The following is a 72,089-nucleotide window of genomic DNA, read 5'->3' on the forward strand; positions in this document are numbered from 1 at the left end:
CTCCTGTCCTGTATATATACACTGCACAGTACCACTCCTGTCCTGTATATATACACTTCACAGTACCACTCCTCCTGTATATATACACTGCACAGTACCACTCCTTCTGTCCTGTATATATACACTGCACAGTACCACTCCTGTCCTGTATATATACACTGCACAGTACCACTCCTCCTGTATATATACACTGCACAGTACCACTCCTCCTGTCCTGTATATATACACTGCACAGTACCACTCCTCCTGTCCTGTATATATACACTGCACAGTACCACTCCTCCTGTATATATACACTGCACAGTACCACTCCTCCTGTATATATACACTGCACAGTACCACTCCTCCTGTCCTGTATATATACACTGCACAGTACCACTCCTCCTGTCCTGTATATATACACTGCACAGTACCACTCCTCCTATCCTGTATATATACACTGCACAGTACCAATCCTCCTGTCCTGTATATATACACTGAACAGTACCACTCCTCCTGTATATATACACTGCACAGTACCACTCCTCCTGTATATATACACTGCACAGTACCACTCCTCCTGTCCTGTATATATACACTGCACAGTACCACTCCTCCTGTCCTGTATATATACACTGCACAGTACCACTCCTCCTGTCCTGTATATATACACTGCACAGTACCACTCCTCCTGTCCTGTATATATACCCTGCACAGTACCACTCCTCCTGTCCTGTATATATACACTGCACAGTACCACTCCTCCTGTATATATACACTGCACAGTACCACTCCTCCTGTATATAAACACTGCACTGTACCACTCCTCCTGTATATATACACTGCACAGTACCACTCCTCCTGTATATATACACCGCACAGTACCACTCCTCCTGTCCTGTATATATACACCGCACAGTACCACTCCTCCTGTCCTGTATATATACACTGCACAGTGCCACTCCTCCTGTATATATACACTGCACAGTACCACTCCTCCTGTCCTGTATATATACACTGCACAGTACCACTCCTCCTGTATATATACACTGCACAGTACCACTCCTCCTGTCCTGTATATATACACCGCACAGTACCACTCCTCCTGTATATATACACTGCACTGTACCACTCCTCCTGTATATATACACTGCACAGTACCACTCCTCCTGTCCTGTATATATACACCGCACAGTACCACTCCTCCTGTCCTGTATATATACACCGCACAGTACCACTCCTCCTGTCCTGTATATATACACTGCACAGTACCACTCCTCCTGTATGTATACACTGCACAGTACCACTCCTCCTGTCCTGTATATATACACTGCACAGTACCACTCCTCCTGTATATATACACCGCACAGTACCACTCCTCCTGTCCTGTATATATACACTGCACAGTACCACTCCTCCTGTCCTGTATATATACACCGCACAGTACCACTCCTCCTGTCCTGTATATATACACTGCACAGTACCACTCCTCCTGTCCTGTATATATACACTGCACAGTACCACTCCTCCTGTCCTGTATATACACTGCACAGTACTGCTCCTCCTGTATATATACACTGCACAGCACCACTCCTACTGTCCTGTATATATACACTGCACAGTACCTCTCCTCCTGTCCTGTATATATACACTGCACAGTACCACTCCTCCTGTCCTGTATATATACACTGCACAGTACCACTCCTCCTGTCCTGTATATATAAACTGCACAGTACCACTCCTCCTGTCCTGTATATATACACTGCACAGTACCACTCCTCCTGTCCTGTATATATACACTGCACAGTACCACTCCTCCTGTCCTGTATATATACACTGCACAGTACCCTCCTTCTGTCCTGTATATATACACTGCACAGTACCACTCCTCCTGTCCTGTATATATACACTGCACAGTACCGCTCCTCCTGTATATATACACTGCACAGTACCACTCCTCCTGTATATATATACTGCACATTACCACTCCTCCTGTCCTGTATATATACACCGCACAGTACCACTCCTCCTGTCCTGTATATATACACTGCACAGTACTGCTCCTCCTGTATATACACACTGCACAGTACCACTCCTCCTGTCCTGTATATATACACCGCACAGTACCACTCCTCCTGTCCTGTATATATACACTGCACAGTACTGCTCCTCCTGTATATATACACCGCACAGTACCACTCCCCCTGTCCTGTATATATACACTGCACAGTACCACTCCTCCTGTATATACACACTGCACAGTACCACTCCTCCTGTATATATACACTGCACAGTACCACTCCTCCTGTCCTGTATATATACACTGCACAGTACCACTCCTCCTGTATATATACACTGCACAGTACCACTCCCCCTGTCCTGTATATATACACTGCACAGTACCACTACTCCTGTATATATACACTGCACAGTACCACTCCTCCTGTATATATACACTGCACAGTACCACTCCTCCTGTATATATACACTGCACAGTACCACTCCTCCTGTATATATACACTGCACAGTACCACTCCTCCTGTATATATACACTGCACAGTACCACTCCTCCTGTATATACACACTGCACAGTACCACTCCTCCTGTATATATATACTGCACAGTACCACTCCTCCTGTCCTGTATATATACACATTGCACAGTACCACTCCTCCTGTATATATACACTGCACAGTACCACTCCTCCTGTCCTGTATATATACACTGCACAGTACCACTCCTCCTGTCCCGTATATATACACTACACAGTACCACTCCTCCTTTCCTGTATATATACACTGCACAGTACCACTCATCCTGTATATATACACTGCACAGTACCACTCCTCCTGTCCTGTATATATACACTGCACAGTACCACTCCTCCTGTATATACACACTGCACAGTAACACTCCTCCTGTATATATACACTGCACAGTACCGCTCCTCCTGTATATATACACTGCACAGTACCACTCCTCCTGTATATATACACTGCACAGTACCACTCCTCCTGTATATATACACTGCACAGTACCACTCCTCCTGTATATATACACTGCACAGTACCACTCCTCCTGTCCTGTATATATACACTGCACAGTACCACTCCTCCTGTATATATACACTGCACAGTACCACTCCTCCTGTATATATACACTGCACAGTACCTCTCCTCCTGTATATATACACTGCGCAGTACCACTCCTCCTGTATATATACACTGCACAGTACCACTCCTGTCCTGTATATATACACTGCACAGTACCACTCCTGTATATATACACTGCACAGTACCACTCCTCCTGTCCTGTATATATACACTGCACAGTACCACTCCTGTCCTGTATATATACACTGCACAGTACCACTCCTCCTGTATATATACACTGCACAGTACCACTCCTCCTGTCCTGTATATATACACTGCACAGTACCACTCCTGTCCTGTATATATACACTGCACAGTACCACTCCTCCTGTATATATACACTGCACAGTACCACTCCTCCTGTCCTGTATATATACACTGCACAGTACCACTCCTGTCCTGTATATATACACTGCACAGTACCACTCCTCCTGTATATATACACTGCACAGTACCACTCCTCCTGTCCTATATATATACACTGCACAGTACCACTCCTCCTGTCCTGTATATATACACTGCACAGTACCACTCCTCCTGTATATATACACTGCACAGTACCACTCCTCCTGTATATATACACTGCACAGTACCACTCCTCCTGTCCTGTATATATACACTGCACAGTACCACTCCTCCTGTCCTGTATATATACACTGCACAGTACCACTCCTCCTATCCTGTATATATACACTGCACAGTACCACTCCTCCTGTCCTGTATATATACACTGCACAGTACCACTCCTCCTGTATATATACACTGCACAGTACCACTCCTCCTGTATATATACACTGCACAGTACCACTCCTCCTGTCCTGTATATATACACTGCACAGTACCACTCCTCCTGTCCTGTATATATACACTGCACAGTACCACTCCTCCTGTCCTGTATATATACCCTGCACAGTACCACTCCTCCTGTCCTGTATATATACACTGCACAGTACCACTCCTCCTGTATATATACACTGCACAGTACCACTCCTCCTGTATATATACACTGCACAGTACCACTCCTCCTGTATATATACACTGCACTGTACCACTCCTCCTGTATATATACACTGCACAGTACCACTCCTCCTGTATATATACACCGCACAGTACCACTCCTCCTGTCCTGTATATATACACCGCACAGTACCACTCCTCCTGTCCTGTATATATACACTGCACAGTACCACTCCTCCTGTATATATACACTGCACAGTACCACTCCTCCTGTCCTGTATATATACACTGCACAGTACCACTCCTCCTGTATATATACACTGCACAGTACCACTCCTCCTGTCCTGTATATATACACCGCACAGTACCACTCCTCCTGTATATATACACTGCACTGTACCACTCCTCCTGTATATATACACTGCACAGTACCACTCCTCCTGTCCTGTATATATACACCGCACAGTACCACTCCTCCTGTCCTGTATATATACACCGCACAGCACCACTCCTCCTGTCCTGTATATATACACTGCACAGTACCACTCCTCCTGTATGTATACACTGCACAGTACCACTCCTCCTGTCCTGTATATATACACTGCACAGTACCACTCCTCCTGTATATATACACCGCACAGTACCACTCCTCCTGTCCTGTATATATACACTGCACAGTACCACTCCTCCTGTCCTGTATATACACTGCACAGTACTGCTCCTCCTGTATATATACACTGCACAGCACCACTCCTCCTGTCCTGTATATATACACCGCACAGTACCACTCCTCCTGTCCTGTATATATACACTGCACAGTACTGCTCCTCCTGTATATACACACTGCACAGTACCACTCCTCCTGTATATATACACCGCACAGTACCACTCCCCCTGTCCTGTATATATACACTGAACAGTACCACTCCTCCTGTATATACACTCTGCACAGTACCACTCCTCCTGTATATATACACTGCACAGTACCACTCCTCCTGTCCTGTATATATACACTGCACAGTACCACTCCTCCTGTCCTGTATATACACTGCACAGTACTGCTCCTCCTGTATATATACACTGCACAGCACCACTCCTACTGTCCTGTATATATACACTGCACAGTACCTCTCCTCCTGTCCTGTATATATACACTGCACAGTACCACTCCTCCTGTCCTGTATATATACACTGCACAGTACCACTCCTCCTGTCCTGTATATATAAACTGCACAGTACCACTCCTCCTGTCCTGTATATATACACTGCACAGTACCCTCCTTCTGTCCTGTATATATACACTGCACAGTACCGCTCCTCCTGTATATATACACTGCACAGTACTGCTCCTCCTGTATATACACACTGCACAGTACCACTCCTCCTGTATATATACACCGCACAGTACCACTCCCCCTGTCCTGTATATATACACTGCACAGTACCACTCCTCCTGTATATACACACTGCACAGTACCACTCCTCCTGTATATATACACTGCACAGTACCACTCCTCCTGTCCTGTATATATACACTGCACAGTACCACTCCTCCTGTATATATACACCGCACAGTACCACTCCCCCTGTCCTGTATATATACACTGCACAGTATCACTACTCCTGTATATATACACTGCACAGTACCACTCCTCCTGTATATATACACTGCACAGTACCACTCCTCCTGTATATATACACTGCACAGTACCACTCCTCCTGTATATATACACTGCACAGTACCACTCCTCCTGTATATATACACTGCACAGTACCACTCCTCCTGTATATACACACTGCACAGTACCACTCCTCCTGTATATATATACTGCACAGTACCACTCCTCCTGTCCTGTATATATACACATTGCACAGTACCACTCCTCCTGTATATATACACTGCACAGTACCACTCCTCCTGTCCCGTATATATACACTGCACAGTACCACTCCTCCTGTCCTGTATATATACACTGCACAGTACCACTCATCCTGTATATATACACTGCACAGTACCACTCCTCCTGTCCTGTATATATACACTGCACAGTACCACTCCTCCTGTCCTGTATATATACACTGCACAGTACCACTCCTCCTGTATATATACACTGCACAGTACCTCTCCTCCTGTCCTGTATATATACACTGCACAGTACCACTCCTCCTGTATATATACACTGCACAGTACCACTCCTCCTGTATATATACACTGTACGGTACCACTCCTCCTGTCCTGTATACACTGCACAGTACCACTCCTGTATATATACACTGCACAGTACCACTCCTCCTGTCCTGTATATATACACTGCACAGTACCACTCCTCCTGTATATATACACTGCACAGTACTCCTCCTGTCCTGTATATATACACTGCACAGTACCACTCCTCCTGTATATATACACTGCACAGCACCACTCCTCCTGTATATATACACTGCACAGTACCGCTCCTCCTGTATATATACACTGCACAGTACCACTCCTCCTGTATATATACACTGCACAGTACCACTCCTCCTGTCCTGTGTATATATACACTGCACAGTACCACTCCTCCTGTCCTGTATATATACACCGCACAGTACCACTCCCCCTGTCCTGTATATATACACTGCACAGTACCACTCCTCCTATATATATACACTGCACAGTACCGCTCCTCCTGTATATATACACTGTACAGCACCACTCCTCCTGTATATATACACTGCACAGTACCACTCCTCCTGTATATATACACTGCACAGTACCACTCCTCCTGTATATATACACTGCACAGTACCACTCCCCCTGTCCTGTATATATACACTGCACAGTACCACTCCTCCTATATATATACACTGCACAGTACCGCTCCTCCTGTATATATACACTGCACAGTACCACTCCCCCTGTCCTGTATATATACACTGCACAGTACCACTCCTCCTGTATATATACACTGCACAGTACCACTGCTCCTGTCTCATATATCGGAAATGTGTGCTACCCCATAGAAAAACACGTGGATGATTGCGGTCGGACGCATTCTTCCGATTATTCTGGCCGTCTGCATGAGCCCTTAGCAGTGGTTCTGTTCCCAGGACGCCCACCATGCTTTACACTGCTCTCTGCGGGGCACGGTTTGGCGCAGTATTGACCCCTGTGATGTCACGTTGTTCACTGTCTTCTCATGACTCCGCAGTTGCCCAGTTCTCGGCCTGTGACGCACAGGCAGCGAGGCCTCTCCATAACCTCTGGATAATGCAGGGAACATCTGCAGAGAGTTCAGCCTTTCACTGGAGTTAATTGAATAAATTGAAGCAATATGCTGCGGGGTGGGGGGGTGATCTATGATCCAGGGCTGGAGCTCAGGAGGGAGACAACAGATTTACAGCGGAGGCTGCGGGCGGCCTCTTGTTGGTCGCTGGTTCACCACAAGTTTGAGGTTATGAAGGATTAAAATATCTCCAGGAACAAATGGAATAATTGCAGTGAAATCGCCGGCACGCGGTGCTGTGTGCACAGGATGCGCTACGGACTTGCACATGGCTCTCCAAGCTCCGCCCACTTGACACATCCTCTTATTGGTTCACCATTGTCAGATTATTGATACAACTGTACCGAAACCTCAGCTGAGCGCTGCACCTGTCCCCTCCAAATCTAATCATGTCACTTCCTAACAGCAAGCAATGATCCTGAAACAGAGGGGAATAAACCTGGTATCATGGAATCTTGCGTTATACATCAAGTAGCCCCGGTCTGACTGCTGATCGCTGACTGAAGACTGCTGACCGAAGACTGCTGATCGCTGACCGAAGACTGCTGACCAAAGACTGCTGCCCGCTGACCAAAGACTGCTGACCGCTGCCCGCTGACCGAGGACTGCTAATCGAAGACTGCTGACCGAAGACTGCTGATCAAAGACTGCTGACCAAAGACTGCTGACCAAAGACTACTGATCGCTGACCGAAGACCAAAGACTGCTGACCAAAGACTACTGATCGCTGACCAAAGACTGCTGACCAAAGACTACTGATCGCTGACCAAAGTCTGCTGACCAAAGACTGCTGAGTCTGACCAAAGACTACTGATCGCTGACCAAAGACTGCTGACCAAAGACTGCTGACCAAAGACTGCTGATCGCTGACTGAAGACTGCTGACCAAAGACTGCTGATCGCTGACTGAAGACTGCTGACCAAAGACTGCTGATCGCTGACCGAAGACTGCTGACCAAAGACTGCTGCCCGCTGACCAAAGACTGCTGACCGCTGCCCGCTGACCGAGGACTGCTAATCGAAGACTGCTGACCGAAGACTGCTGACCCAAGACTGCTGACCCAAGACTGCTGATCAAAGACTGCTGACCAAAGACTGCTGACCAAAGACTTCTGACCAAAGACTGCTGACCAAAGACTGCTGACCAAAGACTACTGATCACTGACCAAAGACTGCTGACCAAAGACTGCTGACCAAAGACTACTGATCGCTGACCAAAGACTGCTGACCAAAGACTACTGATCGCTGACCAAAGACTGCTGACCAAAGACTGCTGACCAAAGACTGCTGACCAAAGACTACTGATCGCTGACCAAAGACTGCTGACCAAAGACTGCTGACCAAAGACTGCTGACCAAAGACTACTGATCGCTGACCAAAGACTGCTGACCAAAGACTGCTGACCAAAGACTACTGATCGCTGACCAAAGACTGCTGACCAAAGACTGCTGACCAAAGACTACTGATCGCTGAACAAAGACTGCTGACCAAAGACTGCTGACCAAAGACTGCTGACCAAAGACTACTGATCGCTGACCAAAGACTGCTGACCAAAGACTGCTGACCAAAGACTGCTGACCGAAAACTGCTGACCAAAGACTGCTGACCAAAGACTACTGATCGCTGACCAAAGACTGCTGACCAAAGACTGCTGACCAAAGACTGCTGACCAAAGACTACTGATCGCTGACCAAAGACTGCTGACCAAAGACTGCTGACCAAATACTGCTGACCGAAAACTGCTGACTGTTAACCGAAGACTGCTTACCGCTGACTGCTGACCAAAGACTGCTGATCGCTGACCGAAGACTGCTTACCGCTGACTGAAGACTGCTGACTGAAGACTGCTGACCGAAAACTGCTGACCGAAAACTGAAGACTGCTTACCGCTGACTGAAGACTGCCGACCGAAGACTGCCGACCGAAGTCTGCCGACCGAAGTCTGCCGACCGAAGACTGCCGACTGAAGACTGCCGACTGAAGACTGCTGACTGTTAACCGAAGACTGCTTACCGCTGACTGAAGACTGCTGACCAAAGACTGCTGATCGCTGATCGAAGGCTGCTGACCAAAGACTGCTGACTGCCAACCGAACACTGGAGACCGCTGACTGAAGACTGCTGACCGAAGACTGCTGATCGCTGACCGAAGACTGCTTACCGAAGACTGCTGACTGCTCACCGAAGACTGCTGACCGAAGACTGCTGATCACTGACCAAAAACTGCTGACTGCTGACTGAAGACTTCTGAGCAAAGACTGCTGACTGCTAACCGAAGACTGCTGATCGCTTACCAAAGACTGCTGACTGTTAACCAAAGACTGCTCACCGCTGATTGAAGACTGCTGACTGCTAACCGAAGACTGCTGACCGAAAACTGCTGACTGCTAACCGAAGACTGCTGACTCCTGACCGAAGACTGCTGATCGCTGACCGAAAACTGCTGATTGCTGGCCAAAAACTGCTGACCGCTGACCGAAGACTGCTTACCGAAGACTGCAGACTGCTCACCGAAGACTGCTGACCGAAGACTGCTGATCACTGACCAAAAACTGCTGACTGCTGACCAAAGACTGCTGACCAAAGACTGCTGACTGCTAACTGAAGACTGCTGATCACTTACCAAAGACTGCTGACTGTTAACCAAAGACTGCTCACCACTGATTGAAGACTGCTGACTGCTAACCGAAGACTGCTGACCGAAAACTGCTGACTGCTAACTGAAGACTGCTGACTCCTGACCGAAGACTGCTGATTGCTGACCGAAAACTGCTGATCGCTGACCAAAAACTGCTGACCGCTGACCGAAGACTGCTGACTATTAACGGAAGACTGCTTACCGCTGACTGAAGACTGCTGAACGAAGACTACTGACTGAAGACTGCTGACTGCTTATCGAAGATTGCTGACTGAAGACTGCTGATCGCTGACCAAAGACTGCTGATCGCTGACCGAAGACTGCTGACTGCTGACCTAAGACTGCTGACTGCTAACCGAAGATTGCTGACCGAAGACTGCTGATCGCTGACCAAAGACTGCTGATCGCTGACCGAAGACTGCTGACTGCTGACCTAAGACTGCTGACTGCTAACCGAAGACTGCTCACTGAAGACTGCTGACTGCCAACCGAAGACTGCTGACCGACTACTGCTGACTGCTAACTAAAGACTGCTGACTGAAGATTGCTGATCGCTGACCGAAGACTGCTGATTGCTGATCAAAGACTGCTGACTGCTAACCGAAAACTGCTGACCGAAGACTGCTGACTGCTGACCGAAGACTGCTGACTGCTAACCGAAAACTGCTGACCGAAGACTGCTGACTGCTGACCGAAGACTGCTGACTGCTAACCGAAAACTGCTGACCGAAGACTGCTGACTGCTGACCGAAGACTGCTGACTGCTGACCGAAGACTGCTAACCGAAAACTGCTGACTGCTGACCGAAGACTGCTGACCGAAGACTGCTTACTTCTAACCGAAAACTGCTGACTGCTGACCGAAGACTGCTGACTGCTAACCGAAAACTGCTGACTGAAGACTGCTGACTGCTGACCGAAGACTGCTGACTGCCAGCTGAAAACTGCTGACTGAAGACTGCTGATCACTGACCAAAAACCGCTGACTGCTGACTGAAGACTGCTGACTGTTAACCGAAGACTACTGACCGCTGACTGAAGACTGCTGACCAAAGACTGCTGATAGCTGACCGAACACTGCTGACTGCTAAACGAAGACTGCTGATCGCTTACCAATGACTGCTGACTGCTAACCGAAGACTGCTTACCGCTGATTGAAGACTGCTGACTGCTGACCGAAGACTGCTGACTGCTAACCGAAGACTGCTGACTGCTAACCAAAGACTGCTGATCGCTGACCAAAAACTGCTGACTGCTGACCGAAGACTGCTGACTATTAACGGAAGACTGCTTACCGCTGACTGAAGACTGCTGAACGAAGACTACTGACTGCTAACCGAAGATTGTTGACAGAAGACTGCTGATCGCTGACCAAAGACTGCTGACTGCTAACCGAAGACTGTTGACCGAAGACTGCTGAACGCTGACCAAAGATTGCTGACTGGTAACCAAAGACTGATGACCGATGACTGCTGATCGCTGACCAAAGACTGCTGACTGAAGACTGCTGACTGTTAACCAAAGACTCCTGACTGAAGACTGCTGACTGTTAACCGAAGACTGCTTATCGATGACCAAAGACTGCTGATTGCCAACTGAAGACTGCTGACCGATGACTGCTGATCGCTGACCAAAGACTGCTGATCGCTGACCAAAGATTGCTGACGGAAGACTGCTAACTGTTAACCGAAGACTGCTTACCGCTGACTGAAGACTGCTGACTGCTGAATGAAGACTACTGACCAAAGACTGCTGATCGCTGATCGAAGACTGCTGACCAAAGACTGCTGACTGCCAACCGAAGACTGGTGACCGCTGACTGAACACTGTTGACCGAAGACTGCTGACCGAAGACTGCTGATCACTAACAAAAGACTGCTGATCGCTGACCAAAGACTGCTGACTGTTAACCGAATACTGCTTACCGCTGACTGAAGACTGCTGAACAAAGACTACTGACTGCTGACCGAAGACTGCTGTTCGCTGACCAAAGACTGCTGACTGAAGACTGCTGACTGTTAACCAAAGACTGCTGACTTAAGACTGCTGACTGTTAACCGAAGACTGCTTATCGATGACCAAAGACTGCTGATTGCCAACTGAAGACTGCTGACCGATGACTGCTGATCGCTGACCAAAGACTGCTGATCGCTGACCGAAGACTGCTAACTGCTAACCGAAGACTGCTGACTGAAGACTGCTGATCGCTGATTAAAGACTGCTGACTGAAGACTGCTTATTACTGACTGAAGACTGCTGATCGCTGACCAAAGACTGCTGATCGCTGACCAAAGGTTGCTGACTGCTAACCCAAGACTGCTGACCAAAGACTGCTGATCGCTGACCAAAGATTGCTGACCGAAGACTGCTAACTGTTAACCGAAGACTGCTTACCGCTGACTGAAGATTGCTGACTGCTGAATGAAGACTACTGACCAAAGACTGCTGATCGCTGATCGAAGACTGCTGACCAAAGACTGCTGACTGCCAACCGAAGACTGGTGACCGCTGACTGAACACTGCTGACTGCTGACCGAAGACTGCTGACCGAAGACTGCTGATCGCTGACCAAAGACTGCTGATCACTAAGAAAAGACTGCTGATCGCTGACCAAAGACTGCTGACTGTTAACCGAATACTGCTTACCGCTGACTGAAGACTGCTGAATGAAGACTACTGACTGCTGAGCGAAGACTGCTGATCGCTGACCAAAGACTGCTGATCACTAACAAAAGACTGCTGATCGCTGACCGAAGACTGCTGACCGAATACTGCTGACTGCTAACTAAAGACTGCTGACTGAAGACTGCTGATTGCTGACCGAAGACTGCTGATCACTGACCAAAGACTGCTGATCACTGACCAAAGACTGCTGACTACCGCTGACTGAAGACTGCTGACAGCTGAACGAAGACTACTGACTGCTGACCAAAGACTTCTGATCGAAGACTGCTGACCAAAGACTGCTGACTGCCAACCGAAGACTGGTGAGCGCTGACTGGAGACTGGTGACCGAACACTGCTGATCGCTGACCGAAGACTGCTGACTGCAGACTGCTGACCAAAGACTACTTATCGCTGACTGAAGACTGCTTACTGATGACTGCTTACCTACTGATGACTAAACACTGAACACTGAAGACTGCTGACCGAAGACTGCTGACTGAAAACTGCTGTCTAATGACCGAAGACTGCTGACTAAAGACTTCTGACTTAAGACTGCTGACTCTTGACTGAAAACTGCTGACTGCTGACGGCTATCTTATGACTACTGATCGCTGACTGATGACCACTTACTGATGACTGATTATCGCTGACAAAACTGCTGCCCGCTAACTGCTTGCCCCGACTGCTAACCATGGTGTATATATACAGAATATATCTTAGAATTATTTCCTAGCTCCTCTCTGCGATGTAACAGCAGAAGAGTTAAACTCAGAGAGTAAATGATATGGGGTATAGAGAGAAATGTACAGCTCATGAAAAGACTGCCCACAGGACACTTCTCATGAAGAGACAGCCCATGGGACACTTCTTGCGAAATAACTGCCCATAGTAAACTTCTTGGGAAGAGACCGCCAACAGGACATTTCTCATGAATGGACAGTCCACAGGACACTTTTCGTGAAGAGACTGCCCACAGGACACTTCTCATAAATGAACAGCTGATGGAGCACTTCTCATGAAGAGATCACCCACAGTTCAATTCTTTTGAAGAGACTACCCACGGGACACTTTTCATAGAGGGGTAGCCTACGAGATACTTTATCTGGTAAAAAAGCAATACATAAGAGATGAGCACGCCCATAAAAATCAATACATTTTATTGCATATAAATCACAAAAACACAGACAGCCATCAAGACACATCAGATAGGTATACCATTGTGTATAGCGCACTAAGGGCTCATATGTAAATACGTATAGAATAGGTAGATATATAGATGTAAGTGATAAATACAATTAGTACAGTGTGTGTGCAGCTTACTGTACATGTATTTAATTAATAAAAGATAAAAAAATTTTGTTAAAAAATGGCCTGGGCTACCGCACAATTTTCATAACAAGCAGAGGGAAAGCTGACGGCTGAGGGCTGATGTTTATAGCCTGGGAAGGAGGTAATACCCATGGAGCTTCCCAGGCTATTATCACCTCACAGCTGTTGTAACGCTGGTGTGTTTGTGCCTTGTTTCCCCAGCGTTTCTCTGTATATCTGTGCTCTTACCCTTTGCGCCTTTCCCCCTAACCAGCTGGGATACTGTTGTCTAATACCTGTTTGGATGCTGCTCAGTTCCCTGCTCTGCTGCGTAGCCGTACATGTGTTGTAGAGTCTTTGCTCCGATGCACGACCATCCATGTGCGGTCGCTGACTGCCGCTGTGGAAGCTATCTGTGGGTTGTGAGGTCCTCTCCAGCTGGTGCATGACTTTCCACGTGTGTCAAGGCTTGGAGACGCTGTCAGGTGCCCTAGGTCTCAGTTCACACTAGACCTCCAGCAGCTTGGATTGTGGCCTCTCCACTCTTCCTCTAGACTCTGGGACCTTGATTTCCAAGGTCTAGTGTCAAGTATCCACAATCAATGATGGTTTCGGAACCATGTCATCTGCTGGTGTAGGTCAACTGTGTTTTATCAAGACCAAAGTCAGCGCAGCCGCCTACCAGGACATTTTAGAGCCCTTCTTGATTCCCTCTGCAGGTAAGCTTTTTGGAGATGTAAATGTCATTCTCAAGCAGGACTTGGCACCTGTCCACATTGCCAAAAGTACCAATACCTCGTTTAAAAGCAACAGTATCACTGGGCTTGATTGGCAGCCAACTCGCCTGACCTTAACCCTATAGAGAATCTATGGAGTATTGTCAAGAGGAAGATGAGACACCAGACCCAACAATGCAGATGAGCTGAAGGCTGCTATCAAAGCAACCTGGGCTTCCATAACCCCTCAGCAGTGCCACAGGCTGATCGCCTCCATGCCACGCCGCACTGATTTAGTAATTGATGCAAAAGGAGCCCCGACCAAGTATTGAGCGCATTTACTTAACATACAATTCAGTAGGCCAACAGTATGAATGTTAAAAGCTGATGTTATAAAGTATTCTAATTCACTGAGATAATGACTTTTGGGTTTTCATTGGCTGTAAGCCATAATCATCAACATTAATAGAAATAAACACGTGAAATAGATCACTCTGTGTGTAATGACTGAATATAATGTGTTTCACTTTTTGTATTGAAGAACTGAAATAAATTAACTATTTGATGATATATCCTAATTTTGTGCGATGCACCTGTATATACATACATAAACAGTGCCTTGCGAAAGTATTCAGCCCCCTGGAACTTTTCAACCTTTTCCCACATATCATGCTTCAAACATAAAGATACCAAATGTAAATTTTTGGTGAAGAATCAACAAGTGGAACACAATTGTGAAGTTGAACGAAATTTATTGGTTAATTAAAATTTTTGTGGAAATTCAAAAGCTGAAAAGTGGGGCGTGCAATATTATTCGGCCCCTTTCCTTTCAGTGCAGAAGTTCATTGTGGATCTCTGAATGATCCAATGTTGTCCTAAATGCCTAATGATGGTACATATAATCCACCTGTGTGTAACAAGTCTCCGTATAAATGCACCTGCTCTGTGATAGTCTCAGGGTTCTGTTTGAAGCACAGAGAGCATCATGAAGACCAAGGAACACAACAGGCAGGTCCGTGATACTGTTGTGGAGAAGTTTAAAGCTGGATTGGGATACAAAATGATTTCCAAAACTTTAAACATTCCAAGTAGCAATGTGCAAGGATCATATTGAAATGGAAGGAGCATCATACCACTGCAAATCTACCAAGACCCGGCCGTCCCTCTAAACTTTCATCTCAAACAAGGAGAAGACTGATCAGAGATGCAGCCAAGAGGCCCATGATCACTCTGGATGAACTGCAGAGATCTACAGCTGAGGTGGGACAGTCTGTCCATAGGACAACAATCAGTCGTACACTGCACAAATCTGGCCTTTATGGAAGAGTGGCAGGAAGAAAGCCATTTCTCAAAGATATCCATAAAAAGTGTCGTTTAAAGTTTGCAACAAGCCACCTGGGAGACACACCAAACATGTGGGAGAAGCTCCTCCGGTCAGATGAAACCAAAATTGAACTTTTTGGCAACAATGCCAAAAGATATGTTTGGCGTAAAGACTACCCTGAACACACCATCCCCACTGTCAAACATGGTGGTGGCAACATCATGGTTTGGGCCTGCTATTCTTCAGCAGGGACAGGGAAGATGGTTAAAATTGATGGGAAGATGGATGGAGCCAAATACAGGACCATTCTTGAAGAAAACCTGTTGGAATCTGCTGAGACTGGGACGGAGATTTGTCTTCCAACAAGACAATGATCCCAAACACAAAGCAAAATCTACAATGGAATGGTTCACAAATAAACGTATCCAGGTGTTAGAATGGCCAAGTCACAGTCCAGACCTCAATTCAATCGAGAATCTGTGGAAAGAGCTGAAAACTGTTCACAAACGATCTCCATCAAACCTCACTGAGCTCGAGCTGTTTGCCAAGGAAGAATGGGCGAGAATTTCAGTCTCTCGATGTACAAAACTGATAGAGACATAGCCCAAGAGACTTGTAATCGCAGCAAAAGGTGGCGCAACAAAGTATTAAGTTACAGGGGCCGAATAATATTGCAGGACCACTTTTAAGTTTTTGAATTTCCACAAATATTTAAAGTAGCCAATAAATATTCAACTTCACAATTGTGTTCCACTTGTTGATTTTTCACCAAAAATTTACATCTGGTATCTTTATGTTTGAAGCATGATATGTGGGAAAAAGTTGGAACGTTCCAGGGGGCCGAATACTTTCGCAAGGCACTGTATATATGTGTGTCAGTGACATCTATGCATCCTATGTGTATATATTCTATTCTAACCTGTCAGTGTGATAATACTGTACATGCATATGAATTTTCGGCTTTTTTTCTATCTATTTATCTATCTATCTCTTTCTATCTATCTAATATATATACATGTGTGTGTGTGTGTGTTTTTTGACAAATATTTCCTTTGAAAAGATGTGTAAATGACAGAGAATTGCTGTATGTAAAAGCTCATATTAAAATCGGATTGCATTCGGATGTAAATCAGATACTAGGGGGGAAAATCAGATTGTACCCGCATAACAAACGCATGACACTCGCATTACACTCATCCGACTCTCCTGCATCAAAATCGGACAGATTTAAAAAAAAAAAAAAAAAAATCGCTGGTGTGTCTCCAGCCTAACAGGGAAAGACAATAAATTTACATACAAGTTGTGACAGAGTGCATAAAGGTGGAATGAAAACCAGCATGGCCCATCAATCAAGGATGCAAACCCCATGTGTATAGTGTAGCGCCCCCACTGCCGCAGGGCCGAGGGGTACCCGGTACCGGGCCTCTGAGTCTCTGCTCTGGGGTTGTCACGGTGGCTAGGCCCAGTCCGTGACCCTGCTGAGGGGCGTACAGTAATAGATGTGGATGGTGGTGGTGGTGCGGTGCCGGTCGCAGTAAATAATGAGGACACCAGGTTGCAGTCTCTTTACCTCTTTACTGAAGATCTCTGGGTCCTCAGTCCGGAATCCGGATAACCAGGCTGCGCAAGTCCGGCCGGTCCAATGGCACCTCCAGAGTTCTCTTAGCAGGTGGAAATCTGTGCCTTCCTTCTAGCGCTAGGTGTTGCGGTCCTTCCCTGCTGTGCTTACGGAAAGTCCCCACAACTGTTGTGTCTGTTTCTTAAGTTCCCTCACAACTCGATTAGATGATGTTCTGCTAATCCTCCGTCCCTCCCTGAAGTTACGGTTAGGACGGCACCCGTATGACGGGTAGGCTCGGAGCTCTTCCGGGATCCTAGAGTCGCCCCTCTCCACAAGTTGCCCCCCAAGACTGCATAGGTGATTTAGGTGAGACAGCCCGCCTATGACTGACTGTCCTGCCGTTGGTTTAGAGTATTGCCTGAAGCTGAATATTGTAATACTCCCTCGGCGTTCCGGCCGCCAGTTGTGCGCCTCAGTAGGATGTTGCCTCGGTCTTACAGCACGACTCCTACTGGTATTCTCCTTCTTGCTTAGATCTCGTTTCTCACTCAGCACAATCTATCTCGCTTCTGGTCCTTCCTTGGGCACCGCCGCTATGCTGAGCAGGCACGGTCCCGTTACGTTCTCTCAAGTAGCCAGGCCTCTGTCAGGATCCCACCCCCGACAGGGGCCCTACCGGATCTTCCCCCACAACACCCTCTGCCACAAGGTGTTGCCTGGTTCCAACCCAGTCAGCTTTCTCTACTAACTTCCTGCCTGACCCCCAGTTTTACCAGTATGTGAGGAGTGGCCTAATGAATAGAACCCTTAGCTCCCCCTGGAGGCCCGGCTGTGAAATGTATTGGTGTCTGTGATACCTGGTCAGATGAACTCCTTCAGTGCCATCAGACGTACCATAGCCCCCCTTAGCGGCGGAGCCACAGTACTGCAACGACCAGGACTCTGGGGCGCTGCAATAGCTGCATGCCTGCAGCTTCATTAGGGGAGGTCTTGGACCGCCCACGGGACCCTTCTCGTGAAGAGACCATCCTTGGGACACTCCTTGTGAATAGACTGCTCACATCACAGGGCACTTCTCATGAAAGGGCAGCCTACGGGACAATCCTCATGAAGGGGCAGCCCACGGGACAGTTCTCATGAAGGGGCAGCCTACGGGACAATTCTCATGAAGGGGCAGCCTACGGGACAATTCTCATGAAGAGGCAGCCCACGGGACAATTCTCATGAAGGGGCAGCCCACGGGACAGTTCTCATGAAGGGGCAGCCTACGGGACAATTCTCATGAAGGGGCAGCCTACGGGACAATTCTCATGAAGAGGCAGCCCGCGGGACAATTCTCATGAAGGAGCAGCCTACGGGACAATTCTCATGAAGGGGCAGCCCACGGGACAGTTCTCATGAAGGGGCAGCCTACGGGACAATTCTCATGAAGAGGCAGCCCACGGGACAGTTCTCATGAAGGGGCAGCCTACGGGACAATTCTCATGAAGGGGCGGCCCACGGGACAATTCTCATGAAGGGGCGGCCCACGGGACAGTTCTCATGAAGGGGCAGCCTACGGGACAATTCTCATGAAGGGGCGGCCCACGGGACAATTCTCATGAAGGGGCGGCCCACAGGACAATTCTCATGAAGGGGCAGCCTACGGGACACTTCTCATGAAGGGGCGGCCCACAGGACAGTTCTCATGAAGGGTCAGCCCACGGGACAATTCTCATGAAGGGGCAGCCTACGGGACAATTCTCATGAAGAGGCAGCCCACGGGACAATTCTCATGAAGGAGCGGCCCACGGGACAGTTCTCATGAAGGGGCAGCCTACGGGACAATTCTCATGAAGGGGCAGCCTACGGGACACTTCTCATGAAGAGGCAGCCCGCGGGACAATTCTCATGAAGGAGCAGCCTACGGGACAATTCTCATGAAGGGGCAGCCCACGGGACAGTTCTCATGAAGGGGCAGCCTACGGGACAATTCTCATGAAGAGGCAGCCCACGGGACAGTTCTCATGAAGGGGCAGCCTACGGGACAATTCTCATGAAGGGGCGGCCCACGGGACAATTCTCATGAAGGGGCGGCCCACGGGACAGTTCTCATGAAGGGGCAGCCTACGGGACAATTCTCATGAAGGGGCGGCCCACGGGACAATTCTCATGAAGGGGCGGCCCACAGGACAATTCTCATGAAGGGGCAGCCTACGGGACACTTCTCATGAAGGGGCGGCCCACAGGACAGTTCTCATGAAGGGTCAGCCCACGGGACAATTCTCATGAAGAGGCAGCCCACGGGACAGTTCTCATGAAGGGGCAGCCTACGGGACAATTCTCATGAAGGAGCGGCCCACGGGACAATTCTCATGAAGGGGCGGCCCACAGGACAATTCTCATGAAGGGGCAGCCTACGGGACACTTCTCATAAAGGGGCGGCCCACAGGACAATTCTCATGAAGGGGCGGCCCACGGGACAATTCTCATGAAGGGGCAGACCACGGGACAATTCTCATGAAGGGGCGGCCCACGGGACAATTCTCATGAAGGGGCAGCCTACGGGACAATTCTCATGAAGGGGCGGCCCACGGGACAATTCTCATGAAGGGGCGGCCCGCGGGGAAGTTGTTCTTGAGGGATTGGAAGAAATCTTGTTTTCTTCAGTCCAGCCATGATCATGAGTTTAAGGGGTCAGAACTTCTGTCAGCGATTATCACACAATGATGAGAGGTTCTGCAGAAACATCTCAAAGTAAAGTAAAACTTCTGCAACTTCAGATTCTTCTTTAGATCCAAAGCCTGGAGGCCGCCAGTACCGGACACCTCCCACAGCTGAGGATTTGGTGTAAGTGTGTCCAGACAAAACTGATCTTCTCCTCTGACCTAGTCCTGACGGATATTTGGTGCAATGTATCAGTGCAGGTGAGCCTGATGTTTAGAAGATGAGTGTGTCACAAAGCTGTGTGAGCAGGACCAGGTCAGGACAGTCTCAGCCTTCTAATATCCAGAGTCAATTCTGCAAATGGATGCTCTCCCCAAAAGGTGACAATCTAAAGTGGCCATCAGTGCAGCTGCACAGCACGGAGTGCGGATGACCTTTGCTTTTGCTTTAAGGGTTGTTCCGGGTTCATCTCTGGCACGGTTTAATATGTCTTGTCAGCGGTGATAACTCACATGCGGGTGTGGCCACAGCAGCCGCCATGTTTCCTCAATTCTCATCTTCGATTTCTCCATCGACTTTATTAAAAGTGCAGAGAAGCATAGAATTGTAAGGAGTGTGATCCCCAGAGGTTGTAAAGCTGTCGAGATGTCCATGGCACTCTCAGGGGCGCCCAATCCTGGCCGACTGATGTCATCGCTGGTGACTGAACGCGGACATTTTTACAAGGCTTGATGGCTTTTTATTAAATACATTGTGTGTGACGGCGGCTGACAGCTCGCAATATCGCGGAATAGAGGGTCATTGATTCACCAGCACGAGGCGTCTGACAAGGCAGTCATAAAGCGGGTCAGAGATGATGGCAGCCTCTGAAGACCTGCTGCAACCCTGACTCCTGAGTGCACGGACAGGAAAGGACAGAGCTGCAAAGACATAGAGAGCAGAGGTTGGACGTCACTGACAGTCTGTGTCCTGCTCCATCATGGGGAATAACGAATAGTCACACTCACTGTAATGGGGCCTTCTGGGTTCCATCATGGAGTCCGGTACTATGGGTGATGGAGGCTCTGGATGGAGCTTAGGCTTCCTTCTTAGAAGAGGAGACCCTGAGGTGGAGGGTGGAGAAGGTTGTGGAGAGGCTATTGATTGGCTGTCACAGTGTGTAAAGGCCTCTGATTGGCTGTGTACGGCCTATGATTGGATAGATCGCAGTGGATAGCAGTGTGCAAAGGTTTGGCTGGATTTATTAGTCAGGGCAGATGGTGCTGAGATTTCCCGCTGTGAGAGAGGCAGATAGAGCTGCTTCCTTTACTGATGCGAGCCAGGATATTCACATTCACTGGGCAGCACAGAACGTGACAATTTTACCTGGGACTGAGGGTCACCCCATACTACGTGAAAGAAAGCAGTTCTTTATGACGCCGTCAATTTAAAAGGGTTAAAAATAAGTTATCACATGTCTGCTGGATGTTGGCGGAGCTCTGACCTCTGGGACTTGCACTGATCCACAGAATGGGGAACGTTTATCTTCACGTGTTACAATATGTATTATTCTCACAGAAAAATCCCCAAAAAGCAATTTTCAAAATTATCATAAAAATTAACCTTTATTTTAGATATTAAAAACATATGTGTGCACTTGACAAAACCATCACCAATAGATGCAATAGAAGGAATTAATATCACCATTAACACTGAACGGGAAACCACTGGGTAAATCTGACAGGGAGAAGGACTTGGGGATCCTAGTTAATGATAACCTTACCTGGAGCAGCCAGTGGCAGGCAGCAGCTGCCAAGGCAAACAGGATCATGGGGTGCATTAAAAGAGGTCTGGATACACATGATGAGAGCATTATACTGCCTCTGTACAAATCCCTAGTTAGACCGCACATGGAGTACTGTGTCCAGTTTTGGGCACCGGTGCTCAGGAAGGATATAATGGAACTAGAGAGAGTACAAAGGAGGGCAACAAAATTAATAAAGGGGATGGGAGAACTACAATACCCAGATAGATTAGCGAAATTAGGATTATTTAGTCTAGAAAAAAGACGACTGAGGGGCGATCTAATAACCATGTATAAGTATATAAGGGGACAATACAAATATCTCGCTGAGGATCTGTTTATACCAAAGAAGGTGACGGGCACAAGGGGGCATTCTTTGCGTCTGGAGGAGAGAAGGTTTTTCCACCAAAATAGAAGAGGATTCTTTACTGTTAGGGCAGTGAGAATCTGGAATTGCTTGCCTGAGGAGGTGGTGATGGCGAACTCAGTCAAGGGGTTCAAGAGAGGCCTGGATGTCTTCCTGGAGCAGAACAATATTGTATCATACAATTATTAGGTTCTGTAGAAGGACGTAGATCTGGGGATTTATTATGATGGAATATAGGAATATAGGCTGAACTGGATGGACACATGGCTTTTTTCGGCCTTACTAACTATGTTACTACAGGAAAGGCTGGAACAGTGTCAAGCCCTACGCTCTCTAAGTGCCCCCTACCTGCCTGCGGAAGTTGGCACCCTATTGTCCTACGCCGTGGCGCCCCCGCTCCTCGTCGGCTCTCCCTACTACCCCTGTCACACCCTAGCGGGATAGGGAAAGAAATACTCACATATACAATGTGTGAATGTAGATGACTTGGAGGGACATAGATATGTCAGTAAAAATATATCTAGCTAGAACTAAAGTTCTCAACTATCTTGGTAATCTGTGTCCCTTTACTCCATAATTTTTCTAGCCAGAAAAAACAACAAATAACGGCAGATAGGGATGCTTAATCAAAGATAGGATTAAACACATATGTGATTCCTATATAATAGGGTCTCAAGATGCCATTATACTAGTAGGGAAATGTATCTGCTGTAGTGTCAAACATATCCCATACCACCTTCTAACCTTTAGATGCCGCACTGCAGCATTACAATTTACAATAAATGCCTAAAGCAACCATATATTAACTCATTAATCAATGACATAATTATTTTTTGTGACCCCCAATGCAGACCAAAACATTAAACCACATTATGCCTTATGCAAAAATCATATCCCTTTAGACTCAACGCGTTTCTCCCCTTCTAATCCAAAGAGGTTCATCAGGAGTACATCCAAATAATAAAGGGTTACTTAGCTTGTGTACAAATTCAGCATGTCAGCAATTTAGATAGCTGCACCACCGGGCCGATCCCCTATCCATGTAGCGCTTAAAGACAAGTGCCAGAACTTGTGCATTATATGGGCTCTGGATCATCACTGCGCTCATATCACCTGGATACTAGGACGCCTACCTCACTACCGGCGCTTCTAGATCAATATCCCTGTGACGTATTCACCACATGCTAAGGACACCCTGGCGTCATCATAGTGCACATTGCCACCCAAGGGGTCGGTAACGCTGCGCAAGCGCCAATACTACCTCAACTGCGCATGCGCCCACCGGTATGGAGACACCAATATACACCAGTCTCCTAATGTCCGGACTCAGTGCACGCATGAAAGGCGCATGACCACAAAGGCGCATGCGCTAATAGCGTCAAGGCTACCAATAGAACCCCACGATATGCGCTCCTATGTGATTACGACGAGCAACAGCTATGCATAAACTCAGATCATACACTTGATGCACATATAATTCAGGGGTTCTAGTGTTTCTATGATTGTATTAATAGCATATCTCTAGTACATTTAGAGTGTAATTAACTAATAAATATAACCTATGAAAAGAGATAGTAAATCACCAACCCTATATGTGCCATATATAATTGTAGCATTTTTTATCAATGAGAATCTGTAACTGTCTATGGATCTCTAGATCCAAACTCATCGACATATTTTAGCAGATAGCCTATTCCACTCCTACCTATCCATTATTTATCCAAGGCCCATTGAAACACACCAATTCATTCATAATGCACTTTTTTTAAACAATAACAACCATCACAATATGACAGGTATCAACAGATTATTTGTCCAAAATATGGACCGTTAATATATTTACATCTGACCCATTAGGATCGATACGACAGGTTTCCCATTACCACTTATCTCTCATCCTATATATGTACAGAGTCATAGGTAGCAGCCAAAGTTCATTTGTTCATTTAATCCCCCCGGGGATACTGTATCCAATCTATGGATCCATTTGAGTTCTTTTTGTAAAATTCTACGGTCCCAGTCACCTTCTCGAATAGAGGGGGTCACCACCTCCACTACACAAAATGAAAACGATTTCAAATCACCTTGATGTGCGGAGCGTACATGCCGAGAAATTGGGGTGTCTCTCACATGTTTGATATCTCCCAAATGATCACCTGTTCTCCTACGGAGCTCTCTTCTCGTTTTTCCAACATAGTTTACTGGGCACGTACAACTGAATAAATAAATCACACCGCTAGTTTTGCAATTTGCAAAATGTCTGCTTTCAAAGGTCTGTCCTGTGCTAGTGCAGCGCCCCAGAGTCCTGGTCGTTGCAGTACTGTGGCTCCGCCACTATGGGGAGCCATGGTGCGTCCGATGGCACTGAAGGAGTTCATCTGATCAGGTATCACAGACACCAATATGTTTCACAGCAGGGCCTCCGGGGGGAGCTAAGGGTTCTATTCATTAGGCCACTCCCCACCATAGTGGGTAAACTGGGGGTCAGGCAGGAAGTTAGATCAGAAAGCTGACTGGATTGGACGAAGCAACACCTAGTGACAGAGGGTGTTGTGGAGAAAGAGACAGTAGGGTCTCTGTCAGGGGTGGGATCCTGACAGAGGCTTGGCATTGGAAAGAACGTAACGGGTCCGCGCCAGCTCCGGGAAGCGGCGGGACCCCAAGAAAGGACTAGAAGCGAGATAGATTGTGCTGAGTGAGAAACGAGATCAAGCGATAGGAGAATTCCAGTAGGGGTCGTGCTGTAAGACCGGAGCAACACCCTACTGAGGCGCACTACCGGTGGCCGGAACGCCGAGGGAGTATTATAACATTCAGCTTCAAGCAATACTCTAAACAGCGGCAGGACAGTCAGTTTAAGGCGGGCTGTCTAACACATATCACCTATGAAGTCTTGGGAGGCAATTGCGGGAGAGGGGCGTCTCTAGGGTCCCGGAAGAACTCCAGGCCTACCCGACAAACGGGTGCCGTTCTAACTGTAACATCAGGAAGGGACGGACGATTAGAAGAACATCATTTAATCGAGTTGTGAGGGAACTTAAGAAACAGACACAACAGTTGTGGGGTACTTTCCGTAAGCACAGCAGGGAAGGACTACAACACATAGCGCTAAGAAGGAAGGCACCGATTTCCACCTGTGAAGAGAACTCTGGAGGTGCCATTGGACCGGCCGGACTTGCGCAGCTTGGTGAACCGTATTCTGGACTGAGGACTCAGAGATCTCCAGTAAAGAGGTAAAGAGACTGCAACCTGGTGTCCTCGTTATTTACCGCGACCTGCACCCCACAACTGCACCGTTACAACACCACTTACTGCACCGGACGTCCCCCACTGACAGACAGGGCCACGGACCGGGTCTAGCCACCGTGACAACTCCAGGACTGAGACCCAGAGGCCCGGCTCCGGGTACCCCTCGGCCCTGCGGCGGTGTGGGGGCGCTCCAACTTGGCGTCACGAACAGGATCTACTTAAGCCTGAAGAATCAGGTCATGTGTGCCTTGGAACTGTGATTTATTGTGCTTGGACTGTACTTTATTGCAAAGACTGTGGATTGTCACTTGCCGCCAAAAGTTCCCGCCAAAACCGCCGCCATTACAGCGCTAAGGAGAGCGCAGGAGAAGAAGAAGGGCGTGGAAGTGGGCGTGAACAAGCTGAAGAGCGCGAAAGACAATGGCCGCCCAGTCTAAATATCTCGGCCCCTTGAGGACGTGTCCGTCAGCAGCCGAGATCCGCCTCCTGATCCTCAATGGTGGGGAGAGACAGAGAAAACGAAACCGCCCACGAAGGAGAGAGCGGGAAAAGGATCAGGAAGAAGAAGTCAGTGACATGGAGGACGCCATGGCGAGCCGCCCGGAGCCGGAGCGTGGGGTCGGAGCAGAGGACTCCCCCAGCTACCCGGAGAGGCACCGCAGCCAGACCTCCACAGTTGACGCTGACCTCCTGCAGACCGGAGCGGACGAGCTGATCCACCAACCCCGGCGGATGCAGCTGAGCACTGAGGCCGGGTGGAAGAAGACCATCATCGGGAGCCTCGCCAGACGTCTGTCGGCAGCCTCGTCTGGTCCGGAGCAAGAAAGAAGTTCCAGCGCTCCGAAGCCAGAAAGCAGGGCCCTGCCGGAAAGCGAGGTGCTGCAAGCAGAGATGACAACGTCGCAGCACAAGGCCCTGCAGCCAGCATTCCAGACCCCAGCGGAGGCAGAGCAGACCGGCACCGGAGGAACCGCATCTGAAGCAGGTATGAAGGACGACCCTGCCCTGATGACTGACACCACTCCAGTGACTGCTGGTGCCACAACTGCTGACTCCATTCCAGTGACTGATCTTGCAGCATCCGCTGCCTCTGCTGCCGCAAATGCCCATACTCGAGCTGCGCAGACCTCCATCGCTGCGCATGACCTAACCGTACATGAAAGATGGATTAACGGCGTTTGTCCAGCACTGGGTGCAACCCTGGACTTCACCCTTCCCGGGCCAAGAGGGGTTAAGTGCCAGGTGCAGCCCTGGAAGCCGTCCAACTAAGCCTCGGAAACCTGAAACTGTAAATAGTTAACTGTTTATTTCCTTGCTGTTTTGCTGCTAAAACCCGTCCTGGGTTAACTCTTAAAGGGATCCCTTTGTTTACCCGGGATCCCTATTGCTTTTTATTTTTGCTTTCACTTTCATTTTTGCTTTTTTGTTCCACAATGTTATAAGAACTGCTGAATCATGAACAATGCATGATACAAACTGCTTGTAAATAGTTTGCACCTTCTTAAAGGTGCTATCTACTGGTTCTATATGAAGAAAGGACACTTTGCGAAGATATTGTTTTTTGAAAACATCACTGGAGTCCTTATTGCAAACAGACTTGCAGCTTGAGAAGATATGCTACCTCATAAAGACTTGGTCCCCTCTTAAAGGGGATGTTCACTTGTGCATCTAAAGAATGGTATTGCTTTAAGATAGATAGTAATAATGTCTTGACCGAAAAGAATGCTGATAATGTTTCCCGAAAGAAAGTGAAAGTTAGAAGAAAGATGCAGTGGGCCCGTGGGGGTAGACATAGTGTCCTGCATAGTTGCTAGTAAGAAAGTAATGAGAAGGCTTAATGTTCAATAGAAAATGTTTAATAATGTTGATAGGTAATGAGGATAGAAGGTAAACCCTGAGTCCTCACAGGAGCCATATAGAGACGGCTCAGTGCTTCTAAAACTGAAAGTAATGTTATGATCTATACTGTGTATAGAAGTTGAAAAGGCAGTAGGCCCTGGCTGAACGGGGCGGTCCTGTAACAGAAAGGAGAGGCAGTAGGTCTGGTGCCGATAGGACAGGCGGTCCTGCAGATTTAAAGAAGGCGAATGGGAAAGTTAAAATACCTTATAATGTGATTATAGGAAGGTCTTTAGTGGATTTAGAGTGTGAATCCTTAAAGGCAATGTTAAATTATTGTTCAACAATTTTGTACTTAGTAGAATACCCGGTTGGGTAACAGGAGTTATTTATAGCCTGTAATTTATAATGTTAACCATGTTTGTAACGTTCAAGTGTCCTCACCTCCCATAAAGGGAAGCTCTGTTCAAGTATACTTATTATTATTTGCACTCAACAAAAATTGTATGTCTTTTTGCTAACCTGTATTGTTGTTTTCTTCTCAGTCCCGGAGTACTGTGTTTAACCAGGGGGGAGTGCAGCGCCCCAGAGTCCTGGTCGTTGCAGTACTGTGGCTCCGCCACTATGGGGAGCCATGGTGCGTCCGATGGCACTGAAGGAGTTCATCTGATCAGGTATCACAGACACCAATACATTTCACAGCCGGGCCTCCGGGGGGAGCTAAGGGTGCTATTCATGAGTCCACTCCCCACCATAGTGGGTAAACTGGGGGTCAGGCAGGAAGTTAGATCAGAAAGCTGACTGGATTGGACGAAGCAACACCTAGTGGCAGAGGGTGTTGTGGAGAAAGAGACAGTAGGGTCTCTGTCAGGGGTGGGATCCTGACAGAGGCTTGGCATTGGAAAGAACGTAACGGGTCCGCGCCAGCTCCGGGAAGCGGCGGGACCCCAAGAAAGGACTAGAAGCGAGATAGATTGTGCTGAGTGAGAAACGAGATCAAGCGATAGGAGAAATACCAGTAGGGGTCGTGCTGTAAGACCGGAGCAACACCCTACTGAGGCGCACTACCGGTGGCCGGAACGCCGAGGGAGTATTATAACATTCAGCTCCAAGCAATACTCTAAACAGCGGCAGGACAGTCAGTTTAAGGCGGGCTGTCTAACACATATCACCTATGAAGTCTTGGGAGGCAATTGCGGGAGAGGGGCGTCTCTAGGGTCCCGGAAGAACTCCAGGCCTACCCGACAAACGGGTGCCGTTCTAACTGTAACATCAGGAAGGGACGGACGATTAGAAGAACATCATTTAATCGAGTTGTGAGGGAACTTAAGAAACAGACACAACAGTTGTGGGGTACTTTCCGTAAGCACAGCAGGGAAGGACCGCAACACCTAGCGCTAGAAGGAAGGCACAGATTTCCACCTGTGAAGAGAACTCTGGAGGTGCCATTGGACCGGCCGGACTTGCGCAGCTTGGTGAACCGTATTCTGGACTGAGGACTCAGAGATCTCCAGTAAAGAGGTAAAGAGACTGCAACCTGGTGTCCTCGTTATTTACCGCGACCTGCACCCCACAACTGCACCGTTACAACACCACTTACTGCACTGGACGTCCCCCACTGACAGACAGGGCCACGGACCGGGTCTAGCCACCGTGACAACTCCAGGACTGAGACCCAGAGGCCCGGCTCCGGGTACCCCTCGGCCCTGCGGCGGTGTGGGGGCGCTCCACTAGCACTTGAAAAGCGGTTACCAATAGCTAAATAGCCACAGAACGAACACCCGCCACAGCGGAATGTGCCTAGTTGTCTTCTTTCTAGCCATGTACCTTTTTTCAAAGGGGGAGTGAAGGTGCTGTGCACAAGTTGATCCTTTAGAGATCTCCCTCTCCTATAGGTGATCATTGGTGTTTCAGATAGGTACTCCCTGATGTCTGTATCTGCACGTAATATGCCCCAATGTCTATTAATGATGTGTCTTATTTCCTGAGAGCAGTCATCAAAGCTCCCAATGAGCCTAACCAGGGCCTCGGAATCATTTCTATCCCTTGATTGGAATAGACTAGACCTAGGAGTTACCTCCACCAGTTTGAATGCACTCAAAAGAATGTTCTTTGGGTAACCTTTATTCACAAATCTATCTCTGAACTCCCGTGATTCAGCATAAAAGGACGCGTCAGAGGAGCAATTTCTCCTCACCCTCAAATACTGTCCTTTTGGTATCCCTTTTTTAAGCCCATAGGGGTGATGACTGCTCCAGTTAAGTAAGTTATTAGTCGAGGTAGGCTTCCTGTACATCGTAGTTGCAAGATGGCCATCAATTTCCTTGCTAATTGTAATATCCAAAAATTGATTTTCTCTTTATTAATTTCAGATGTAAATGCAAGACCTATGTCATTTACATTGAGGTCCTGAACAAAAGCATGGAAAGAGGCAACATCACCTGCCCACAAAATTAGGACATCATCTATGAAGCGCCCCCAGAATAATATCCGGGAGCCCCATAGTGCCAGCTTTTCTTCCCCGAACACAATCGTATCCTCCCACCAGCCCAGATTACCAAGTTAGTTGAGAACTTTAGTTCTAGCTAGATATATTTTTACTGACATATCTATGTCCCTCCAAGTCATCTACATTCACACATTGTATATGTGAGTATTTCTTTCCCTATCCCGCTAGGGTGTGACAGGGGTAGTAGGGAGAGCCGACGAGGAGCGGGGGCGCCACGGCGGAGGACAATAGGGTGCCAACCTCCGCAGGCAGGTAGGGGGCACTTAGAGAGCGTAGGGCTTGACACTGTTCCAGCCTTTCCTGTAGTACGCTTGCATCTATTGGTGATGGTTTTGTCAAGTGCACACATATGTTTTTAATATCTAAAATAAAGGTTAATTTTTATGATAATTTTGAAAATTGCTTTTTGGGGATTTGTCTGTGAGAATAGTTCAATTTACCCCAAGCATTTATATTTTTGACTGTGAAGAGTTACAATATGTAGTAGCAGCTCAGACACCTAACCACCATTCATTGCCTAAGGGGCTGCTGGAAAGAGCCCAGTCCAGCACTCGGCACCACCACAGGGAATAAATGGAGCGGCAGCGGAGCATGCACACTGCGCCTACCTTATAGTGGGAATAAAAGTGCCCTGTTCTGCCCAGCAGTGGGTCTTCCAGCAGTCAGACCCCAAAGAACAACCACTTTAAGACACCTATACATTTTTAGTGGTGCTAGTTCAATGAGTCTTTCTCCTCTATACACGGAGAGCAGAGTAAGCTCCAGACTCTTTGGTCCCATCCAGACTCCTCATTCCCCTCCCTCCAGACTCCTCGGTCTCCTCCTTCCAGACTCCTCAGTCTCCTCCTTCCAGACTCCTCATTCCCCTCCCTCCAGACTCCTCGGTCTCCTCCTTCCAGACTCCTCATTCCCCTCCCTCCAGACTCCTCGGTCTCCTCCTTCCAGACACCTCTTCCCCTCCCTCCAGACACCTCGGTCTCCTCCTTCCAGACTCCTCAATCCCCTCCCTCCCGGCTCCTCAACCCCCTCCTTCCAGACTCCTCAGTCCCCTACTTCCAGACTACTCAGTCCCCTCCTTCCACATCACTCAGTCCCCAGCTTCCAGACTACTCAGTACCCTCCTTCTGGATTACTCAGGCTCCTTCCAGACTACTCAATCCCCTCCCTCCAGATTCCTCAGTCCCCTCCTGCAGGCTCCTCAGTCCCATCCTTCCAGACTACTCAGTTCCCTCCTTCCAGACTACTCAATCACCTCCCTCCAGAATCCTCACTTTCCTTCTTCCAGACTCCTCAATCCCCTCCCTCCAGACTCCTCAGTCCCCTCCTTCCATACTCAGTCCCCTCCTTCCAGACTACTCAATCCCCACCCTCCAGACTCCTCAGTCCCCTCCATCCAGACTCGTCAGTCCCCTCCTTCCAGACTACTTTGTCCACCCTTCTAGACTACTCAGTCCCCAATTCCAGATTACTCAGTCTCCTCCTTCCAGATTACTCAGCCCCCCCCCCCCTTCCAGACTACTCAGTCTCCTCCTTCTGGATTACCATACTTAGTCCCCTCCTTCCAGACTCCTCAGTCTCCTCTTTCCAGACTCCTCAATTCTCTCCTTCCAGACTCCTCAGTCTCCTCCTTCCAGACTCCTCAATCCCCTCCCTCCAAAATCCTCTGTCTCCTCCTTCCAGACTCCTCAGTCCCATCCTTCCAGACTCCTCAGTCCCCTCCTTCCAGACTCCTCAGTCCCCTCCTTCCAGACTACTCAATCCCCTTCCTCCAGACTCCTCAGCCAACTCCAGACTTCTAAGTTCCCTCAAAACGCCTCAGTCTCTTTCTTCCAAACTTCTCATCTCCCTCCAAACTACTGGTTCCTCCCATACTTCTCATCCCTCTCCACACTACTCAGTCCCCTCCAGACTCCTCAGTCCCCTCCTTCCAAACTTCTCAGCTCCTTCCAGACTACTAGGGCAGCACTGTGGCTCAGTGGTTAGCACTGTTGCTTTGCAGCGCTGTGGTTTGTTTTAGAGATTTGTACTCGCTCAGGCACCGGAAACAGTTTTCACAAAAACGTCCAGTCAGGTATATTAAATTCCATAAACCTGCTTTAGCACTAGCAAACAAAGGAAAGCGTTCTCTGGCACTAAGTGAAAACAATCAGAAAATAACCAGTCCATATAGCCCTGCAGGTCTGCCTGCTCAGATCAGTGTCTTTAGCAAACACACTGGAGGTCTTCACACCTCCAGTCACAGACACTGAATGAGACACTAGGTCTCCATTTCATCTGCCAAACCACGCCCCTGGGGTTGGGATATGTGAGCGGTCATTTCCACCCATCTCTTATGACCGCTCGTAAAACCTGGCTCTGGAATGGCCCAAATAACTCTCTCAGACCTATATGTGCTGGATCTTGCTTCCGAGCTCACATCACCACAGCTAACAGCTGCGATGACACACAATGACTCATCCGGCTGCCATCTTATATTCCCCCTCTGCCCAAAGCCGGGGGCTTGGCACCTTCTGCCAAACAGTGGCCACTACCATGGTGAAGTCCGGGATAAACCAGCAGTAATAGTCCACAATGCCCATGAATGCTCTGACCCGCTTTTTTGAGAGGAGGTGTTGCCAGCCCTGGATCGCCTCAACTTTACTTATCTGGGGCTTTATTTCGCCCTTGCCTACAACATAGCCCAAGTATTTATCTTCCTCCATTCCCAAAGCACATTTCTTCGGGTTTATAGAAAACCCCGGCTTCCGTAGAGCATTTAATATCACCTGAACCTTACTCAGATGGCTTCCCCAATCCTGGCTGAAGATCACAATATCGTCCAGGTAGGTGGCTGCGTACCTCTTGTGGGGAGCTAGGCTCCGGTCCACGGCTCTCTGGAATGTGGCTGGAGAACCTTTCAACTCATCGGTATCCTAGTGTAACTGCATTGCATCCTAGTGTACTGGAAGCATCCATCTGAAGTTGAAAAAGCAGTCTTCTCCTTGGCATCTTGGGATATGGGGATTTGCCAATACCCTTTTGTTAGATCAAGGGTAGTAATGTACCGAGCCGGCCCAAGCCTCTCAATTAACTCATCGACATGGGGCATTGGGTATGTGTCAAACTTAGAGACATCATTAAACTTCCTATAGTCATTACAAAACTGCCATTCTGCATCTGGTTTCGGTACTAAGACTATCTGGACTGGACCAGCCACTCTTGGACTCTTCAATGACTCCCAGGCTCAGCATCCACTTCACTGCTTTTGAGATCACCTCTCGACAGGCTTCAGGAATCCAATATGGCTTTAAGTTGACCCGGGCATAAGGCTCCGTCAGAACCTCATGCTCTGTGACCTTTGTACAATCTGGCAGTTCCGAGAACTGGTCTCTTTTCCACTGTAGCAACTCTCGACACTATTGCTTTTGGGCACGTGACAGGGTCTCTGTCACTTTAACTTCTTCCATGTCAGCTTCAGGCTTGGCCACCAAACACGGAGCTTCCACGGGCTCCCTATCTCGCCATGGCTTAATCAGGTTGATGTGGTATTGAGAGATTAACAGCTTCACCGTGAGGAGGAGGTCACAGGAGTTCATTGAGGACACGTGAAACTTTTTGGATTTTCCGTCTTGGGACTTGTTGTCCTACAGGTTTCAATGCCCGCAGAGAAATGATGTTTTACTATTAGTGCAAAAATGTAAATTTCTTGATCTATTTCAACTTTATTATATTGTGTGTTATTGTAAGTTGTGCGTTGTACTATGTGTTTTTTTTCATGATACTGTGGTTTGTGATTTTAACAAATTCATTTGTCACATGACCATTCAGATGTCTCCCATTGGTTGTAATTTATTTAAAACCATGCCATCTATGGGAGAATGTAGCTTTGAGAAAGAACACCTGGCATGTTTGAAACGCATTGCTGCTGCTTCTGGTTATGTGAACCATGTCCTGCCTAATCCTGTTTTATCTGTGAACCAATAAATCTTGGAGAAAAATATTTTGGAAGCTGGTTCACCTTCTTTTTTCTTGATCTGCTACATGTACAACTACATGAGTTCAGTGCTTCCTCACACCTCATGCTGGTGCAGGTGAGCTGTTTTTTTTCTTTTTTAGCCTTGATGTGGTATACCTGATAGGCCTTCCTTCTCCCTGTTTGGTGAACTTTATAGTTGGCATCCCCAACCTTTTCAACTATTGTGTAGAGGCTTTGTCACTTGACAAGGAATTTGCTCTCTACCGTAGGTACCAGCCGCAATACTCTATCCCCAGGGTTGAAGTGTCTCACCCTCACCGACCTATTATACACCCTCTTGTTCTTTGAGGAGGTATTTTCTCATTATGGGCATCACCTTAGCAATCCTCTCTTGCATCTGGGCCACATGCTCGATTACACTCCGGAAGGGTGTAGACTCTGCCTCCCATCTCTCTTTTGAGGAGCACACGGGGGTGTCGGCCGTACAAAAGTTCAAAAGCAGAGAACCCAATAGAGGCCTGTGGGATTTCACTGATGAAGAATAGAAGGTACGGTAGTAGACAGTCCCAGTCACGGCTGTCCTTCTCTACGACCTTCTTTAACATGGCCTTCAAGGTTTTATTGAACCTTCCTATCAGGCCATTCATCTGTGGATGGTAGACTGAGGTCCTGAGTTGTGCGATTTGCAGGGTTATGCACACCTTCATCACCTTTGACATAAACGGGCTCACTTGGTCCATCAGGATCTCTTTAGGCAACCCTGTTCTAGAGAAGATATGGACTAACTCTCGGGCGATACACTTGGAGGAGTTACGTAATGGAATGGCCTCCTGGTATCGCGTAGCATTATCTAATACCACCAACATATACTGATGCCCTCTGGTGGACTTGATCTTGAGTCCCACTAGATTCATGGCTATGCGATCGAATGGCACCACAATAATAGGCAACGGCACAAAGGGGCTACAAAAGTGGGCCATTGGGGAGGTCAGCTGACAGGTGGGACATGACCTACAATAGTTTAGGATTTAATGGTGATAAACGGGCCAATAGAGCCTTTGGAGCATCCATTCCTGGGATTTTTCTACGCCCAAGTGACCACCTAACACATGTATGAGCCATGTCTAACACCCTGCATCTGTATTGCCCTGGCACCAGTTACTACTCAATTACCTCCCCTCTCAGCTGAGTGACCCGATATAGTAACTCCACATTTACTGCAAAGTACGGGTACGACTCTTGTGCAACACTATTAAGTACCATTACATTGTCTTACACCCCTTTTAGAGTTGAATCCCTGAGTTGGGTGGTTCCAAAGTTTCTCCCGGACACCTACAACTAAGGGATGTTGGCTTCTGAGGATGCATCTTCATCTTCATCGCCAACAAGGATACAAAAAAGGAAACCAGTCAGCTGCGGTCTGCGATGAGGTTTCTTTGGGAGGCACCTGGCTTTTGTCTGAACAACCAGGCATACTCCTTTTCCCCCAAGTCCCAAAATAATGCAAAGTTCTGCCCTATTAGAATAGGATGCAATAGGTCCTTGACTACACCCACCACATGTAACACAGTTCTACAGTTTGTATCTATGACCACTCGTGCCACAGGGTAGTTCTTCGTGTCCTCATGGATACAGCGGAAGCCCACCATCTTCCCAAAACCAGCCAATGAGGTATTGTGGCCCTCATTAGTGTGAGAAATGGGGTCAGTGGGTGCTCTCATCCGCTGGCCCGGCTGTCTTTAGCAAGACTATGTACCAGGGCTCATGCCACTGAACGCCCGCTCTATCTCCCGGTGGGCAATACACTACACAGACAACACAGGGTTAAGGTAAAACAGTGCGGCAATACTTTATTGAACCACAACACACAATAGCAAACAGAACAATCTCAGCAATTACCCAACATAGTGCACATGACAGGGTCTTACTCTTCCATTGTCTCGCCGGGATAATGGTAGAGGTTATATCAGAGCTCCCAGGGTCGCTATTCCACCTGTGATACACACCCAGAGAAGAGGTAACGACAAGCGTAGGGAGATGACCAAGAACTGTCCATAGAGTCCATACAAGGTCAAAAGCCAGTTGACACGAGAGTCACCACTTGGCTTATCTGACCATCTCCATGGAACCAGGAGACCAGCGGGTCCCAAACCTAGCTTTCTCCAAACATATCCATGGTTCAGAGATGGTCACTGGATCAGATCTGTGTCCTTCCAACCGGAGCCGAAAACCCCTAGGTTGTTTCCAATAGAATCATAGATCAGTGTCCCTCGTGATGGTGCCATGATGAATTGGCTGCAGTCCTTTCTCTTTTCTGTTGGGTGGTTTGCAGAATGTCCGGCTGGTAGCTCTGTGTTCCTTCAGTATCTCATGATGTGATCTCTGAGTCTTTTATACCCAAGACATGTAAGCCATTTTTAGAATTACCCAGGGTCCTTCAGTCCAACATCAAGATAAGGTAAACATTGGTGATTGGATCAAGTAGCACTTTTAGCATATAAGCACACATCAATAAACAAAGCTTCACACACTCAATGTACAGTCACTATTACAGACTTACACAGTATGTTAGATAGTATATCAGCTGGCAAGTCTGTCTTCTTGACCCACCAGACATAAACACTTAAATTCACAAGCCAATATACAGATAAAAAGTCAGTTTTTATTGGTTTGCAAAAACATAGCTGTCTGGGTAATTACGATATACATATACTCTGGTTTCTTCACAATTAGGGTTACCAAACTATAAGAGTCCAGCAGGCCAGTCAATTGCACTCCGTTCACTGTTATGGGGCATGCCTGCAGTCCCTTAACTGGTTGAGGGACAGAACTGCAGGCATAATTTGCAAAATATGATCAGCGCTGTCCTACGTTGCAGTCCATTGTCTCAGTAGTCATGGGGCAACGGGCGGCTATGTGTCCTGTATCCTGGGGTATGACACCTCCAACAAATTACACTATGGGATGGGGCATTTGGACAATAACTCAGACCTCATGTCACGGGGCAGAAATAGGAAGACGGGAGATGAGGAATCTGGGCCCCTGAACTACCCCTCAGTAGGGTTGAGCGAAACGGGTCGATCATTTTCAAAAGTCGCCGACTTTTGGCTAAGTCGGCGTCTCATGAAACCCGATCCGACCCCTGTGCTTGTCGGCCATGCGGTACGCGACTTTCGCGCCAAAGTCGCGTTTCAATGACGCGAAAAGCGCCATTTCTCAGCCAATGAAGGTGAACGCAGAGTGTGGGCAGCGTGATGACATAGATCCTGGTCCCCACCATCTTAGAGAAGGGCATTGCAGTGATTGGCTTGCTGTCTGCGGCGTCACAGGGGCTATAAAGGGGCGTTCCCGCCGACCGCCATCTTACTGCTGCTGATCTGAGCTTAGGGAGAGGTTGCTGCCGCTTCGTCAGAAGCAGGGAGAGCGTTAGGCAGGGTCCACTAACCACCAAACCGCTTGTGCTGCAGCGATTTCCACTGTCCAACACCACCTTCGGTGTGCAGGGACTGTGGAAGCTATTTTTTTTTTTTTTTCCCCTCAGCGCTGTAGCTCATTGGGCTGCCCTAGAAGGCTCCGTGATAGCTGTATTGCTGTGTGTACGCCACTGTGGAAACCAACTGCTTTTTTCAAAGCACATATCCTCTTGTTCCTTCCTTTCTGCACAGCTATCTTTTTTGTTTGTCCACACTTTTTATTTAATTTGTGCATCAGTCCACTCCTATTGCTGCCTGCCATACCTGGCTTACATTACTGCAGGGAGATAGTAATTGTAGGACAGTTTTTTTTTTTTTTTTTTTTTTTTTTTGTGGGAGATTAAGATTGGCATTTCTGCTACAGTGCCATCCCTGTGTGTGCCATCTCTCACTGAGTGGGCCATAGAAAGCCTATTTATTTTTTCCGTGATTTGTGTTCTAAAATCTACCTCAACACAAAAACACTACATCAATCAGTGGGAGAAAAATATTGGCCTCAGTCAGGGCTTGTGTGCCACTGCTGTGTGTGCTATCTCTCATTCAGTGGGCTATAGCAAGCCTATTTTTTTTTTTTTTTTTTAATATTATTTGGTTTCTAAAGTCTCCCTGAAAAAAAAAAAAAACCTAAAAAAACAGTGGGAGAGTAATATTGCCCTTTCAGCTTGTGTGCCAGTCTTGACTCCTGGGTGTGCCACCTCTCTCCCTCTCATTCAGTGGGCCATAGAAAGCCTATTTATTTTTTTTAAAAAATATTATTGGGTTTCTAAAGTCTCCCTGAAAAAACAAAAAATACATAAAAAAACAGTGGGAGAGTAATATTGCCCTTTCAGCTTGTGTGCCAGTCTTGACTCCTGGGTGTGCCACCTCTCTCCCTTTCATTCAGTGGGCCATAGAAAGCCTATTTATTTTTTCCGTGATTTGTGTTCTAAATTCTACCTCAACACAAAAACACTACATCAATCAGTGGGAGAAAAATATTGGCCTCAGTCAGGGCTTGTGTGCCACTGCTGTGTGTGCTATCTCTCATTCAGTGGGCTATAGCAAGCCTATTTTTTTTTTTTTTTTTTTTTTTTTTAATATTATTTGGTTTCTAAAGTCTCCCTGAAAAAAAAAAAAAAACCTAAAAAAACAGTGGGAGAGTAATATTGCCCTTTCAGCTTGTGTGCCAGTCTTGACTCCTGGGTGTGCCACCTCTCTCCCTCTCATTCAGTGGGCCATAGAAAGCCTATTTATTTTTTTTTTTTAATATTATTTGGTTTCTAATTCTCCCTGAAAAAAAAAAAAAAACCTAAAAAAACAGTGGGAGAATAATATTGCCCTTTCAGCTTGTGTGCCAGTCTTGACTCCTGGGTGTGCCACCTCTCTCCCTCTCATTCAGTGGGCCATAGAAAGCCTATTTATTTTTTTTTTTAAATATTATTGGGTTTCTAAAGTCTCCCTGAAAAAACAAAAAATACATAAAAAAACAGTGGGAGAGTAATATTGCCCTTTCAGCTTGTGTGCCAGTCTTGACTCCTGGGTGTGCCACCTCTCTCCCTTTCATTCAGTGGGCCATAGAAAGCCTATTTATTTTTTTTTTAAAATATTATTGGGTTTCTAAAGTCTCCCTGAAAAAAAAAAAAAAACCTAAAAAAACAGTGGGAGAGTAATATTGCCCTTTCAGCTTGTGTGCCAGTCTTGACTCCTGGGTGTGCCACCTCTCTCCCTCTCATTCAGTGGGCCATAGAAAGCCTATTTATTTTTTTTTTAAAATATTATTGGGTTTCTAAAGTCTCCCTGAAAAAACAAAAAATACATAAAAAAACAGTGGGAGAGTAATATTGCCCTCTCAGCTTGTGTGCCAGTCTTGACTCCTGGGTGTGCCACCTCTCTCTCTCTAATTGTGGGCCATAGAAAGCCTTTTTTTTTTTTTTTTTTAATATTATTTGGTTTCTAAAGTCTCCCTGAGAAAAAAAAAAAAATAAATTAGGTGGGAGATTAATATTGACATTAGTGCTTGAGTGACAGTCCTGCGTGTGTGTCATCTCTGTGATTTTGTGCCACAGAAAACAGAGTGTGTAACATTGTGCCTGATTTTCCTTGTGGTCTCACCAACCTGTTAAGGGATATTGAAATCATACTGAAGTTATAGCTCACCGTGTAAGTTGTTTGACAGCAACAAATAAAGTTACTTTGGTTAAGATTTTAAAACAATGAGGAAGTCTGGTGCAAGAGGTCGTCGTGGGCGTTCATTGTCAGCTGGTAATGATGGTAGTGGTAGAGGAGCATCAGGTGGTCGTGGGGATAAAAATATTCCACCTAAGTCTGGAGCTGTGGAGCCAGTTTCGTCGTCAGGCTACACAAGGCCTCGAACGCTCTCTTTTCTGGGAGTAGGAAAACCGCTTTTAAAGGCGGAGCAGCAACAGCAAGTTTTGGCTTACATTGCAGACTCAGCCTCTAGCTCTTTTGCCTCCTCTTCCGAAACTGGTAAATGTAAAAGCAGCGCGTCGCTTGTGGATGTTCACGGTCAGGGACAAGTCGCTTCCTTGTCCTCCTCAGCAAAAACTACAACAAGAGAGAAGGATGCAGCAGGCGACACAACGGGTCACTCCATGGAGCTCTTTACACATACCGTCCCTGGCTTAGAAAGTGAAACATTTAACAGGCCATGCCCATTACAAGTATATTCTGACATGGAGTGCACTGATGCACAGCCACAGCCAGAGTACTATGCTGCTCCTTTGACTCAGACCACCACATTGCCCTCTCAGGGTACAGATCCACAATCAGACCCTGATGAGACTATGTTGCCCCGCCACGAACGCTATACCACCGACCGACACAGTGACACAGACGAAGTTGCACACGAGCTCGAAGAGGAGGTAATAGATGACCCAGTTATTGACCCCGATTGGCAGCCATTGGGGGAACAGGGTGCAGGCGGCAGTAGTTCAGAAGCGGAGGTGGAGGAGGGGCCGCAGCAGGCATCAACATCGCAACAGGTTACATCTGCCGGGCCCGTATCTGGCCCAAAACGCGTGTCAAAGCCAAAACCTGTTGGAGCACAGCGTTGCCATCCGGTTAAAGCTCAGTCTGCAATCCCTGAAAAGGGATCCGAGTCTAGGAAGAGTGCAGTCTGGCATTTTTTTAAACAACATCCAACTGATCAGCGCAAAGTCATCTGTCAAAAATGTTCAACTAGCTTAAGCAGAGGTCAGAATCTGAAAAGTCTAAATACTAGTTGCATGCATAGACACTTAACCACCATGCATTTTCAAGCCTGGACTAACTACCAAACGTCCCTCAAGGTTGTAGCACCCTCGGCCAATGAAGCTAGTCAGCAACGCAACATCCCTTCCGTCACTGTAAGGCCACCATTTTCCGCACCACAGGCAGTATCTGTGCAGGTTTCTTTGCCAGCCAAAAGCAGTCAGGGTCAGGGAATCACCAGTTTTGTAGGAGGAAATATTGCATCTAGGGCACCGGCGGAAACAATACCGTCTCCAACCGTCTCTCAGTCTGCCATGTACACCGGCACACCCGAAAGTTCCACGATCTCCAGCTCTCCAGTCCAGCTCACCCTACATGAGACTCTGGTTAGAAAAAGGAAGTACTTATCCTCGCATCCGCGTACACAGGGTTTTAACGCCCACATAGCTAGACTAATCTCGTTAGAGATGATGCCCTACCGGTTAGTTGAAAGCGAAGCTTTCAAAGCCCTGATGGAGTACGCTGAACCACGATACGAGCTACCCAGTCGACACTTTTTTTCCAGAAAAGCCATCCCAGCCCTGCACCAGCATGTTAAACAGCGCATCGTCCATGCACTCAGGCAATCTGTGAGTACAAAGGTGCACCTGACTACAGATGCATGGACCAGTAGGCATGGCCAGGGACGTTATGTGTCCATCACGGCACACTGGGTGAATGTGGTGGATGCAGGGTCCACAGGCGACATCAATTTAGGGACAGTTGTGCCTAGCCCACGGTCTAGGAAACAGTTGGCTGTAGGCGTTCGCACCCCCTCCTCCTCCTCCTCCTCGTCCTCCTGCAGAAGCTACAGCTCTTCCACAGAACGCAGTCTGCCAACCACTCCATCGGCAGATGACACTGTTGCACACCAGTTGTCCCATTATGGGCCAGCTACTGCCAAGCGTCAGCAGGCTGTATTGGCTATGAAGTGCTTGGGCGACAATAGACACACCGCGGAAGTTCTGTCCGAGTTCTTGCAACAAGAAACGCAGTCGTGGCTGGGCACAGTAGATCTTGAGGCAGGCAAGGTAGTGAGTGATAACGGAAGGAATTTCATGGCTGCCATCTCCCTTTCCCAACTGAAACACATTCCTTGCCTGGCTCACACCTTAAACCTGGTGGTGCAGTGCTTATTGAAAACTTATCCTGGGTTCTCCGACCTGCTCCTCAAAGTGCGTGCACTTTGCTCACATATCCGACGTTCGCCTGTACACGCCAGCCGTATGCAGACCTATCAGCGGTCTTTGAACCTTCCCCAGCATCGCCTAATCATAGACGTTGCAACAAGGTGGAACTCAACACTGCACATGCTTCAGAGACTGTGCGAACAGAGGCGTGCTGTTATTTATTTGTGGGAGGATACACGGGCAGGCAGTAGGATGGCAGACATGGAGTTGTCAGGTGTGCAGTGGTCTAAGATACAAGACATGTGTCAAGTCCTTCAGTGCTTTGAGGAATGCACACGGCTGGTTAGTGCAGACAACGCCGTAATAAGCATGAGCATCCCCCTAATGCGTCTGCTGATGCAAAGTTTGACGCACATAAAGGAGCAGGCGTCTGCACCAGAGGAAGAGGAAAGCCTTGATGACAGTCAGCCATTGTCTGGTCAGGGCAGTGTACAGGACGAGGTAGCGGGCGAAGAGGAGGTGGAGGACGAGGAGGATGATGGGGATGAGTATATTTTTAATGCCGAACCTTTCCCGGGGGCACAGGAATTTGGTTGCGTGTCACGGCCGGGTTCTGGTTTTTTGAGGGACACAAGTGACGTAGATTTGCCTGCAACTGCCCCTCAACCAATCACAACCGGAGATTTGACAACTGGAACTTTGGCCCACATGGCGGATTATGCCTTACGTATCCTAAAAAGGGACACACGCATTACGAAAATGATGAACGATGACGATTACTGGTTGGCCTGCCTCCTTGATCCACGCTATAAAGGCAAATTGCAAAATATTATGCCACATGAGAACTTGGAACTAATATTAGCAACCAAACAATCAACTCTTGTTGACCGTTTGCTTCAGGCATTCCCAGCACACAGCGCACGTGATCGTTCTCACACGAGCTCCAGGGGGCAGCAGACTAGGAGTGTTAGGGGTGCACACATCAGAAGTGGCATTGGACAGAGGGGTTTTCTGACCAGGTTGTGGAGTGATTTTGCTATGACCGCAGACAGGACAGGTACTGCTGCATCAATTGAAAGTGACAGGAGACAACATTTGTCCAGTATGGTTACTAACTATTTTTCATCCCTTATCGATGTTCTCCCTCAACCGTCATTCCCATTTGATTACTGGGCCTCCAAATTAGACACCTGGCCAGAATTGGCAGAATATGCATTGCAGGAGCTTGCTTGCCCGGCAGCAAGTGTCCTATCAGAAAGAGTATTCAGTGCTGCAGGTTCAATATTAACCGAAAAAAGGACTCGTCTGGCTACCCAAAATGTTGACGATCTAACATTCATTAAAATGAACCACAACTGGATTTCGAAATCTTTTGCCCCACCTTGCCCGGCCGACACCTAGCTTTCCTATGAAAAGCTCTTGCCTGTGAATTACTTTTCTAATGTCTAATTTGCTGCAGCTGATTGTACAGCATACGACATGTTTACACCTCCCTAAATGGCAAAACTCCCCACACGGGGCCGTGGTATCGCGACTTGGCGCAAGCACCCGTGAGACTGCTGTTTGTCTGAAGAGGTGGGTGTGCTCGCTTTTGGTTGACGGCATTGCTACTGGGTCCCTCATAGTACAATGTAGTGTCTCTGGCGGTGGTGGTGCGCACCCAACGTCAGACACACCGTTGTAACATGAGGGGCCCTGGGGCGGTCCCGCCGGCCTCAAGAGAGTTCCCCCCTACCCCAGCTCAAAATGTGCTCTACCACGTGCAAAATTATGTCGCACAGCTCCACCAATCTTTAGTCTATTCGCTGACATCATTCAATGTCTGGCACTGACAATACAAATTTGTAGACATCTATGATGCAACTTAAAGTAGTCTGTGTCTGTGTCCTATATTGGCACCATTAAATAGTTACTGCCAAATTACTATGTCAGAAACTCAGTAGATGAGCCCACCCCTGTACCTAAGTATGCCACCTTTTTTTTTTGTTTTGGTTGTTTTGCGAGACATTAACATCTATTTATATTTTGGGAGTACTGGGACAGACACTCCTTGCACTACTCCTCCACTCACCACCAAGCTGCCTGTGTATCCATGTAACCGCTGTAAAACTGCCATGAGCCTATTGTTTGTTATTTTAGGCCTTTGATAGCCTGTCTGCGGCCCCTACTTGCAATACTCCTCCACTGACCACCAAGCTGCCTGCCCGTGTATCCATGTAACCGCTGTGAAACTGCCATGAGCCTATTGTTTGTTATTTTAGGCCTTTGATAGCCTGTCTGCGGTCCCTACTTTAAATACTCCTCCACTGACCAGACCACTGCTGCCCGTGTACCCCTGGAACCAATTATAAAGTGCCTACAGCCAGCCCATTTTTTTATGTTAGGCCTTTGAAGCCTGTCTGCGGTCCCTACTTGCAATACTCCTCCACTGACCACAATGCTGCCTGGAGTGCCTGCCTGTGTATCCATGTAACCGATGTAAAACTGCCATGACTGCCTACTGTTTGTTATTTTAGGCCTTTGATAGCCTGTCTGCAGCCCCTACTTGCAATACTCCTCCACTGACCACCAAGCTGCCTGCCCGTGTATCCATGTAACCGCTGTGAAACTGCCATGAGCCTATTGTTTGTTATGTTAGGCCTTTGATAGCCTGTCTGCGGTCCCTACTTTAAATACTCCTCCACTGACCAGACCACTGCTGCCCGTGTACCCCTGGAACCAATTATAAAGTGCCTACAGCCAGCCCATTTTCTTATGTTAGGCCTTTGAAGCCTGTCTGCGGTCCCTACTTTAAATACTCCTCCACTGACCACCAAGCTGCCTGCCCGTGTATCCATGTAACCGCTGTAAAACTGCCATGAGCCTATTGTTTGTTATTTTAGGCCTTTGATAGCCTGTCTGCGGCCCCTACTTGCAATACTCCTCCACTGACCACAATGCTGCCTGGAGTGCCTGCCTGTGTATCCATGTAACCGATGTAAAACTGCCATGACTGCCTACTGTTTGTTATTTTAGGCCTTTGATAGCCTGTCTGCAGCCCCTACTTGCAATACTCCTCCACTGACCACCAAGCTGCCTGCCCGTGTATCCATGTAACCGCTGTGAAACTGCCATGAGCCTATTGTTTGTTATGTTAGGCCTTTGATAGCCTGTCTGCGGTCCCTACTTTAAATACTCCTCCACTGACCAGACCACTGCTGCCCGTGTACCCCTGGAACCAATTATAAAGTGCCTACAGCCAGCCCATTTTCTTATGTTAGGCCTTTGAAGCCTGTCTGCGGTCCCTACTTTAAATACTCCTCCACTGACCACCAAGCTGCCTGCCCGTGTATCCATGTAACCGCTGTAAAACTGCCATGAGCCTATTGTTTGTTATTTTAGGCCTTTGATAGCCTGTCTGCGGCCCCTACTTGCAATACTCCTCCACTGACCACAATGCTGCCTGGAGTGCCTGCCTGTGTATCCATGTAACCGATGTAAAACTGCCATGACTGCCTACTGTTTGTTATTTTAGGCCTTTGATAGCCTGTCTGCAGCCCCTACTTGCAATACTCCTCCACTGACCACCAAGCTGCCTGCCCGTGTATCCATGTAACCGCTGTGAAACTGCCATGAGCCTATTGTTTGTTATGTTAGGCCTTTGATAGCCTGTCTGCGGTCCCTACTTTAAATACTCCTCCACTGACCAGACCACTGCTGCCCGTGTACCCCTGGAACCAATTATAAAGTGCCTACAGCCAGCCCATTTTCTTATGTTAGGCCTTTGAAGCCTGTCTGCGGTCCCTACTTGCAATACTCCTCCACTGACCACAATGCTGCCTGGAGTGCCTGCCTGTGTATCCATGTAACCGATGTAAAACTGCCATGACTGCCTACTGTTTGTTATTTTAGGCCTTTGATAGCCTGTCTGCAGCCCCTACTTGCAATACTCCTCCACTGACCACCAAGCTGCCTGCCCGTGTATCCATGTAACCGCTGTGAAACTGCCATGAGCCTATTGTTTGTTATGTTAGGCCTTTGATAGCCTGTCTGCGGTCCCTACTTTAAATACTCCTCCACTGACCAGACCACTGCTGCCCGTGTACCCCTGGAACCAATTATAAAGTGCCTACAGCCAGCCCATTTTCTTATGTTAGGCCTTTGAAGCCTGTCTGCGGTCCCTACTTTAAATACTCCTCCACTGACCACCAAGCTGCCTGCCCGTGTATCCATGTAACCGCTGTAAAACTGCCATGAGCCTATTGTTTGTTATTTTAGGCCTTTGATAGCCTGTCTGCGGCCCCTACTTGCAATACTCCTCCACTGACCACAATGCTGCCTGGAGTGCCTGCCTGTGTATCCATGTAACCGATGTAAAACTGCCATGACTGCCTACTGTTTGTTATTTTAGGCCTTTGATAGCCTGTCTGCAGCCCCTACTTGCAATACTCCTCCACTGACCACCAAGCTGCCTGCCCGTGTATCCATGTAACCGCTGTGAAACTGCCATGAGCCTATTGTTTGTTATGTTAGGCCTTTGATAGCCTGTCTGCGGTCCCTACTTTAAATACTCCTCCACTGACCAGACCACTGCTGCCCGTGTACCCCTGGAACCAATTATAAAGTGCCTACAGCCAGCCCATTTTCTTATGTTAGGCCTTTGAAGCCTGTCTGCGGTCCCTACTTTAAATACTCCTCCACTGACCACCAAGCTGCCTGCCCGTGTATCCATGTAACCGCTGTAAAACTGCCATGAGCCTATTGTTTGTTATTTTAGGCCTTTGATAGCCTGTCTGCGGCCCCTACTTGCAATACTCCTCCACTGACCACAATGCTGCCTGGAGTGCCTGCCTGTGTATCCATGTAACCGATGTAAAACTGCCATGACTGCCTACTGTTTGTTATTTTAGGCCTTTGATAGCCTGTCTGCAGCCCCTACTTGCAATACTCCTCCACTGACCACCAAGCTGCCTGCCCGTGTATCCATGTAACCGCTGTGAAACTGCCATGAGCCTATTGTTTGTTATGTTAGGCCTTTGATAGCCTGTCTGCGGTCCCTACTTTAAATACTCCTCCACTGACCAGACCACTGCTGCCCGTGTACCCCTGGAACCAATTATAAAGTGCCTACAGCCAGCCCATTTTCTTATGTTAGGCCTTTGAAGCCTGTCTGCGGTCCCTACTTTAAATACTCCTCCACTGACCACCAAGCTGCCTGCCCGTGTATCCATGTAACCGCTGTAAAACTGCCATGAGCCTATTGTTTGTTATTTTAGGCCTTTGATAGCCTGTCTGCGGCCCCTACTTGCAATACTCCTCCACTGACCACAATGCTGCCTGGAGTGCCTGCCTGTGTATCCATGTAACCGATGTAAAACTGCCATGACTGCCTACTGTTTGTTATTTTAGGCCTTTGATAGCCTGTCTGCAGCCCCTACTTGCAATACTCCTCCACTGACCACACCAATGCTGCCCGTGTACCCCTGGAACCTATTTAAAAGTTCATAGAGCCTAGTTATATATTTTATTTACTATTAATAAGGCCATGATGGACTACGCTGTACCACGCTACAAGCTAACCAGTCGACACTTCTTTTGCGAGAAAAGCCATCCCAACCCTCCACCAGCATGTAGAAGACCGCATTGTCCATGCACTCTGGCAATCTGTGAGTACAAAGGTGCACCTGACAACAGACGCATGGACCTGTAGGCATGGCCACGGAAGATTACGTGTCCATTACGGCGCAATGGGTTAATGTGGTGGATGCATGGTCCACAGGGGACAGCCTACTAAGTCTGTCTGCAGTCCCTAATTCAAATTGTCCTCCACTGTCTAAATCGGAACTTCCACCTTCTGGCTTTCGGCCTATAGTATCAGAAATTAAACTGCATTTGGCCTTCAACTTTGGTTAGGGCCTACTAACGGCTTCTGCCCCTCCCTGGTGTTGCCCTCAACTAAATAAAGCTGAGCTTCAACCTTCCGGCTCTCATTATGTGGTTTAAAAAAAAAAAATGGTGGTTAGGGCCTACTAACGGCTTCTGCCCCTCCCTGGTGTTGCCCTCAACTAAATAAAGCTGAGCTTCAACCTTCCGGCTCTCATTATGTGGTTTAAAAAAAAAAAATGGTGGTTAGGGCCTACTAACGGCTTCTGCCCCTCCCTGGTGTTGCCCTCAACTAAATAAAGCTGAGCTTCAACCTTCTGCTCCAAATTACCATTTTAAAAAATGCAATAGGCTTTTCAGGCCTACTAAAGGTGTCTGTCTGTGTGCCCCTCCCTGGTGTTGTCCTCAACTAAATAAAGCTGAGCTTCAACCTTCCGGCTCTCATTATGTGGTTTTAAAAAAAAAATGGTGGTTAGGGCCTACTAACGGCTTCTGCCCCTCCCTGGTGTTGCCCTCAACTAAATAAAGCTGAGCTTCAACCTTCTGCTCCAAATTACCATTTTGAAAAATGCAATAGGCTTTTCAGGCCTACTAAAGGTGTCTGTCTGTGTGCCCCTCCCTGGTGTTGTCCTCAACTAAATAAAGCTGAGCTTCAACCTTCCGGCTCTCATTATGTGGTTTTAAAAAAAAAAATGGTGGTTAGGGCCTACTAACGGCTTCTGCCCCTCCCTGGTGTTGTCCTCAACTAAATAAAGCTGAGCTTCAACCTTCCGGCTCTCATTATGTGGTTTTAAAAAAAAAAATGGTGGTTAGGGCCTACTAACGGCTTCTGCCCCTCCCTGGTGTTGTCCTCAACTAAATAAAGCTGAGCTTCAACCTTCCGGCTCTCATTATGTGGTTTTAAAAAAAAAATGGTGGTTAGGGCCTACTAACGGCTTCTGCCCCTCCCTGGTGTTGTCCTCAACTAAATAAAGCTGAGCTTCAACCTTCCGGCTCTCATTATGTGGTTTTAAAAAAAAAAATGGTGGTTAGGGCCTACTAACGGCTTCTGCCCCTCCCTGGTGTTGTCCTCAACTAAATAAAGCTGAGCTTCAACCTTCCGGCTCTCATTATGTGGTTTTAAAAAAAAAAATGGTGGTTAGGGCCTACTAACGGCTTCTGCCCCTCCCTGGTGTTGTCCTCAACTAAATAAAGCTGAGCTTCAACCTTCCGGCTCTCATTATGTGGTTTTAAAAAAAAAATGGTGGTTAGGGCCTACTAACGGCTTCTGCCCCTCCCTGGTGTTGTCCTCAACTAAATAAAGCTGAGCTTCAACCTTCCGGCTCTCATTATGTGGTTTTAAAAAAAAAAATGGTGGTTAGGGCCTACTAACGGCTTCTGCCCCTCCCTGGTGTTGTCCTCAACTAAATAAAGCTGAGCTTCAACCTTCCGGCTCTCATTATGTGGTTTTAAAAAAAAAATGGTGGTTAGGGCCTACTAACGGCTTCTGCCCCTCCCTGGTGTTGCCCTCAACTAAATAAAGCTGAGCTTCAACCTTCTGCTCCAAATTACCATTTTGAAAAATGCAATAGGCTTTTCAGGCCTACTAAAGGTGTCTGTCTGTGTGCCCCTCCCTGGTGTTGTCCTCAACTAAATAAAGCTGAGCTTCAACCTTCCGGCTCTCATTATGTGGTTTAAAAAAAAAAAATGGTGGTTAGGGCCTACTAACGGCTTCTGCCCCTCCCTGGTGTTGTCCTCAACTAAATAAAGCTGAGCTTCAACCTTCCGGCTCTCATTATGTGGTTTTAAAAAAAAAATGGTGGTTAGGGCCTACTAACGGCTTCTGCCCCTCCCTGGTGTTGCCCTCAACTAAATAAAGCTGAGCTTCAACCTTCTGCTCCAAATTACCATTTTGAAAAATGCAATAGGCTTTTCAGGCCTACAAAAGGTGTCTGTCTGTGTGCCCCTCCCTGGTGTTGTCCTCAACTAAATAAAGCTGAGCTTCAACCTTCCGGCTCTCATTATGTGGTTTTAAAAAAAAAAAATGGTGGTTAGGGCCTACTAACGGCTTCTGCCCCTCCCTGGTGTTGTCCTCAACTAAATAAAGCTGAGCTTCAACCTTCCGGCTCTCATTATGTGGTTTTAAAAAAAAAATGGTGGTTAGGGCCTACTAACGGCTTCTGCCCCTCCCTGGTGTTGCCCTCAACTAAATAAAGCTGAGCTTCAACCTTCTGCTCCAAATTACCATTTTGAAAAATGCAATAGGCTTTTCAGGCCTACTAAAGGTGTCTGTCTGTGTGCCCCTCCCTGGTGTTGTCCTCAACTAAATAAAGCTGAGCTTCAACCTTCCGGCTCTCATTATGTGGTTTTAAAAAAAAAAAATGGTGGTTAGGGCCTACTAACGGCTTCTGCCCCTCCCTGGTGTTGCCCTCAACTAAATAAAGCTGAGCTTCAACCTTCTGCTCCAAATTACCATTTTAAAAAATGCAATAGGCTTTTCAGGCCTACTAAAGGTGTCTGTCTGTGTGCCCCTCCCTGGTGTTGTCCTCAACTAAATAAAGCTGAGCTTCAACCTTCCGGCTCTCATTATGTGGTTTTAAAAAAAAAATGGTGGTTAGGGCCTACTAACGGCTTCTGCCCCTCCCTGGTGTTGCCCTCAACTAAATAAAGCTGAGCTTCAACCTTCTGCTCCAAATTACCATTTTGAAAAATGCAATAGGCTTTTCAGGCCTACTAAAGGTGTCTGTCTGTGTGCCCCTCCCTGGTGTTGTCCTCAACTAAATAAAGCTGAGCTTCAACCTTCCGGCTCTCATTATGTGGTTTTAAAAAAAAAAATGGTGGTTAGGGCCTACTAACGGCTTCTGCCCCTCCCTGGTGTTGTCCTCAACTAAATAAAGCTGAGCTTCAACCTTCCGGCTCTCATTATGTGGTTTTAAAAAAAAAAATGGTGGTTAGGGCCTACTAACGGCTTCTGCCCCTCCCTGGTGTTGTCCTCAACTAAATAAAGCTGAGCTTCAACCTTCCGGCTCTCATTATGTGGTTTTAAAAAAAAAAATGGTGGTTAGGGCCTACTAACGGCTTCTGCCCCTCCCTGGTGTTGTCCTCAACTAAATAAAGCTGAGCTTCAACCTTCCGGCTCTCATTATGTGGTTTTAAAAAAAAAATGGTGGTTAGGGCCTACTAACGGCTTCTGCCCCTCCCTGGTGTTGTCCTCAACTAAATAAAGCTGAGCTTCAACCTTCCGGCTCTCATTATGTGGTTTTAAAAAAAAAAATGGTGGTTAGGGCCTACTAACGGCTTCTGCCCCTCCCTGGTGTTGTCCTCAACTAAATAAAGCTGAGCTTCAACCTTCCGGCTCTCATTATGTGGTTTTAAAAAAAAAAATGGTGGTTAGGGCCTACTAACGGCTTCTGCCCCTCCCTGGTGTTGTCCTCAACTAAATAAAGCTGAGCTTCAACCTTCCGGCTCTCATTATGTGGTTTTAAAAAAAAAAATGGTGGTTAGGGCCTACTAACGGCTTCTGCCCCTCCCTGGTGTTGTCCTCAACTAAATAAAGCTGAGCTTCAACCTTCCGGCTCTCATTATGTGGTTTTAAAAAAAAAATGGTGGTTAGGGCCTACTAACGGCTTCTGCCCCTCCCTGGTGTTGTCCTCAACTAAATAAAGCTGAGCTTCAACCTTCCGGCTCTCATTATGTGGTTTTAAAAAAAAAAATGGTGGTTAGGGCCTACTAACGGCTTCTGCCCCTCCCTGGTGTTGTCCTCAACTAAATAAAGCTGAGCTTCAACCTTCCGGCTCTCATTATGTGGTTTTAAAAAAAAAAATGGTGGTTAGGGCCTACTAACGGCTTCTGCCCCTCCCTGGTGTTGTCCTCAACTAAATAAAGCTGAGCTTCAACCTTCCGGCTCTCATTATGTGGTTTTAAAAAAAAAAATGGTGGTTAGGGCCTACTAACGGCTTCTGCCCCTCCCTGGTGTTGTCCTCAACTAAATAAAGCTGAGCTTCAACCTTCCGGCTCTCATTATGTGGTTTTAAAAAAAAAAATGGTGGTTAGGGCCTACTAACGGCTTCTGCCCCTCCCTGGTGTTGTCCTCAACTAAATAAAGCTGAGCTTCAACCTTCCGGCTCTCATTATGTGGTTTTAAAAAAAAAATGGTGGTTAGGGCCTACTAACGGCTTCTGCCCCTCCCTGGTGTTGTCCTCAACTAAATAAAGCTGAGCTTCAACCTTCCGGCTCTCATTATGTGGTTTTAAAAAAAAAAATGGTGGTTAGGGCCTACTAACGGCTTCTGCCCCTCCCTGGTGTTGTCCTCAACTAAATAAAGCTGAGCTTCAACCTTCCGGCTCTCATTATGTGGTTTTAAAAAAAAAAATGGTGGTTAGGGCCTACTAACGGCTTCTGCCCCTCCCTGGTGTTGTCCTCAACTAAATAAAGCTGAGCTTCAACCTTCCGGCTCTCATTATGTGGTTTTAAAAAAAAAATGGTGGTTAGGGCCTACTAACGGCTTCTGCCCCTCCCTGGTGTTGTCCTCAACTAAATAAAGCTGAGCTTCAACCTTCCGGCTCTCATTATGTGGTTTTAAAAAAAAAAATGGTGGTTAGGGCCTACTAACGGCTTCTGCCCCTCCCTGGTGTTGTCCTCAACTAAATAAAGCTGAGCTTCAACCTTCCGGCTCTCATTATGTGGTTTTAAAAAAAAAATGGTGGTTAGGGCCTACTAACGGCTTCTGCCCCTCCCTGGTGTTGCCCTCAACTAAATAAAGCTGAGCTTCAACCTTCTGCTCCAAATTACCATTTTGAAAAATGCAATAGGCTTTTCAGGCCTACTAAAGGTGTCTGTCTGTGTGCCCCTCCCTGGTGTTGTCCTCAACTAAATAAAGCTGAGCTTCAACCTTCCGGCTCTCATTATGTGGTTTAAAAAAAAAAAATGGTGGTTAGGGCCTACTAACGGCTTCTGCCCCTCCCTGGTGTTGCCCTCAACTAAATAAAGCTGAGCTTCAACCTTCTGCTCCAAATTACCATTTTGAAAAATGCAATAGGCTTTTCAGGCCTACTAAAGGTGTCTGTCTGTGTGCCCCTCCCTGGTGTTGTCCTCAACTAAATAAAGCTGAGCTTCAACCTTCCGGCTCTCATTATGTGGTTTTAAAAAAAAAAATGGTGGTTAGGGCCTACTAACGGCTTCTGCCCCTCCCTGGTGTTGTCCTCAACTAAATAAAGCTGAGCTTCAACCTTCCGGCTCTCATTATGTGGTTTTAAAAAAAAAAATGGTGGTTAGGGCCTACTAACGGCTTCTGCCCCTCCCTGGTGTTGTCCTCAACTAAATAAAGCTGAGCTTCAACCTTCCGGCTCTCATTATGTGGTTTTAAAAAAAAAATGGTGGTTAGGGCCTACTAACGGCTTCTGCCCCTCCCTGGTGTTGTCCTCAACTAAATAAAGCTGAGCTTCAACCTTCCGGCTCTCATTATGTGGTTTTAAAAAAAAAAATGGTGGTTAGGGCCTACTAACGGCTTCTGCCCCTCCCTGGTGTTGTCCTCAACTAAATAAAGCTGAGCTTCAACCTTCCGGCTCTCATTATGTGGTTTTAAAAAAAAAAATGGTGGTTAGGGCCTACTAACGGCTTCTGCCCCTCCCTGGTGTTGTCCTCAACTAAATAAAGCTGAGCTTCAACCTTCCGGCTCTCATTATGTGGTTTTAAAAAAAAAATGGTGGTTAGGGCCTACTAACGGCTTCTGCCCCTCCCTGGTGTTGTCCTCAACTAAATAAAGCTGAGCTTCAACCTTCCGGCTCTCATTATGTGGTTTTAAAAAAAAAAATGGTGGTTAGGGCCTACTAACGGCTTCTGCCCCTCCCTGGTGTTGTCCTCAACTAAATAAAGCTGAGCTTCAACCTTCCGGCTCTCATTATGTGGTTTTAAAAAAAAAATGGTGGTTAGGGCCTACTAACGGCTTCTGCCCCTCCCTGGTGTTGCCCTCAACTAAATAAAGCTGAGCTTCAACCTTCTGCTCCAAATTACCATTTTGAAAAATGCAATAGGCTTTTCAGGCCTACTAAAGGTGTCTGTCTGTGTGCCCCTCCCTGGTGTTGTCCTCAACTAAATAAAGCTGAGCTTCAACCTTCCGGCTCTCATTATGTGGTTTAAAAAAAAAAAATGGTGGTTAGGGCCTACTAACGGCTTCTGCCCCTCCCTGGTGTTGTCCTCAACTAAATAAAGCTGAGCTTCAACCTTCCGGCTCTCATTATGTGGTTTTAAAAAAAAAATGGTGGTTAGGGCCTACTAACGGCTTCTGCCCCTCCCTGGTGTTGCCCTCAACTAAATAAAGCTGAGCTTCAACCTTCTGCTCCAAATTACCATTTTGAAAAATGCAATAGGCTTTTCAGGCCTACAAAAGGTGTCTGTCTGTGTGCCCCTCCCTGGTGTTGTCCTCAACTAAATAAAGCTGAGCTTCAACCTTCCGGCTCTCATTATGTGGTTTTAAAAAAAAAAATGGTGGTTAGGGCCTACTAACGGCTTCTGCCCCTCCCTGGTGTTGTCCTCAACTAAATAAAGCTGAGCTTCAACCTTCCGGCTCTCATTATGTGGTTTTAAAAAAAAAAATGGTGGTTAGGGCCTACTAACGGCTTCTGCCCCTCCCTGGTGTTGTCCTCAACTAAATAAAGCTGAGCTTCAACCTTCCGGCTCTCATTATGTGGTTTTAAAAAAAAAATGGTGGTTAGGGCCTACTAACGGCTTCTGCCCCTCCCTGGTGTTGCCCTCAACTAAATAAAGCTGAGCTTCAACCTTCTGCTCCAAATTACCATTTTGAAAAATGCAATAGGCTTTTCAGGCCTACTAAAGGTGTCTGTCTGTGTGCCCCTCCCTGGTGTTGTCCTCAACTAAATAAAGCTGAGCTTCAACCTTCCGGCTCTCATTATGTGGTTTAAAAAAAAAAAATGGTGGTTAGGGCCTACTAACGGCTTCTGCCCCTCCCTGGTGTTGTCCTCAACTAAATAAAGCTGAGCTTCAACCTTCCGGCTCTCATTATGTGGTTTTAAAAAAAAAATGGTGGTTAGGGCCTACTAACGGCTTCTGCCCCTCCCTGGTGTTGCCCTCAACTAAATAAAGCTGAGCTTCAACCTTCTGCTCCAAATTACCATTTTGAAAAATGCAATAGGCTTTTCAGGCCTACTAAAGGTGTCTGTCTGTGTGCCCCTCCCTGGTGTTGTCCTCAACTAAATAAAGCTGAGCTTCAACCTTCCGGCTCTCATTATGTGGTTTTAAAAAAAAAAATGGTGGTTAGGGCCTACTAACGGCTTCTGCCCCTCCCTGGTGTTGTCCTCAACTAAATAAAGCTGAGCTTCAACCTTCCGGCTCTCATTATGTGGTTTTAAAAAAAAAATGGTGGTTAGGGCCTACTAACGGCTTCTGCCCCTCCCTGGTGTTGCCCTCAACTAAATAAAGCTGAGCTTCAACCTTCTGCTCCAAATTACCATTTTGAAAAATGCAATAGGCTTTTCAGGCCTACTAAAGGTGTCTGTCTGTGTGCCCCTCCCTGGTGTTGTCCTCAACTAAATAAAGCTGAGCTTCAACCTTCCGGCTCTCATTATGTGGTTTAAAAAAAAAAAATGGTGGTTAGGGCCTACTAACGGCTTCTGCCCCTCCCTGGTGTTGCCCTCAAGTAAATAAAGCTGAGCTTCAACCTTCTGCTCCAAATTACCATTTTAAAAAATGCAATAGGCTTTTCCGGCCTACTAAAGGTGTCTGCCCCTCCCTGGTGTTGTCCTCAACTGAACAAAGCTGAGCTTCCACATTCTGGCTTTCGCCCTATACTATCAGATATTAAACTGCATTTGGCCTACTAGTGTGGTTAGGCCCTTGAAACAGTGTCTGCTGCTCTTGGGTTTGCTACTCCACTGAACAAAGCAATGCCGCCTGTTTAGTCCTGTTACCAATTTTGAACTGCATGTAGCCTACTTTATTCTTTGGCCCTATATCTGTTTCCTCCTCATCCTGCCCATTGCCCAGCCACTGCTAAATGAGTCTGCTGGTACATTGACCTAGACCACTACATTCCCCTTGTACTCTACACAGCCAGAATCTGTCCCTGCTGAAAGTAAGGTTCCCCTTCCCGCATGTTATACCACCTTACACAGGGACAAAGAGGAAGGTGCAGATGAAAGTGCAGGTTCCTTCATCAGGTGGGGGGGCATACTCGTTGGCGACGTCACTGGCACAGGGCCCCTCAGAGTACGCAAAAGTGTCGCTGCTGGTGGGAGGCGCCCCCGCCATGCAAACACACCGCCGTACTTTGAGGGGCCCTGTGCCAGTGGCAATGCGAACGAGTGGGCCCCCCCCCTGCTTGCTCAGGATCACAGCACTTGCAACTTTTAAATACTTACCTTTCCCTGCAACACCGCCGTGACGTAGTCCGCATTTCCTGGGCCCACGAAAAACTTGAGCCAGCCCTACTCCCCCCACAACTTTCACCCAATTCCCTATGCCCAACTATTATTATACAGTTAATTAAGATTGGCAAGCTTCAGAAACAAGAATGGATGTTTTTGGCATTAAAATGGGCACTGTAGGTGTTTTCCTGGCCTCCACTCACTGCCGACTATGCTTCCCCATTGACTTGCATTGGGTTTCGTGTTTCGGTCGATCCCCGACTTTTAGCGATAATCGGCCGACTGCACTCGACTCGACTCTGGACAAAATCGGGTTTCCCAAAACCCTACTCGATCTTAAAAAAATGAAAGTCGCTCAACCCTACCCCTCAGGCTAGGGGAAGCCCTGTCTTTCCTTAACTTGGGGTACCCTTGAAGGTAGGGAAGCCCAAGTCACCGACCTGTCCCTGTCTCCTGTTAAACCCTGAACTAAACCCCCAACCCCCACCCCAGGAGGTGAACAGTGTAAACAGCCCCACAAAGCAAATAAACAGGAACAAACAATATGAGAGTGAGGGGAACACGATACCAAAAGGTGAATGCACAAACTACAAAGTAACAAAACTCAGAACTTAGCTTGTGCACGCCGCTGCAGACTCCACAACACAGATAGTACAGCAACAGAGCTCCAAACACCAGATTTGGCTGACACCAGGGAGCTGCTACTGCGAGGTTGGTCTCCTGAAAGGAACTGTATAACCTACAGTCAGCTGATGCACCAGGTGACCTTATAAAGGATGGTGGGAGTGGTCCCAAACATCAGCTGACCCAGCAGCAATGCAATAACACCCAATGACCAGAAAGGAAAAAAAGGTTTAAATCAGAGGGAAACCAGATCTGCCACAGATCCAAACATGGATCATGACAGTACCCCCCTTTCAATGAGTGGCCTCTGGACACTCAACATCAGACCTCACCAGACCTACCTACGGTGAGGACGCCTCGATCCACTAGAGTTCACCTCGTCAGGCACCTGAGACTCAGGTTTATGGCAAACGCGACCTGATGAAAATGCCAGCAACGTAGGCTCCAGAGGAGCCACAAATCTCCAGAGCACCGACCTGGGGAATGAGCTGTGTACATGCATAACTGGGGGTAACTCCAACTGAAAAGTCCCCGGGCTGAGAATGGCCGACACCCGATATGGCCCAATCACCCTGGAACTCCATGTCCCAGTTGCACACGTCCACCTGATGTTTTTGGTGGACACCCATACGTACTCATTCACACACAGGTCCGGACCTGAACGTTTACTTCCATGCAAACGTTTGCCAGAGGACGGATAATTCTTTGAGGAATTGACAACAGAGGCATCCCACTGTGTCACTACACTCACACCCCCACAATGCTCCAAGGGAACCACCACCCTCATCTGACCCCTCCTCCTAAGAGGTCTCTGACCCACTGGGTTAACATGTAGTGAGGGTAAAGTCTTGCCCCTAGTCCCTGGCAGCACCTCTGCTGCCCCCACTGAAGGGGAAGGGGTAGGTTTTAGAAGAACGGCAGACATCGTAGCTCCCGGGCAGCAGTCCTTACACGACTGACCCCAGCTGACTACTTCCCTGGACCGCCAGTCTATGACCGGGCTATGTGTTTTCAACCAAGGGAGTCCTAAAACCATGGGAGTTGGTATGCCCTCCAAGACGTAGCATGATACTCTTCATGACAAGCCCCTATACGCAGATGTATATTGTCTACGACTTGTGTAATGCTCCCCTGGCTGAGCGGAGCAGAGTCAATGGCCTGGACGCTTAAGGGTTTCGGTAGCATCCTACTCATCAGGCCATGGGTCTGGACAAAATGAGCATGCACCAAATTGACTCCTGCTCCACTGTCCACAAGCACCGGAATATTCTCAGTTACCACACCAATAACCACCTCAGCAGGTAAGGTACACTGAGATGAAAAAAATGGAGGAAATATACACACCCTGGTTGCTTCCCTCCACACGACCAGGGGGACGTGGTTTTTTACATGTTGCAGGTACTTTGGCACGCGCTGGACAGACATTGATAAAATGACCGGTCTGCCCACAGTAGAAACATGCCCCCACTCCACGGCGAACCACAGGCAACCCAGTTTGGGAACCAACTCCTCCCACCTGCTTGGGTTTGTCCGCCTGCTCAGGTGTGTCCTCCTCCCTAGCAAGGACTATAGGGGGCACATTTGGTGTATGCCTTTCCCTCAAGCGTCTATCCACCCGGATGGCAAGGGACATAGCGGCTTCCAACGACATGGGGGCTGCGTACTGCACCAGAGTATCTTGCAACCTAGGGGACAGACCCTGCACAAAATGGCTCCTAAGGGCAGGGTCATTCCACTGTGTGCCTGTGGCCCACCTCCTGAACTCTGAACAGTACTCCTCAGCCGGCCGACCCCCCTGCTTGATCTTACGGAGTCGGGATTCCGCCGGGGAAACGCCATCTGGATCACCATACACCAGCGCTAGAGCCGTAAAAAAACTCGTCCACTGACCGTAGGGATGGTGAACCGGTCGGCAGGGAGAAGGGGTTCACCCTTAAGAAGGGAAATGAGGATTCCCACCCGTTGTTCCTCACTCCCTGATGAACGAGTATAACTTGCAGGCTTCCTTAAAAAAAAAAATAATTATCTCTCCCTCCAGAGAACCTGTCTGGGAGAAATATCTTGCCATGTTTTTAACACTAAGTTTCAGATACGGCTTTAAATAAGGCTAATCCTTGCTATACAAGGCAATTTTATTTAAAACTACAAAATTCAAGGAATAGTATGATTGAATAGTGTGAGTGCGTACACTTTTGTATGTGTTAACATACACAGATTAATAAGTACATATAAGGATTAAATACATATAGTGATTACGTACACTCACTGGCCACTTTATTAGGTACACCTGTCCAACTTCTTGTTAACACTTAATTTCTAATCAGCCAATCACATGGCGGCAACTCAGTGCATTTAGGCATGTAGACATGGTCAAGACAATCTCCTGCAGTTCAAACCGAGCATCAGTATGGGGAAGAAAGGTGATTTGAGTGCCTTTGAACGTGGCATGGTTGTTGGTGCCAGAAGGGCTGGTCTGAGTATTTCAGAAACTGCTGATCTACTGGGATTTTCACGCACAACCATCTCTAGGGTTTACAGAGAATGGTCCGAAAAAGAAAAAAAATCCAGTGAGCGGCAGTTCTGTGGGCGGAAATGCCTTGTTGATGCCAGAGGTCAGAGGAGAATGGGCAGACTGGTTCGAGCTGATAGAAAGGCAACAGTGACTCAAATCGCCACCCGTTACAACCAAGGTAGGCCTAAGAGCATCTCTGAACGCACAGTGCGTCGAACTTTGAGGCAGATGGGCTACAGCAGCAGAAGACCACACCGGGTACCACTCCTTTCAGCTAAGAACAGGAAACTGAGGCTACAATTTGTACAAGCTCATCGAAATTGGACAGTAGAAGATTGGAAAAACGTTGCTTGGTCTGATGAGTCTCGATTTCTGCTGCGACATTCGGATGGTAGGGTCAGAATTTGGCGTAAACAACATGAAAGCATGGATCCATCCTGCCTTGTATGGAGCATCTTTGGGATGTGCAGCCGACAAATCTGTGGCAACTGTGTGATGCCATCATGTCAATATGGACCAAAATCTCTGAGGAATGCTTCCAGCACCTTGTTGAATCTATGCCACGAAGAATTGAGGCAGTTCTGAAGGCAAAAGGGGGTCCAACCCGTTACTAGCATGGTGTACCTAATAAAGTGGCCGGTGAGTGTATATATTATTATTATTATTTATGATTATAGCGCCATTTATTCCATGGCGCTTTACATGTGAGGAGGGGTATACATAATAAAAACAAGTACAATAATCTTAAACAATACAAGTCATAACTGGTACAGGAGGAGAGAGGACCCTGCCCGCGAGGACTCACAATCTACAAGGGATGGGTGAGGATACAGTAGGTAAGGATAGAGCTGGTCGTGCAGTGGTTTGGTGATTACTGCAGGTTGTAGGCTTGTCGGAAGAGGTGGGTCTTCAGGTTCTTTTTGAAGGTTTCGATGGTAGGCGAGAGTCTGATGTGTTGTGGTTGAGGGTTCCAGAGTAGGGGTGATACGCAAGAGAAATCTTGTATGCGATTGTGGGAAGAGGAGACAAGAGGGGAGTAGAGAAGGAGATCTTGTGAGGATCGGAGGTTGTGTGCAGGAAAGTAACGGGAGACGAGGTCACAGATGTATGGAGGAGACAGGTTGTGGATGGCTTTGTATGTCATGGTTAGGCTTTTTTACTGGAGTCTCTGGGTAATGGGGAGCCAGTGAAGGGATTGACAGAGGGGAGAGGCCGGGGAATAGCGGGGGGACAGGTGGATTAGTCGGGCAGCTGAGTTTAGAATAGATTGGAGGGGTGCGAGAGTGTTAGAGGGGAGGCCACAGAACAGGAGGTTACAGTAGTCGAGGTGGGAGATAATGAGGACATGGACTAGGGTTTTTGCAGATTCTTGGTTTAGGAATGTACGGATATTTTTGAGTTGAACGTGGCAGGAAGTGGAAAGGGCTTGGATATGTGGTTTAAAGGAGAGATCAGTGTCAAGGATTACCCCGAGGCAGAGAGCTTGTGGGACTGGGGAGAGTGGGCAGCCGTTTACTGTAATGGATAGGTTCGTTGGGGGGTCGCGTGAGATGGGGGAAAGATAAGGAATTCTGCTTTGTCCATGTTAAGTTTTAGAAATCTAGTGAAGAAGAAGGATGAAATAGTGGACAGACATTGAGGGATTCCGGTTAGTAGGGTGCTTATATCTGGTCCGGAGATGTAGATCTGTGTGTCGTCAGCATAGAGATGATACTGAAAACCGTGAGATTCTATGAGCTGACCCAGGCCAAAAGTGTAAATGGAGAAGAGCAGGGGCCCTAGAACTGAACTGAAGATTAACTACATACAGTATACTTACTTCATCCACAAGAGGCTTTTAAACATCATCCATCTGAAATATCAGAGAAGCAAGACCAAGACAGAGAATCCCTGGGAGATTACCTACACTGCATGGGCGTCCCCAATTATGCAGGTATCAGCACACTGTACATGTACAGGTACCCCAGTTTTGGCATCTGTCTTAGTCATGTTTCTCTGGTCTTATATAGTGATTTACACTATGTAGTAACTCATGTTTCACCCAGACCTTCAAGTGGCCAGCTTTCAAGGTTGCATGAAACTGAGATATCATGGAGTTATCAGACGAGGGGCCATAAACCCCTAGAAAATAAAAGCTACAATGATTTAGATCAAACCACCACAGGCAGAGTTTCAGTAAACCTTAATGTTTTACAATGACAAACAGAAAACATATAGAGGCTTAGAACTGTTTGTGAAGTGAATAAACAAACTTTTCTCAATATTGTGTCACTATGAGCATTGTCTGTCACATCTGTAAATGTTTTACAAGAAATGCAGCTATGTGATTATCTGAATGCATTCGGTACACAGTATTTTAATCTGGATTCCAAATCGCCATTTGTATATTCGCCATTTGTACATTTTAGGCAGCCAAAGTTATCACTCTCAAGGAGAGAATCTAATGTAGTCAACAAAGAAATATTTGTAATGAACTACTGAGTCAAACTAGCATCATTGCTTATTCGAATTTATATGAAGTGTATTGTGTCCAATGTGAGCAACCAGGCAATACAAAAAGGACCTTTTCAAGTGAGCTCTTTAAGATACACAAATGTTATGAAGTCTTTGCCAACAAGGATGTGGTTTCACCAAAGGGGGGTACCTTTTTTAAAAATATACTATTGCCATCAAAGCCCCACTTGCTCAAAATTTTGTGGCCTATAAAAGTACAGAACACGTTCATCCAGGTCATGTCGTCGGAGATAAGAAAGAGACATTGCAGGAAACAGAGTTAAGAAGTAGGCCCAATGTAGGGGTGTGGGTCTCTGAGACTTGTACTGGAGGGCTGAGCTGACAAACAATTCCCAATGTGGGGTCCTTTTTTTACTAAATAAAATAGTGCCATCACAGCCCCCTTGCCCAAAATTCATCGTATAGAGCACGTTCACCCTGGTGATCTAGTGGCAGGTAAAGAAGAGATATTGCAGAAGAGAGTTAAGAAGTAGGCCCAGTGTAATGTAATGCCCAATTCCCCAATGTGGAGTCCTGTTTTTACTAAATAAAATAGTGCCATCACAGCCGCCTTGCCCAAAATTCACCGTACAGAGCACATTCGCTGTTTTCACTTGGTGGTTGTCAGGACTCTGAATTTTTTACCTTTTATGCATTACTGCCCTTTTCGAAGATGGCGTCCTTGGTCTCATGTGCACTGTGTCTTCCTGCTATAAAGCTCCACCCCAGCCTTCAGTCTGTGCTAGAATATTCTGCCTTGCATCCAGCTCCTGACCTCTGATTACTCCCTGGCTATACACCTGCTCCTGTGAACCTATGTGGTGACCCTGCTACTCTGCTCTGAGTTCCTGCTGCATACACAAGTTTCCAATAATCCTCCTTCACCTGCTGCTCGTGTTTACTTCCACCTGCATTTGCTGGACATGTAAGCTGCTGCTGCTTTGCATTAACCTGAGACTATTAACTAGGCCTCACTAGTTGAGCTAAGATATGATTTGAACTGCCTATAAGCATATCTATCTGTGTCTGGACTAAGACAAGGATTTATTTGTGTCAAGTATCCTCAAGAATCACTGTGCTTCATAGACTTTCTGCTTGATTGCATTTTGCTCTGAAGTTTCCTATAGACTCCTAAGCTGTGTTTATTATTTGCACCAAGTGTTGTGGACTTCAGTTTCTCTCTGCACCTGTTTGAATCACCGTGTGATAATATAGACTTTACCACTTATAAAACTGTCCTGTAGTTGTCTTGTTCCACGCAAAGAGTCTCCTGAGTTATCCCCTATAATTATTACAGTGGTGTACAGAAGTCTTTCCCAATACAGCCCTTGTTCATTTTTATAAGAGTCAGCCTGTCAGCATTTTCAGTTGACAGGCGGATGTACTTATCTGTTATAATTCCACCAGCGGCACTAAAAACGCGCTCTGACAGAACGCTAGCAGCAGGGCAGGCCAGGACCTCCAAGGCGTAGAGAGCCAGTTTATGCCACGTGTCCAGCTTGGATACCCAATAATTAAAAGGCACAGAGGAATCACGGAGGATGTTTGTATGATCTGCAACCATCTTCACAAACATTGCACTTCTTGTGACAGCACCCCTTTCCTCTGTGCCGTCACGATGGGAGGGTCTGAGAAAACTGTCCCAGAACTTTGCCATTGTTCCCCTGCCTGAGCTGGATTGTACTTCTGTCTCTCTCGCTTGGACTCCTTGGTTGTACAACAAACTCTGATGTCTGCTGCCAGCGTTCTCAAATTTTCTAAGTAATTCCGCTACATGGGCCCTCTGGAACTGCAACATTTTAGTACACCTCTCTGCCTCTGGTAGAAAAAATTGAAACTTCTCCTTGTAGCGTGGGTCTAGAACTGTCACCAACCAGTAATGAGTGTCACCCAAAATTTTTATAATGCGAGGGTCACGTGAAACGCAGTGCAACATAAAGTAAGCCATGCGTGCCAGACTGTTAACAGGCAAGACTTCCGTGTCCTCACCAAAAGGACGACTGACCATGCTGTCCTCCTCCTCCGCACCCTCATCCTCCTCCTCCTCCCTGTCCTCAGGCCATCCCCGCTGAACAGACGGTATGACAGCTGTGTTTGTAGTACCGTCTATAACGCATGAAATTAGCTCCTGTTCATTCCTCCTCATTGACTACCAATCCATGTTGAGAAGACATGAGGCTGGGCTGAGTGTAATCCCCCTGTATGGTTCCTTGCTCCATGTCCTCGTGCTCTGCCTGCAATGCATCCTCTTTAATTGTGAGCAGAGAGATTTTCAGAATGCTGAGAAGCGGGATGGTGACTCTAATTATGGCGTCATCGCCGCTCACCATCTTGGTGCAGTCCTCAAAGTTTTGGAGGATGTTACATATGTCGGACATCCATGTCCACTCCTGAGGTCTTATGTGTGAAGTCAGAACTGAATATAGACGGCCTTGTTGATGTTGGTAGTCAACAACTACCCTCTACTGCTCACAAATCCTTTCCAACATATGCAGCGTTAAGTTACAGCATGTGGGGAGATCGCACACCAGCCGGTGAGCTGGAAGCTGAAAACGCAGCTGAAGCTGTAGCTGACTTTCTAAAATGGGCAGACAGATGGCGTACTTTTACTTGCAGATCCAGCAGCTCTGGGTAGCTTTTCAGAAAACGTTGAACCACAAGGTTAAGCAATGGGCCAAGCAAGGTACGTGTGTGAGCTCACCTTGACTCAGAGCCGCCACCAGGTTACGGCCACTGTCACACACGACCATGCCTGGCTGTAGGTTCAGCGGTGTCATCAAAACATCTGACTGCTCTTTCAGCGCTGTCCACAACTCTTCTGCATTGTGCGGTTTGTCACCTCTGCAGATTAGCTTTAGCACAGCCTGTTGCCGCTTGACTGAGACAGTATTGCAGTGCTTCCAGCTTCTGGCTAGTGTGTTGATTTCAGAGATGGAGGATAAGGAGGAGGAGATGCAGGAGCTGTGGACTGTAGAGGCAACCCTGACTGACGTAGGGCCAGAAATCCTCGGCATGGGGAGGATGTGTTCCATCCCAAGGTCCGACTGGGTCCTGGCTTCCACAATGTTATCCCAGTGTGCCGTCAGTGAGATGTACCATCCCTGCCCACAAGCACTTGTCCATGTGTCCCTGTAACAGAATTGTTGAGGGCACGGGTAATGTTGGGGGCCACATGCTGGTGTAATGCCGTTATGGAACACCGGGATAAATAGTGGCGACAGGGGACCGAGTACCTTGGGACTGCCACCGCCATCAGGTTGCAGAAAGCTTCTGTCTCAATGAGCTTAAAAGGCAGCATTTCTAGCGCAAGCAGAAGAGAAATATTAGAATTTAGGATTGTGGCCTGTGGGGCGTTGGCTGGGTATTTCCGCTTGTGTTCCAAAGACTGGGTTATAGACAACTGAAGGCTGTGCTGGGACAAGGACATGGATGGGCTTGATGATGGTGCTGCTTGACTGTGGGCCACAACAGGTGCAGGGCTAACGGCATCTTCACAAGCACGGTGTACTGGGGATTGGCTTCTACACAAAACAGTGGAAGAAGCAGTGGTGTGACCTGCAGACAGTGGTCCTGAAGCCTGGGGTTCAGCCCACAAGGTCGGGTGCTTTGCTGCTATGTGCCAGACCATGCTGGTGGTGGTCAGGCTGGTTGTTTTGCTACCCCTGCTGATGCGGGCATGGCAGGTGCTGCAAAAGGCCTGTTTGGGGTTATCGGCAGAGTCTTTAAAAAATAACCAGACTCGGGAAGATCTAACAGTTGGAATGGCTACTTTCCTCATGTTGTTGTTATGGGGAACGGATGCACGCCTTCTGTCTATGGCCACCACACTGCTTCTTCCTACCTATTGTGGTGATATGCCTCCTTCCCCTTGTGTACTGCTGCCCTCACTCTGCATGTCCTCCAGCCAGGTTGGGTCAGTCACATAGTCATCCACCACCTCGTCTTCCCCATCCGCACCCTGCTCCACCTCCTGACTGTCTGGCAATTGTGTCTCATAATCGTTCACCTCTTCTGACACTTTCCCACCTTCGCCTTTATGTGACCGGAGCTGGTCAAAGCTTTGGGCATCTGTACATGCGATCTCATCTGTCCCCACTTCAAGTTGACCAGCCGAGAGTTCTGAATCTTGAAATGGAAAACTGAACAGCTCTTCAGAATGTCCAAGTGTGGGATCAGTTGTTTCAGGGAACTCGGCATGGTGGGAGGAAGGAGGATCAGGGTGAGGAATATCGGGGCCACACTCACGGCTACTCAGACTTGACCATGTGGAAGACATGGTGGTGGTGGCTAAGTGACTGGCAGCATTTTCCGCTATCCAACCAACAACCGTTTCACACTGCTCTGGCTTCAATAGTGGTGTACTGCGGTCCCCTAGAAACTGGGATAGGAAGGTCGAGTGAGAAGATGTGGGTCTTTGTTGTTGCCCACTTTCACCTTGGCCACGGCCTTGTCCTCTGCATGCACCATCATCATCACGTCCACTTCCCCATCCCTTGCCCCTTGCCTTGGCCATTTTAAATAAACTACTGCACTATTTCAAATGCTCAACACAAATGTATTTATTAGTAGCGAAATAATATCTGATCAGTATGCCTGCAAATCTATGATTTTTCAAACCCAAACACCAGGCAGGCCTCAGACTCATATAACAGACTGTATTAAATTTTGGGGGGCTTTTTTGTGAAGTTAATTTATGCAAAATAGTGCTGTATATAAGTAGAGTAACAGACAGTAAAAAAAGTGGTCCACTGGCCTACAATGCCCAAACTTGGAGCACCCAGATATATGAGGGCTGCCACGGAAATACCACACTGGCAAATATGTGGCCTTTTTATATTTTTCATGCTAAATAGTGCTGTATATAATTAGAGTATCAGACAGAAAAAAAAGTGGTCCACCGGCCTACAATGCCCAAACTTGGAGCACGCAGATATATGAGGCCTATTTTGGTGAACACAAAAAAAAAATACTAGAACAAGGCTAGCACACGCAACTATGCTACGTATGCCTGATTTTTAACCAGGCCTCTGTCTGACAGAACAGACTGTATATTTTTTGGGTGGTATTAATTTTTGGGGAAATAAAAAAAAATTGCAACTTGGTATATAGTAAAGAAGCTGTAGCAGCAGCAGTTTTGGAGTTTTTGGAGAGATGAAGTGGGACCAATGGACGCACATACAGTTTCTGCAGGCCTTGCACTGATGTGGATTTGCCGTGCCCTACCTACCTAGCGCTGCAAAATCGGGGCCCATGAATTAGCCCTGAAAAGGACTGTTGGTTTCTCAGGAGTTGTGGATGTAAGAGTTGCAGACCTACACTACCTCTAAAAACCACGATTCTGACCCGATCTCGGCAGCAGCTCTCCCTACTCTCACTGAATCTAGAGCTGAATGCCGCGAGCAGGGCGGCGCCAGGTCTCTTACACTCGGGATGATGCTGTGCGGCCAAGCCAATCACTGCACAACCACAACAAAGATGGCTGCGGCGTTTCATGGCCTGGCAGACAATCCCTGCACCGTGATTGGGTCTCTAAAGTCCACCAAAAATGCTGGGTGGAGACACCAGTTACCGCCGAATAATCCCGGAAATGCTCGGTGTTCGCCAAGTACACCGATCATAGTGATACTGGGGCGAGTAACGAGTAGTGGCGAGCATGTTTGCTCATCACTACTAATAAATGGATTTTGGTTGTGTGACCGGTAATTAGTGGATTTTCATTGTGTGACCAGTAATTAATGGATTTTGGTTGTGTGACCGGTAATTAGTGGATTTTCGTTGTGTGAACGGTAATTAGGGGATTTTGATTGTGTGACTGGTAATTAGTGGAATTTCATTGAGTGACCAGTAATCAATAGATTTTGGTTCTTTGAATGGTGTTAGTCAATTTTAGTTCCATGACCAGTGGAATTTGGTACTGTGACATGTGTGATTAGTGGATTTTGGTTGTGTGACCGATGATTAGTTGTTTTTGGTCATGTGACAAGGGATTAGTGGATTTTGATAGTGTGACTGGTAATTAGTGGATTTTGGTTCTGTGACAGGTAATTAATGGAATTGGATGTGTGACCGGGAATTAGTGGATTTTGGTTCTGTGAATGGAGATTAGTGAATTTTCATTCCGTGACTGGTGGAATTTGGTAGTGTGACTTGTGTGATGATTATTGGATTTTGGTCATGTGACCGGTACTTAGTGGATTTTGGTTGGGTGATCGGTGATTAGTAGACTTTGGTTCTGTGAACGTTGATCACTGGATTTTTGTCGTGTGGCCGGCAAATAGTGGATTTTTGTGAAGTGGCCGGTAATTAGTGGATTTTGGTCATGTGACTGGTGATTAGTGGATTTTGGTTCTGTGAATGTTGATTAGCGTGTGTGTTGCTGTGTTGCTATGTGTATCCTATAAATGTGTCCTAGAAGTGTGAAGATTAATGTAGAATTAAAACCAGAAGGATGTATACAGACTGTGCCCTGCTATCTGCCACCATCACACTCTAACCAGCATGTCTATTCTTCCTACAGGTATGTTCATCCACCAGTTCTCCTGCCTTGTCTGTCTTTGAAGTGAATATAGTACATCATCCAACTTTCCACACAGACTTTCCTCTGCTCCTAGCATTCACATGGTATGTCTTTCAACTAACCCCAGCTTTACCCTAGTGTTATTTATGACATTGTTTTAGACAGTTTTAGTCGACAACCCCCAGAGCCCTTCCTCCCAACTGCCCAGCCCTCCACCTCCAATACCAACTTCTCCACCATTACAGAAGATCAATTCTCCACTCTACTCTCAAGATCGCATCTCACCACCTGTGCACTTGACCCGATCCCTTCCCACTTCATCCCAAACCTCGCCACAGTCTTCATCACAACCCTAACCCATCTCTTCAACCTATCACTAACAACTGGTGTTTACCCCTCAAGCTTTAAACATGCCTCAATCATGCCTATCCTCAAAAAGCCCGCTCTTGACCCATCCTCTGTATCTAGCTATCGCCCTATATCACTTCTCCCTTATGCCTCCGAACTACTGGAACAACACGTCCATCTTGAACTGTCCTCCCATCTTTCGTCCTGCTCCCTCTTCGACCACTTACAATCTGGCTTCCGGTCACACCACTCCACCTATTAACTGCCAAGAGCAAGCGACACTACCCTGTCCTCCTCCTCCTGGACCTGTCCTCTGCCTTTGACACAGTGGACCATTCCCTATTATTACAGACCCTCACATCCCTTGGCATCACAGACTTGGCCCTATCCTGGATCTCGTCATACCTAACAGACCGAACATTCAGCGTCTCCCACTCACACACCACCTCGCCACCTATCTGTCGGAGTCCCGCAAGGTTCAGTCCTTGGGCCCCTGCTCTTCTCCGTTTACACCTTTGGCCTGGGACAGCTCATAGAATCTCATGGCTTTCAGTATCACCTCTATGCTGATGACACACAGATCTACATCTCTGGACCAGATATCACCTCCCTACTAACCAGAATCCCTCAATGTCTGTCCACTATTTCATCCTTCTTTTCCGCTAGATTTCTAAAACTTAACATGGACAAAACAGAATTCATCATCTTTCCCCCATCTCATGCGACCCCCCAACAAACCTATCCATTACAGTACATGGCTGCCCACTCTCCCCAGTCCCACAAGCTCGCTGCCTCGGGGTAATCCTTAACGCTGATATATAGTTATATAGTTATTAAGGTTGAAGGAAGACTGTAAGTCCATCTAGTTCAGCCCATAGCCTAACCTAACATGCCCTAACATGTTGATCCAGGGGAAGGCAAAAAAAACCCATGTGGTAAGAGTAAGCTCCACCATGGGGAAAAAAATTCCTTCCCGACTCCACATACGGCAATCAGACTAGTTCCCTGGATCAACGCCTTATCAAGGAATCTAGTGTATATACCCTGTAATATTATACTTTTCCAGAAAGGCATCCAGTCCCCTCTTAAATTTAATTAATGAATCACTCATTACAACATCATACGGCAGAGAGTTCCATAGTCTCACTGCTCTTACAGTAAAGAATCCGCGTCTGTTATTATGCTTAAACCTGATCTCTCCTTCAAACCACATATCCAAGCCCTTTCCACTTCCTGCCGACTCCAACTCAAAAATATTTCACGGATCCGTTCATTCCTCAACCAAGAATCTGCAAAAACCCTAGTCCATGCCCTCATCATCTCTCGCCTCGACTACTGTAACCTACTGCTCTGTGACCTCCCTTCTAACACTCTCACATCCCTTCAATCTATTCTAAACTCTGCTGCCTGACTAATCCACCTGTCCCCCCGCTATTCCCCTCCTCTCCCCTCTGTCAATCCCTTCACTGGCCTGGCTCCCCATTACCCAGAGACTCCAGTATAAAACCCTAACCATGACATACAAAGCCACCCACAACCTGTCTGCTCCATACATCTGAAGTGTCCGAGGGCAAGGCCGCCCATGCATATCCATGATCTGGCCCAGCAAAACTTCCACACTCAGATTCCATTTTAACAAACGTATCTTTAGTGTTATACATTTTCATTAACACAGCGGAACACAATAATAGACAGTACAAAGTATGCTTATTCACAGAAATAACGTGTAATAACAAACTGTCCCTCACTGTCCCTATCCACACGTTACCAGTTCCTTTGCTCCAGGAGGTTATCTTCCCACGTCGCAGGCCTGTCTGTCACTGCCTTCCCACAGGACGCAGGAGCGCTATCCCCCATCCACTAAGGGTACTAAGCCTACATGTCCACCAGCAAGACGCAGATGCGCCGCTGTTACCCCTCTACAAGGCTTTATCCAGAACTGGCAAATCCATTAAACCACATACAACTTACCAGCAATTTAAGGCTGATACATTGGCACCTGCAAAAAAGGTTGTCTCCAGTGACATACCAACTTTCTATTTGAATCGCATATGCAAACAACAGCAAGACGCTGATGCACCGCTGCTATTCCTCAGCAAGGTCATACTCAGAGAAAAATCAACTATCAGGCCAGACTTGGTATCAAAAAGACTGTACCTGCCCCTTGACACTACAGGGATAACATCCTCATTACCATAGGAGCCACTCATAAATCCTGGATTAAGTGCGACTTTAGAGTAAGACCCAGGAGGGTCGAAACGTCAATCACTGAGTCGCTTGTACTGCCTACTATTTGATCTGTCACATTTGATTTTCTGTTTTTCACTTGAATAAATTAGCAAATTTCAAAAAATCCTTTTGTTTCTAAGATATTCCACACAGGGAGTGCGTTGGATTTCAATAATACTGATACTAGACCTTACGGTCTGTCTCACCAGCACCCCGATCTAAATTTAGAGTGCAGGCCAAATTATATTTACATTTATACTGCAGGGAGACGTTCCAGCCGAGGAGAAAACAACAGGGAGTGAACAAAACTCTGTCTCTCAAGTCCAGACTGTAATCCTTGGGGTTCAGCAGATAAGGGTGGAATGTTCGGCCTCTCAATAGAGGACCCGCTTACAGTTCATGGGCTCCAGGATCTGTGAAGATGTCACCGCTGAGTGCTCTGCAGTGTGGGAGCTGGGAACAATCTGGATGTCAGTTTCCAAGAGAGAGATCTTCCAGGCAATCCTCTATATCGCATCAACAGGAGGAGGCCAGCACACACAAACTTATCTCTGCACCGACTGGTTTCCCGGGCTCTTCTTCTTCCCCCTTCCCTTCCTGGTCACATGACATAACAGGGGGGAGTTTAGCCAATACAGTTTGTTTCTCTGTAATCACATTCGGCATAGGTATAACTTCTGGCCACACGGGGGCAGTGTCTGTCACAGATTCTATGTCAATGATAACAGAACAGTCACAGCCGGCCAGCTCATTACACGCCCCCCCACTTGAAGGTCGGCAGTCCCTGTCAACGACTGACTCCAGGGCGGCAATGGCTGTGGAGGTTGTAGGACCCGGCTGTGAAAAGGGCCACACATATTGGTCTCTGTAGGACTGTCCAGGGGGGCACTCCTGCGGTGGTCCTCGCTGTCCGCCTAACGGGTGCTAGTCTCTCTCCCCGATCAGTCACTCCACTCTCCTCCCCAGTCGGTAAGTCAGTCGAGGAGGTAAGGGGTTCAGACGCGTCAGTCAGGCGAGCAGGGGTAGGGATGTCTTCCACCTCTACATCCCCGGTATCGGTGTCTCCCACAGTATTAGTGACATCCGTCTCTCTAGGCATTATAGGAGGGGAGTCAGGCTGAGAACGACAGGGGCGCAACATGTTACGGTGCAGGGTGCGGAGGCTGCCGCTGTCTTCGCCTTGTACTTGGTAGACGGGGCCACCAGGGTACGGGTGTCCAATTATTCGATAGACTTCGGTCTCCCACTTGGGCCAGAGTTTTCCTTGCGGTTTCTTTATACGTACTAGGACAAGTTGACCCACACTCAGTAGGTCTTCTTGTATTGGAAGTGGATCAGCGTGGACCTGGTCCTGGATCTGCTGTTCCACCAGCCGGTAGACAGTTTCCATCCTTTGACGG

This window comes from Ranitomeya variabilis, chromosome 4 (assembly GCF_051348905.1).
Source record: "Ranitomeya variabilis isolate aRanVar5 chromosome 4, aRanVar5.hap1, whole genome shotgun sequence".
NCBI classification, from domain to species: Eukaryota; Metazoa; Chordata; class Amphibia; order Anura; family Dendrobatidae; genus Ranitomeya; species Ranitomeya variabilis.